This window comes from Trichomycterus rosablanca, chromosome 4, assembly GCF_030014385.1.
Source record: "Trichomycterus rosablanca isolate fTriRos1 chromosome 4, fTriRos1.hap1, whole genome shotgun sequence".
NCBI lineage: Eukaryota > Metazoa > Chordata > Actinopteri > Siluriformes > Trichomycteridae > Trichomycterus > Trichomycterus rosablanca.
This window is the reverse complement of record NC_085991.1, coordinates 47,441,321-47,513,409: the sequence shown is the minus strand read 5'-3', so window position 1 is coordinate 47,513,409 and position 72,089 is coordinate 47,441,321. Positions and strand designations below refer to the sequence as shown.

General features: G+C 42.6%; 2 protein-coding genes across 3 annotated transcripts; both read right to left on the bottom strand.

Moving 5' to 3' along the window:
- Nucleotides 1–31,436: 31,436 nt before the first annotated feature.
- On the bottom strand, nucleotides 31,437–51,198 carry LOC134311752 (BTB/POZ domain-containing protein KCTD1). Its single transcript, XM_062993414.1, has 5 exons — nucleotides 50,901–51,198; nucleotides 42,683–42,861; nucleotides 37,742–37,886; nucleotides 33,896–34,201; nucleotides 31,437–31,595 (listed from the first exon to the last, which is right to left on the bottom strand). The coding sequence occupies exons 1-5, from the start codon at nucleotides 50,907–50,909 to the stop codon at nucleotides 31,437–31,439; spliced, it is 798 nt and encodes a 265-aa protein (XP_062849484.1). The 5' UTR covers nucleotides 50,910–51,198.
- An 11,910-nt stretch (nucleotides 51,199–63,108) lies between these two features.
- On the bottom strand, nucleotides 63,109–67,404 carry LOC134311751 (uncharacterized). Of its 2 annotated transcripts, none has more exons than XM_062993411.1 (12): nucleotides 67,021–67,404; nucleotides 65,878–66,723; nucleotides 65,482–65,706; nucleotides 65,151–65,249; nucleotides 64,958–65,071; nucleotides 64,747–64,851; nucleotides 64,533–64,637; nucleotides 64,317–64,421; nucleotides 64,140–64,241; nucleotides 63,678–63,782; nucleotides 63,423–63,602; nucleotides 63,109–63,323 (listed from the first exon to the last, which is right to left on the bottom strand). In XM_062993411.1, exons 1-12 carry the CDS (start codon nucleotides 67,370–67,372, stop codon nucleotides 63,178–63,180), a joined length of 2,484 nt encoding a protein of 827 aa, XP_062849481.1. In that variant the 5' UTR covers nucleotides 67,373–67,404; the 3' UTR covers nucleotides 63,109–63,177. The 2 variants fall into 2 exon arrangements, with proteins under 2 accessions (XP_062849481.1, XP_062849482.1); XM_062993412.1 differs by having other exon boundaries at nucleotides 64,958–65,068.
- Between the last annotated feature and the right edge of the window lie 4,685 nt (nucleotides 67,405–72,089).

Sequence of the window (72,089 nt, the reverse complement as noted above, 5' to 3'; positions counted from 1 at the left end):
CGGATCCTATGAGTCCTCTGATTGGCTGCTGCTGAGTACACAAAGCGATTAAACACACTGGTGTTCGTTATGTGGCTGATTTTATGCACATGCTATTATTATTATTATTATTATTATTATTATTATTATCATTATCAGTAGTAGTGGTATAGATTAGTAATGCAGCATATGTTCTTGTAAGCAAAACAACAACAAAATATAGTTATTATTATTATTATTAAAATGCAAATGCTTACAGGCTACTTTAGGACTGTACCACTTAAGGAGTATCACAGCCCCCATGGTCATTTTAAACCCTTGACCCATTAATATGCCCATCTGATTGGTAGGTCCACCCCCCTATCCCCCATGATCAAGATTCCACTTAGAAAAAGTGTCAACTGGTCACTGATAGGAGAAGTGTGAGGTGCCAGGAGAATGAAGAGAGAAGGATTTATTTACAGAAGATGAGTGCACGAAAGACAAGTGATATCTGGATGCATTTTCATGCAGTAAATCAATCGCAATCAGAACATCAGTACAGATGACTCAACTGGCCCAAGTGAACCGGATCACAGTGACTCAGATTAACCAGAGTCCATAAAATGAACAGAATTTACCACCACTAGTGTGTTTAGCATTTGTTAACATTAGCGTTAGCATTTAGCATGTCTTGTCTTGTTCTAACCTGTCTTGTGTCTGTTATTATTAAATATATTTTGTAATTCATCTCTGCATGTGTGTCCCTCTTGTCTGTCTTAGCCCATAAAGCGTTACACTGATGTGATGTGACTTTTATTTTCTATACATTTTTCAGTGTCGAAGGAATTAAATCAGAGATTTTTTATATACACTGCCTGGCCTAAAAAAAGGTCACCACCTGAATTTAACTAAGCAAATAGGTAAGAGCCTCCCATTGGATAATTACTGCATGGGTGATTATGTTTCAGCTGGCAACAAGTTATTTAACCCTAACTGATGCAGTGAGTAGCTTCTCATTTGTTAAACAACCATGTGGAAAGACACATCCTGTGGTCGTGGAAAAGATGTTAATCTGTTTCAGAAGGGTCAAATTATTGGCATGCATCAAGCAGAGAAAACATCTAAGGAGAAGCTGAAACTACTAAAATCGGGTTAAGAACTGTCCAGCGCATTATTAGGTGGAAGGCAAGTGGAAGGACAGTGGGGGGGAAACATCATCTTTGAGAAAGGAAACTCCAGCAGAACTCAGGGAGATGTTTAATAGTGACAGTAAGAGCATTTCCACACACACAATGTGAAGGAAACTCAAGGGATTGGGACTAAACAGCTGTGTAGCCTTAAGAAAACCACTTGTCAGTGAGGCTGACCGGCAAAAACGGCTTCAATTTGCTAGGGAGCATAAAGATTGGACTCTGGAGCAATAGAAGAAGGTCATGTGGTCTGATGAGTCCAGATTTACCCTGTTCCAGAGTGATGGGCGCATCAGGGTAAGAAGAGAGGCGGCTGAAGTGATGCACCCATCATGTCTAGTGCCTACCGTACAAGCCTGTGGGGGCAGTGCTATGATGTGGGGTCGCTGCGGTCGGTCAGGTCTAGGTTCAGCAACGTTATGTGCCCAAAGAATGAGGTCAGCTGACTACCTGAATATACTGAACCACCAGGTTATTCCATCAATGGATTTTTTCCCCCCTGGTGGCCCCCTGAGCCCCATTGAGAATCTTTGGGATGTGCTGGAGAAGACTTTGTGCAGTGGTCCAAATCTCCCATCATCAATACAAGATCTTGGGGAAAAATTAATGCAACTCACAGAACTGGACAGAAATAAATGTTGTGACATTGCAGAAGCTTGTGGAAACGATGCCACAGCGAATGCGTGCCGTAATCAAAGCTAAAGGCGGTCCAACAAAATATTAGAGTGTGTGACCTTTTTTTGGCCAGGCAGTGTATATTTACATATGAACTTATGAAAGAACTCAAATTTTGTGTGTGTTCAGTCATAGAAAAAAAACAGTTGCACAAATCACTCATCCATTACTGTATGTGAACTATTTACCTCGACTTTTCTACATGAGAAATAAAGGTGCGGTTTCCGGGTTGGTTTAAAAAAAAAAAAAGAACTAAACACAAGACTCAAAGTTATTTTCGTGCAGAATAAGGCCTAATTGCAGCTGAAACCGGAATCAAAAGGCTTTGTACATTTCGCCCCGAGGATCACGCTGACCCTCCCTCCATCACTGTTGCAATGCTAAACTTCTTTTAATGTCTTCCTCCAGGCGCTAGGCTTCGCCCCAAGAACACACAAATTGAAACCTACAAAACATGAAAGTGCCGAGAGGCAAGCCAGAAACAGATGGGTTCCAAAATGCAATAGGTCTCAAAGTAAAAAACAAAAAGTGAGAGAGAGAGAGAGAGAGAGAGAGAGAGAGAGAGAGAGAGAGAAATAAAATCAAATAGCAAACAGATGGTAATCTTCAAACTGCAGCGAAACAAACAAAGGCATGTGAACGCAGCATTGCCGTCTAGCCCCGAGGACAGAGCAGGAATAAGCGTTATCGGCCCCGCAGCCGAGCTCGTAAAACTGAGGGGGAGTGCATCCTTCTGCACTTTAATGAAGACGATCGCTCCGCTCGGAGACGAGTGGATGGAGATTCTTCTCTGCGGGGGTGAAGACGCGTACATACCTGTTTCATTTATCTTTATCTGCTTAATTCATCCACACATTCGGCTCTCCATCTGTCTTCATCTTCTACACCTGATCCACAGTCATTCTTTAAACACTTCTTTATACTAGTCGGGGTTTTTTTATTGAATTCGATTGGAAACTAAGTGGATCCGTGTAGCTGTTCGGGCCGCTTTTAAGAAATAATGAACATTTTAACAGGATGGATGATGGATGGATTCAGATAGTAAAAAAAGCAGTTGAATCTCATGTCCTGAGATGGAGAGGCTTCCTGTCCGGGGTGTATTTAATGGTTCGGAGGAGTAGACTCCTGGGACAGTGGTAGCCTAGTGGGTAGAGCTTTGGGCTATCAACCGGAAGATTGGCGGTTCAAATCCAGGCTCTGCCATGCCATGCAGCCACTGTTGGGCCCTTAAGCAAGGCCCTTAACCCTGTCTGCTCCAGGGGCGCCATACGATGGCTGACCCTGCGCTCTGACCCCAGCTTCCAAACAACCTGGGATACGCGAAAAAAGAATTTAATTGTACTGTACACCTGTATACACCGATCAGCCATTACATTAAAACCACCTCCTTGTTTCTACACTCACTGTCCATTTTATCAGCTCCACTTACCATATAGAAGCACTTTGTAGTTCTACAATTACTGACTGTAGTCCATCTGTTTCTCTACATACTTTTTTAGCCAGCTTTCACCCTGTTTTTCAATGGTCAGGACTCTCCCAGGACCACCACAGAGCAGGTATTATTCAGGTGGTGGATCATTCTCAGCACTGCAGTGACACTGACATGGTGGTGGTGTGTTAGTGTGTGTTGTGCTGGTATGAGTGGATCAGACACAGCAGCGCTGCTGGAGTTTTTAAACACCTCACTTTCCCTGCTGGACTGACAATAGTCCACCAAGCAAAAATATCCAGCCAACAGCGCCCCGTGGGCAGCGTCCTGTGACCACTGATGAAGGTCTAGAAGATGACCAACTCAAACAGCAGCAATAGAAGAGCGATCGTCTCTGACTTTACATCTACAAGGCGGACCAACTAGGTATGAGTGTCTAATAGAGTGGACATGGTGTTTAAAAACTCCAGCAGTGCTGCTGTGTCTGATCCACTCATACCAGCACAACACACACTAAGACACCACCACCATGTCAGTGTCACTGCAGTGCTGAGAATGATCCACCACCCAAATAATACCTACTCTGTAGTGGTGTGGGGGTCCTGACCATTGAAGAACAGGGTGAAATCAGGCTAAAAAGCATGCAGAGAAACAGATGGACTACAGTCAGTAATTGTAGAACTACAAAGTGCTTCTATATGGTAAGTGGAGCTGATAAAATAGACAGTGAGTGTACAGTAGAAACAAGGAGGTGGTTTTAATGTTATGGCTGATCGGTGTATGTATATATAACGAATAAAGGATATATATATATATATATATATATATATATCCTGATTCACCGTGACCCTGACCTGAATGAGGCTCCTACTTAAGATAAATCCCTGTCAGAGACATTATTTTTTATCCCCTTTTCCATCGACGTTATGGTTCCCGAACTTGATCTTGAACCGGTTCCGCATGTTTAGAACTAGCGTTCTAATCTGGCACCACAGAATACTCTGTTTTTCTCAGTTTTTTTGCGTAAACCGTCAAAGTGTCGAGGTTTGGGTGCTTTCACATGAGAAAGTTGCGCTGCACTTTCATCTTTTGAAGTTCACCTGATTACATTTTGATCCAGTTTGCTGCTGATATTCGCTGATATAAGTGATGAACCGTGTGATATGACTTGGTAAAAGTGACCCGGACACTACACTCATGCCTTATGGTATTGCACTCCTATTAAAGATTTTGAAGATCTCACAAGCAACCATAATAATTAAACAGCCGATCCCATTGTCCCCCTCTCTCTCTGCTTATTAGTTGACATATCACCAATAACTTTAACAAAGGAAAATAGTAAATTACTACTAATAATGCTAACCATTGCCAAGAAAACAATATTGACGAATTGGAAATCAAGGAATAACATTAACATTGCTCATTGGAAAAATTTACTCATTGATTATACATCAATAGAACATCTCTCAACCTCTATTCAAAATAAATCCCATGATTTCGACTCGACCTGGTCAACACTCATCAATGTCATACAACAGTAAATCTTAAAATACATTAATACAATTTATTCTGCGAAAGCAACAACAACTCCCACTAGATATATACAAACCACTTAGTCCACTCAAGTAACCTATTCACAAATGCACCTTCCACCTTCATCTCCTCACACTCTCACACACACACACACACACACACACACACCTAAACAAATAACGATGTTTCAATCAAATCCTAAACTAATAATCAATTATTTATCTTCTCCTGTCTCCCTCATCTTTCTCTCTTGAACTATTATCATCATCTATTTTCTCTTGTTTTTCTTTGTTACCCTCCCTTGAGGTGGGAAGGCCTAATATATGCAAGGCAATGTTCTCTTAGTAATAAAGTACCAAAGGTCCCCCAAAGAGGGGGTGGTGGTGGGCAAAAAACGCTTAACATGAAAAATAAAGCGTAATGTGGCTTGTTGTACTAAAACAATGATGATGAATTTGTGCAGTACAGAGCGCTTATGACCTGTAATAACAGAGAGAAACCGCCCGAAGAACTTCTGATCTCGTCTGATCTCGGAAGCTAAGCGTTGTTGGGCTTGTTCAGTACTTGGATGTGAGTCTGCCTGGGAACACTGAGTGGGTTCGTTCTAGCCCGTAAGAAGATCCGTAATGGAACTGACCAACTTCATTTGTAATAAAAACTCACTGACCGCTCTCATATTTCTCACTGGCTTCAGCACCGATGGCTCTCAGCGTTCCCTGAACTGATCCTGAACTGATCCCTGTACCGTCCTCGGGCCGTGTTTTCACTCCTCGCTCGGGTTTAGTCATTACCTATCCATTTCCACACATGCAAATGACCTGCTCCCAAATGACCAGCTGAGACATATTTGCTGATGGGGAAACAGCGGTTGCCATGGATATCAGGGACCGAATCCCCTGAAGGGTCACAATTTTATTTAGTCGAGACCGCCTCCCTTTTTTTCCTTAACATTTTCTTATAGATCTGACTTGATTTTCCATCTTTATGCCTGTACATTGGGTAGCACAGCTAGTGGTGTCAGTGGTGCACAGCAAAGGTTTGAGTCTTTCTGGCTGTAAGATGGAATATGGGTGGACATGGTCACATCAAATTACACAATCCAATAAAAGCATAACATTTACATTTTGGCTGCGTCCCAAATCAAACATATTTTGTATTTCATTTCATTTTTATGTTTTACCACTGCTGTATACTGGTCAGGGTCACAGTGGGTCAGGCTTTCCTGGAATCAATGGGCGAAATGCAGTAACACCCCTATACCAGGACGGCAATCCATTACAGGACCTTTGCCCTGTCAACCCCAAACCAGAGATAGCAAATCATGTCTGTACTCTAGGGGCAGTTGTAGCCTAGCAGTTAAGGTACTGGACTAGTAATCGAAAGGTTGCTGGTTCAAGTCCCACCACTGCCAGGTTGCCACCTTGAGCAAGGCCCTTAACCCTCAATTGCCCAGACAGTATACTGTCACAGTACTGTAAGTCGCTTTGGATAAAAGCGTCTGCTAAATGCCTCAAATGTAAATGTACTGTACACCAATCAGGCATAACATTATGACCACCTTCCTAACATTGTGTTGGTCCCCCTTTTGCTGCCAAAACAGCCCTGCAACTGCGATGCTCTGTGTATTCTGACACCTTTCTATCAGAACCAGCAGTTTGAGCTACAGTAGCTCGTCTGTTGGATCGGACCACACAGGCCAGCCTTCACTTCCCACGTGCATCAATAAGCTTTGGCCGCCTGTGAGAGATACTGACCACTGCAGACCGGGAACACCCCACAAGAGCTGCAGTTTTGGAGATGCTCTGACCCAGTCGTCTAGCCATCACAATCTGGTCCTTGTCAAACTCACTCAAATCCTCACGCTCGTCCATTTTTCCTGCTTCTAACATCAACTTTGAGGATAAAATGTTCACTTGCTGCCTAATATATCCCCCCCACTAACAGGTGCCGTGATGAAGAGATAATCACTGTTATTCACTTCACCTGTCAGTGCTCATGTCAGTGCGCGTTACTCTAATCTGACCACATTTTTCAGTAACAAGTAATCTAACGCGTTACTATTTCCAATCCAGTAATCAAATTAAAGTTACTTATCCAAGTTACTGTGCGTTACTATTTTTGCGTCTCGGAGAGTGACATCTGGCCTATGCGACAATTAAGTCACGAGCTGCGTCCAGAATCGCACACTTACAGAGAGGAGAGCACTAGATTGGAGGAAGTATGCACTACTCGGACGGTAAAGAAGTACATACTTTCAGTACAGAAGTGTGCAGTATGAAAACAACACCGCTACGTACTACACGTGGGGACGTGATGACGTAATATTACCATAGTTACAGACTCATTACAAACCCCACTCGCCAAAATTTTGGATATTTATCATCTTTTTGTTATTTATTTGTCTCAAAAAATTTTATTTTATTTATCTTACTTACACTTGTGAACAGAGGACTCCGCGTCTTTCTTGTTTCTTATTGCGCTTCAATCGCCTACGCAGCTCCAGTTGCATTACGGCAGCTGCTGAATGTAACTAATAAAGTAACTTGTAATCTAACTTAGTTACTTTTAAAATCAAGTAATCAATAAAGTAACTAAGTTACTTTTAAAATCAAGTAATCAATAAAGTAACTAAGTTACTTTTTAAAGGTAACTATGCCATCAATGGTCATAATGTAGCACCACTGGGGACTGGAACCCTGGATCCCAGCAATAGTGTGCTAGCATAATTTACTTCTGCACCACCCAAGTGCCCTCTTATTGTCCAGTCAAAGAAAAGAAACGTTGCAGGAATGATCACAATTCCATGACGTACTGGCGAAGTATTTAGCAGTGAGTGTAAACATTTGTGTGTACACATGTATTTCACGTTTTTACTTCTTTCATCTCAAAAACAACTGAAATTTTATTTAAAATGTAGTTAAATATTGAGGATTCATGCTCAGCAGCTACGCTGACAGTGTTCATGCATTCATAACGTCTTCCAGAGTAAAGCAGAAAGAAATGTATTCACGATGGCCGCAGTCCACCGAGCCGAAACAAACCGAATCAGGCTCGCATTTCATCATCGTTCCGTCCTAAAAAAAGCCTCCATCATGCATTATAAGCAGGAGTAAACATTTCTGAATGATTTATTCATGATGAAGGCCACGTTTTCAGTCCGGGCCCGGTTATAAATAGTCTCTAAATGGTTTATTTTAAGTTGCCCTGAGCTACGGTAACGGAGTGATCTACTCGCCACAGTTGATTATGTGAGCCAGCCATTAATCTCACGTACACGGGTGTTTGCTTAAGGTGTCTTGTGCCTGGGGTGCTTTGCAATATGAAATTAAAATCGATAAATCTTAATGAACACATCAAACATGACTCGTGACAAACATACATAACGTCTCCGATCGTCCTCGTTTCTGATTGGTCTTACTTCCACGTGTGTGAAATAGACTCGGACGTTTGGTTTTAATCATCGTCTCTACGCTCGTGCAGATAAAAAAGCTGGAAGCTGCTTTAGGAGAGATGGCGTATACACTGATCAGCCATAACATTAAAACCACCTCCTTGTTTCTACACTCACTGTCCATTTTATCAGCTTCACTTACCATATAGAAGCACTCTGTAGTTCTACAGTTACTGACTGTAGTCCATCTGTTTCTCTACATGCTTTGTTAGCCCCCTTTCACCCTCTTCTTCAATGGTCAGGACCCCCACAGGACCACCACAGAGCAGGTATTATTTAGGTGGTGGATCATTCTCAGCACTGCAGTGACACTGACATGGTGGTGGTGTGTTAGTGTGTGTTGTGCTGGTATGAGTGGATCAGACACAGCAGCGCTGATGGAGTTTTTAAATACCGTGTCCACTCACTGTCCACTCTATTAGACACTCCTACCTAGTTGGTCCACCTTGTAGATGTAAAGTCAGAGATGATCGCTCATCTATTGCTGCGGTTTGAGTTGGTCATCTTCTAGACCTTCATCAGCAGTCACAGGACGCTGCCCACGGGGTGCTGTTGGCTGGATATATTTTTGGTTGGTGGACTATTCTCAGTCCAGCAGTGACAGTGAGGTGTTTAAAAACTCCATCAGCGCTGCTGTGTCTGATCCACTCATACCAGCACAACACACACTAACACACCACCACCATGTCAGTGTCACTGCAGTGCTGAGAATGATCCACCACCTAAATAATACCTGCTCTGTGGTGGTCCTGTGGGGGTCCTGACCATTGAAGAACAGGGTGGAAGCAGGCTAAAAAGTATGTAGAGAAACAGATGGACTACAGTCAGTAATTGTAGAACTACAAAGTGCTTCTATATGGTAAGTGGAGCTGATGAAATGGACAGTGAGTGTAGAAACAAGGAGGTGGTTTTAATGTTATGGCTGATCGGTGTATATTAAGAACATTAAAACACGTCTTCAACAAGCTGGTAGTGTAGTGCGAGTGCTGAACAATACCAGGATACGACAGCCTGCACGTATTAGGGACAGAGTCATCCTGTAACAGGGCCTTCCCCATGCTGTTAACACAAAGTTTGAAGCTTATTTATTATATGTCATTAATTTTATACAGGGCGACACAGTGGCTCGGTGGGTAGCACTGTCGCCTCACAGCAAAAAGATCCTGGGTTCGATCCCCAGGCGGGGCGGTCCGGGACCTTTCTGTGTGGAGTTTGCATGTTCACTTTTTCTTTGTCCATAAAGTGTATTTATGTGGAAATAAAGGAGTCATGAATCTTAAATGCTTTTTGGATGCATCGTAAAGAAGACAAAGGAACAGACAGATTTTACTACATACTAAATATTTACACACCACCGGCATTCAGAAAACATTTTGCTAAGCTAAATTGGTTAAAGGCGAAGCAAAACATAATCTGCATTATTAGTATCAGAACCAGGACCGTGAGCTGAGATTTCCTTTGTAATTCTTTACCCGCTCACACCTGAATCCTTCACCTCGTTGTTATGAGCGATTAACAGAGCAAAGCTTGCTGGTGTTAAATATTCGCTGTTGGTTTAATGCGATTCTTTTCTAATTCTTACTTTATTTAATTTCAGCTCCTCAAGGCTGCTGGATATGGTAATAAGCCCCACTTTCTGTTTTTTTCTGCTCCTTGTGTAAATTGCAGCTATCACCTGGAGCCTTTTGAACAAGATTACCCAGATGGCCTAGCATTATTTGCCTGAAGTTTTATTTTCCACTCTTTCCCTCCCTCCCATCTTTCCCCTCTTTGCCGTAGGGCAGCGAGCAGTGGTGTGGCCTCCTGACGGTTCAGGGCGAGACTGCAAGGGCACGGATCTGGTGAAAGCCAAACCTAAAGAGAGAGAGTGTCAGGGATTGAGCCTGGCGTTTAGCTTTATACCTTCTTCGTTTTTTAATACACCCACATACACTTCAGGTCAAAAGTTTACATACACTTGTAAGGTGAGTGTTCTGTATGTAGTAACAATGATTTTTACATCAAGACATCTCAGTAAACAGTGGAGAAATATTTATTGGTACATACAATGTCGATCACTTTATTTCACATCATTTTTTAATGCATTTTTCTGGGGACCTTGATGGTGTTCAGGGAGGGTGTATATATTCATATATAGTCTCTACAAGGTCCTTACACAGCATTGATAGCCCCACCCTTTAGTCCAGTTTTTTCCCACCCAGCAGTTCTGAACACTGATGGTCTGTAACCAGTTACTAAGTAACGCGTTACTCTAATCTGACCACATTTTTCAGTAACGAGTAATCTAACGCGTTACTATTTCCAATCCAGTAATCAGATTAAAGTTACTTATCCAAGTTACTGTGCGTTACTATTTTTGTCATTTTCCTTAGTGAAAATATATTTTTGCTTTCTTCTTGGCAGGGGCGGAGCCAGGGGGTGTTTAGTGGTTGCCATGACCACCATAAAGTAATCTTCGGCCACCCCCCTGGCCCCCCCCACCACCGCTTTGCCGGCAATTTTTTTGCGGAAGCATTTCTGCAGGCAGGAGCAGCGCACCTCAGATGAGTAGTTCTCCACCAAAACAGTGCAGTAATACACTCAACATAAATGTCAACCACCAACACCATTACAGAAGTACAGTAGAACTATTTAGTAGTATTCGTGGCGCGCTACGAGTAAAAGCGCCAGCTGGCTCTGCGCATTCCAGTGTTGCCAGATTGGGCGATTATCCGCCAAATTGGGCGGATTTTGTTGGAAAACAATTTAATAGCAGGTAAATAACACTTCTATTTAAAAGAAAATCTTCCGTTTTAAGAAGCCCCAGCATTGTAGAAGGCTATTAAAAGTAAAGTCAATTTTCAATGCTGATTTAGCGTAATAGTGTTGGTCAGTCTGTATCATATTCTTGAAAGAAAATTTAAATGTGTTTTCCATGCATTCACACTAGCATGTTCTGGGATTCAATTGAGTCTCATCAGTACACACAAGTTGGCAGCCAAATGATAAAGTATTGCAAAGGAATATCTTTGAAATATTCCGCATTATATAACTAATAAAGTAACTTGTAATCTAACTTAGTTACTTTTAAAATCAAGTAATCCATAAAGTAACTAAGTTACTTTTTAAAGGAGTAATCAGTAATCAGTAATCAGATTACTTTTTCCAGGTAACTATGCCATCACTGGTTCTGAACCCAGGAGTTTAGAATCTGGACGTTGGTGTGCTAGAGGAAATTTTACACCATTTGAAGTTGAAATAAAAAAAACATCTAGTTCTCTTAACAAATGTCCATGTGTACACCGATCAGGCATAACATTATGACCACCTTTCTAACTGACTGGTCTGTGGCTACGCAGCCCCATACGCAACAAACTGTGATGCTCTGTGTTTTCTGACACCTTTCTATCAGAACCAACATTAACTTCTTCAATAATTTGAGCTACAGTAGCTTGTCTGTTGGATCGGACCACACGGGCCAGCCTTCATTCCCCACGTTCATCAGTGAGTTTTGGCTGCCCATGACCCTGTCGCCGGTTTACCACTGTTCCTTTCTTAAATCACTTATGATAGACACTGACCACTGGAAGATTGGGATCACCCCACAAGAGCTGCCGTTTTGGAGATGCTCTGACCCAGTCGTCTAGCCATCACAATTTGGCCCTCGTCAAACTCACTCAAATCCTCACGCTCGCCTATTTTTCCTGCTTCTAACATCAACTTTGAGGATAAAATGTTCACTTGCTGCCTAATATATCCCCCCCCACTAACAGGTGCCGTGATGAAGAGATAATCAGTGTTATTCACTTCACCTGTCAGTGCTCATAATGTTATGCCTAATCGGTGTACATTTACTTGGTGGAACGTCCTCTATTGGTAAGTGCTAACAGGCTTTTGTGATGGCACAGTGACTTGGTGGGTAGCACTGTCACCTCACAACAACAAGGTCCTGGGTTTGATTCCCAGATGGAGCGGTCTGGTTACTTTCTGTGTGGAGTTTGCATGTTCTCTATTATAAGAACATGCTTTGCTTTGACAGGGCTATCTACTCTCTGTCAGAAAATCCTGAAGGAAAACGTCCGCACGTCAGTTCATGACCTAAAGCTCAAGTGTAGTTGGGTTCTGCAGCAGGACGATGTTTCAAAGTACACAAGCAGGTCCTTCACTGAATGTTTTAGAAGAAACTAAATAAAGGTTTTGAAGCGGCCGAGTCAAAGTCCTGATTTTAATCTCATTGAGATGCTGTGGTGAGACCCTTAATGTGCAGTTCAAGCTAAAAATCCTCCAATGTAGCCGAATTAAAACAATTCTGTACAGAGGAGTGGAACAAAACTCCTCCACAGGGACGTAAAAAGACTCATTTCAAGTATCATAAAGGTTTGATTGTAGCTGGTACCACCAATGGTGGCAAAACCAGTTATTGGGTTTGAAGGGGGAAGGGGGTGATTGCTTTATCTATAAGAAATATAATGATAATTTACACAGCTAATATCCAGAATAACCGCCGTGTGCAGCCCGGACAGCAGCTAGACGGGCTGGGAGTGACTCAGTAAGGTCCTGGTAGGTTGTCACAGGTATCTGGAGCCCTGCTGACCGCAGTGCATCCCACAGCTGCTGGAGGGGGCGTGGGAGAGGATCCACAGAGTCCCACAGATGCTCAATTGGGTTCAAGTCTGGGGAATTAGGGGGCCAGGGTAGTACTTGGAAGTCTTGGTCATGCTCTTCTAACCAATGTTGGACATTTCTAGTCATGTGACATGTCACATGGTCTTGCTGGAAGATCCCATCTGCCCCAGGGATGACAATTAGCAAGTATGGGTGTACGTGATCTGCAAGGATGGATTTATACCCAGATCGGTTGAGATCGGGCCCAGAGAACGCCACGAAATCATTCCCCAGATCATAACGCGGCCACAGCCGGCGAAAGTAGGAAGTGGTCATAATAATGTGACTCGCCAGTGTGAAAGCTGCATGTTGTGTCATCTAAGTAATCTTCAAATGTTACTTATTATATAGAGCAGAAAGTATGTGGACAGGGTGGCACGGTGGCACGGTGGCTCGGTGGGTAGCGTTGTCGCCTCACAGCAAGAAGGTCCTGGGTTCGATCCCCAGACGGGGCGGTCCGGGTCGTTTCTGTGTGGATTTTGCATGTTCTCCTTGTGTCTGCGTGGGTTTCCTCTGGGAGCTCCGGTTTCCTCCCACAGTCCAAAAACATGCAGTCAGGTTAACAGGAGACACTGAATTGCCCTGTAGGTGAGTGTGTGTATGTATGTGTGTCTGCCCTGCGATGGACTGGCTCCCCATCCAGGGTGTTACTGTGTGTCTTGCGCCCATTGAAAAGCTGGGATAGGCTCAAGCAACCCCTCTAAGACCCTATTTGGATAAGCGGTTAAGAAAGTGAGTGAGTATGTGGACACCTGACCACGAATTGTCCTTCCTGTTTAAAAAACACGGGGATTAATAGGGTCTTGTCCCCAAAACAATAGCATTAATTCTTCTCTAAAGGTTTTCTACAGAAATTTTGAATCGTGTCTGCTGGAATCTGTGCCAATTTAGTCAAAAAGATGGTTTGTGAGATTGTGATGTTGTACGAAAAGTCCTGTTCCAGTTCAGCCAGTTGATGTTCCAGTTCAGCCTAAAGGTTTTCAGATGGCTTATGGTCAGAGCTCTGTGTAGTTGTTTTCTATTGGACAGTCATGCTGGAACAGGACCAGACCTTACCCAAACTGTTGCCACATAGTAACATTTTACCTACCTGTTAGTAATGGATGTGACTAAAACTCAGTAATTATGACTGTTGTCAACGCATGTTTGGTCATACAGCATAATTGTGCTAATTTTGGAGCTTTGTTATTAGTTACCCACATTCAAGCAGCTTCCAAATAACTGTGTTATACATTTTGACAAAGAAATATGTGCTAATCTGCCCAGTAACAGACACCGTGATTGGGAAGAGTGGCCTGAGGGCCATCAGGGAGCAGATTCTCACCTGGGTGAGGTGTAAACAGAGGTGAGAAGTTGAGAAGGGAGTCCAGACAAACAAGGTAATGTTCATTAGCATTTTGTTAGCATTAGCACGTTGAAATGATGTGCGTGTGCAGCCCTGAAGGCTCTGCTACATATAAAAAGAACATGAGTATACAAGCACCTCTGTATATTCATCATATTTCATCAACTGCTTTATCGTGGTCAGGGTCGCGGCGGGTCTGGGTTCCACCAGGAAACTGGGTGCAAGGCAGGAACACCCAGGACAGGGAACCAATCCATCGCAGAACTTTGTGTCTGTATAGATGCCTGGGTGGCCGATACCACCTGCTAAGATTTGAGAAGAAACTAGTGTAGATTAAGCTGGTGGAGATGAAGCTGGTGGAGAGGAAGCTGGTGGAGATGAAGCTGATGTAGAAAAAGCTGATGTAGAGGAAGCTGGTGGAGAGGAAGCTGCTGTAGATGTAGCTGGTGGAGAATAAGCTAATGGAGAGGCAGCTGGTGTAGATGAAGCTGGTGAAGAGGAAGCTGGCATAAAGGAAGCTGGTGGAGAAGAAGCTGACATAAAGGAAGCTGGTGGAGAAGAAGCTGGTGGAGAGGAAGTGGGTGGAAAGGAAGTTGGTGTAGAGTAACTGGTGTAGAAGAAGCTGGCGCAGAAGAAGCTGGTGGAGATGAAGCTAGTGTAGAAGAAGCTGGTGTATAAGAAGCTGGTGGAGAGAACGTTGATGAAAAGAGAAGCTAATAAAAAGGAAGCTGGTGGAGAAGAAGCTAGTGGAGATGAAGCTGGTGGAGAAGAAGCTGATGTAGAAGAAGCTGGTGGAGAGAAAGCTGGTGTAGAAGAAGCTCATAGAGAAGAAGCTAGTGGAGAAGAAGCTAGTGGAGATGAAGCTAGTGGAGAAGACATCTGATGCTAATGAGCATAAATTCATTTTCTTTTTCTTTTCATTGTTATTAAGCACTTTATACTGGTCACACTGGGACAGGCTGGAATACCCTGGACACTGCGCTGATCCATTAAAGGTAACCATGTGGGATAGCATAAAACGACCTGGAAACAGACTGAAAAACGAGCCAAAAAAGACCTGGAATGTTGATTCATATGACCACAATACAAGTTTACACTGTGTGATGGTCCATCCTAGATGCCTCAGAGCCCAGAGAAAAGTTTTAAGTATCATTTGTGCAGTAACTCTGAAATATCTTGAGTTGAAACTGTCTGCAATCAAATAAAAGTCAAAATAAATGTAAGGAACACTGCGCTTTTATTTATTTGCATTTTCTTTACTGTCCCAACTCTTTCTGATTTAGGGTTGTAATTTCAGATTATTCTTTCCTTTCCTCTCAAATGTGAATACAGGTAAAATACAGATGTGCAAACAAAAACAGGCATCAGTTTCACCAGGCTAATATCCTATAACTAATCTAAATTGTTAAATAAAAGAGCCGCTAGCATAATTCTGGATCATATTTACTAATCTCAAGTGTCACTCACGTTTTCAGTCTTGTGCGCGTCGCTGAAATAATCCGGATTGATGTCATGCGCTCATTGTCTCGTGACTGTCAGAGATATTTATGAAATTCTGCTCACTGCATTCCCCAAGGGTGTACCATTGGTCAATGGCATTTGTCTATAATTGGGTTGCATGGTGATGGTTTTGCTTTCAATCATAATAAATAACCTCCTCCGTGCCTCTTTTTTTTTCCTACCCTCCCTCGGAATGTTTCTTTTTTCCCCCCTCATGATTTTTCGTTATTCACTCGACAGGGTGGGAAAAGCAGAGAAAGAAAAAGAGAAAGAGGCTGAGCTGTGGTTCGATGCGAGCCTGAAATGAACCGAGCCTCAGCCGCTGGCCCGGGGCGTGTGAATATCTTAACATAAGTGATGGGCGGCCCGGAGCGTCAACGCAAGCCGAGCGCAGCCCGTGGCGGCACCGCGCTGACAGATCATGTATTTATAGGTGTGTTGAAAGACCTCCATTGTGTCCCACATAGCCGGGGACCATGTCTGTCCTCTGTGTTAGAGGAAAGCCTCCGGGGCGGTGACGTGATGGATGGCCCGTCCCTCCCGCCACCAAGTAAAAGAGTCATCCAAGCACATCCGAAAAACACAGGAGCGGGAGAGTAGGTTTGGCTGGGCGTGGCCGTAGAGACAGATCGGTGACGATTTAAAAGAAAATCACAGTACATGAGTGGAGGAACATGAGGAGTGCAGACGTATCCCATCATCCTCTTTAAGGTGTACAGAAGAGGTGCTCAGGGGGTCAGCTTATTTATAGTTAGCAGGAGCTTAAACTTGGTCACAAAAACTTATCTGGCTGGTGTTTCTGTAGGGTGAGAGCATGTGTGGCATTCACCAAGAGGACGGTACAGGCCTGAATGCTTCACCTTTAATATGAAGGGGTCATGTGACTCAGGGTTTTCATTCGTACCCTTAGAGGGAGGAGCCACAACTCTACAATCAGCACAACGATATTCTGACTGATACCTGGTCAGTGGAGATGGAAGTGGTTTCTTCCAAGATGACAATACCTCTGTGTACAGGGCGATGGTGTTTGATGTACTGTACATCAGTCCAGTACATCATTCCAACTACAATCCAGTACATCAATCCAGTACATCATTCCAGTACAGCCCAGTACATCAATCCAGTACATCATTCCAGTACAATCCAGTACATCAATCCAGTACAGCCCAGTACATCAATCCAGTACAGCCCAGTACATCAATACATTACAGTCCAGTACATCAATACAGTACATCAATCCAGTACAGCCCAGTACATCAATCCAGTACATCAATCCAGTACAGTCCAGTACATCAATCCAGTACAAACCAGTACAGTAGTCCAGTACAGCCCAGTACATCAATCCAGTACAGTCCAGTACATCATTACATTACAGTCCAGTTCATCATCCAGTACAGTCTAGTACATCAATCCAGTCCAGTCCAGTTCATCATTCCAGTACAGTCCAGTACATTAATCCAATATTGTCCAGTACATCGATCCAGTACAGTCCAGTACATCAACCCAGTACAGTCCAGTACATCAGTCCAGTACAGTCCAGTTCATCAATCCAATATTGTCCAGTACATCAATCCAGTACAATCCAGTACAGTAGTCCATTACAGCCCAGTACATCAACCCAGTACAGTCCAGTACATCAGTCCAGCACAGTCCATTATATCAGTCCCATAAAGCCCAATTCGTCAGTCCAGAACAGTCCAGTTCATAAATTCAGTACTGTCCAGTTCATCATTCCAGTACTGTCCAGTACATCAGTCCAGTACTGTCCAGTACATCATTCCAGTACAGTCCAGTACATCAGTCCAGAACAGTCCAGTTCATAAATTCAGTACTGTCCAGTTCATCATTCCAGTACTGTCCAGTACATCAGTCCAGTACTGTCCAGTACATCATTCCAGTACAGTCCAGTTCATCATTCCAGTACAGTCCAGTTCATCATTCCAGTACAGCCCAGTACATCAGTCAAGTACAGTCCAGTACATCAATCCAGTACAGTCCAGTACATCAGTCAAGTACAGCCCAGTACATCATTCCAGTACAGTCCAGTTCATCATTCCAGTACAGTCCAGTACAGTCCAGAGATTTCTAGAATCTTAGCTGAAGCACATTGAAGCTGTTTTGGTTGCTCATGGTTGCCAAACACTTTACCAGGACATACTGCATTACAGGTTTTCTTTTACTGGTTACCAGTCAGTGGTAGCTCAGCGGAGCGGTTAAGGTAGTGAACTAGTTATAAGCAGGTTGCTACACAACTACAAAAACAAATCTAATATCCAATAGCTAAGAAAAGAAATAAAACGTATGAATTGTTGATGTTTCAGGGTTTTTTTCTGCTTTAAACGTAGAAAAATTCACCTCACAAGTTCAAACCCCAGCTGTGCTATTGACCGTCCGGTCACTTGATTGGTTGTGTGTCTGTGGAGGCGTGTCGGTGGGTTCTTTGTCGCTGCTGCAATAATCTAGTCCAGCAGTAACCTTCTGGTCAGTTGAGGCACATTCACAGAGGCACAAGGGCGACTGATCATGGATTGCAGTGCAGGGTGCACGTGGGACCCTGACCTTGTCAGGTGAAAAGAAAAGGGGAAAAGAAAAGGGGTGAGGGTGGTAACAGTGACAAAAGAAAGAGATTGGACATTGCAGAATTGGGTGAAAGAGGGAAAAAAATAACCCAGAAGATAAGAAGTAGAAAGTTTCATTTCTTTTTATCATTCTTTAAAAAAAACCAAATATCTAAAAAATAAATAAGTAAATAAACAAATAAATACAGCGGTACCAGGGCCGCTCAGGTGGCGCAGCAGTAAAGTACGCTAGCTCACCAGAGTTGGGGTTTCAAATACATCGTATCAAACCTCAGCTCTGCCTCTCCGACTGGGCTGGGTGGCTGTATGAACAACGATTGGCTGTTGTTCAGGGTTAGAGGGTAAGAAAGTCGGATTATAGGTCCTCATAACTGGTGCAACTGATGGCGCCTGCACAGGGCTGAGAAATAATGCTGATGGGGGTGTGGCCCTCCATGTACAGTGCCTGTGAAGTGTATGAACTCGACTCGTGCAGGTGAAAAATGCAGTCTGTACTGACTGTGCGTACTGGAGGGGGCGTATGTCAGTTGAGAGGCGTCCTCAGTCAGCGGTGATGGACCTGTTTCACTGTTTCTAGTAGAAGTGATATTTCTACATAGCAAATAATTCACTTGAAAGTGTAGTAGAGTAATGAAAACAAAACAAACCCAACATTCTGAGTAATCGTAGCATTGATTGAAAGGGGCTTGTTCAAAATAATAGCAGTGAGGAGTTCAGATGGTGAAGTCATTCATTCTGCAGAAGAACGGGTGTCAATTTTGGCCCTTATGGTAGGACGGGGGCAAATGTTGCACATGTTGGTCATAGCACATTTCCTTCTGAAATACTGGGTAAAATGGGTTGTTCCAGACATTGTTCTGATGAACAGCGTACTTTGATTAAAACGTTAATTGTAGAGGAAAAAAACATACAGAGAAGTGCAGCAAATGATAGGCTGCTCAGCTAAAATGATCTCAAATGCCTTAAAGTGACAACCAACACCTGAAAGATGCAGAAGGAAGCGTGGAACTACTGTTCAAATGGATCGAAGATTAGCCAAAATAGCAAATACTCAGCCAGTGATCACCTCCAGAAAGATCAAGGAACATCTGAAGTTAGCAGTGAGTACAGAAGATGATTAAGTGAAGACGATTTACCAGCAAGAACTCCTGCAAAGTCCTGTTGTTAAGAAAAAGACGTTTCCTGAATGGGGTAAAATTTGCCAAGGAACACATTGACTGGTCCAAAGAGAAATGGCTCAACATTTTGTGGACTGGTGAAAGCAAAATTGTTCTTTTTGAGTCTAGTGGCCGTAGACAGAATGTCAGACGACCATCGAGCACTGAATTCAAGCCAAAGTTCACTGTGAAGACAGTAAAGCATGATGGTACAAAATGATGATATGGGATGTTTTTCATACCATGGTGTTACGTCTATTTATCACATACGAGGGATCATGGATCAGATTAAATACATCAGAATACTTGAGGAGATCATGTTGCCCTATGTCGAAAAATAAATGTCCTTTCAACATGACAATGACCAAAAACATCTTGGTTACAGACAAACAAGATTGAGGTAATAGAGTGACCAGCCCAATCCCCTGACTTCAATCCCATAGAGAACTTGTGGGCTGATAGCTGAATCGCATTTTTTTTAGGCAAAACCTAAAACTGCAGAAGAACTGTGGAATGTCGTCTAATCATCCTGAACTGGAATACCTGTGCAGAGGTGCCAGAAGTTGGTCGACTCCATGCAACACAGATCTCAGAAACAATTGTTACGCCACTGAATATTAGTTCAGTAATTTAAAGTAAAGTGAAACCTCAAACATTTTTTCTTGTTATAGATACATTTTTTAAGTTTTTAAAGAAAAATGCTGCACTGCTATTTTTTTGAACAGCCTAATATTCATTTTTCTTAATTTTCTGTAAAGGATTAACACAAACTGGCTAAATGTTGTTAATGTTCTGATTCAGAATTGAAGGTGTAGTATTTTCAGTGCATTTGCATTTATGGAAATAAAAGTTATCATAATGATTTTGTGCTTTATTTGCTTTTTTAAAATCACTGCTATTTTTTTGAACACTACTGTATATATATATATAAAAATAAAATACAGTGGTACCTTGAAACTCGCCGTTAGATGGTTCTGGGAGTGGCTTCGAGTTTTAAAGACGTTGAGTTTCAAGGTATTTTTTCCCATAAGGATGTTTGGGAAACTTCTGAGGAACTGCTTATATTTTAGGCTAAGAGTTAGATCTTGAGTTTAGGGTTTAGGGTTTACAGATCCCAGAATGTGGCATTTATTAATATGGAAGACTTGGTTTGGGGGGATTAATACTTTTTCTAAAACCCGGTTTGTATCACTGTGCCTGTTTATGACCTGCAGGAAAAGTCGCTAAACAGGTTCATGGATCCTTTTTTTGAGTTTAAATCCGAGCACGAGAGCAGATAAGTACCAGAGAAGGTGTGTGGAGTCGAGAGTGCTCATAAGTGCATGCAAATGTGTGTATGGGTGTGTTTTGGTGTTCTTGCAAGACTTTGCCGGGGGCTACGGGTGCAGACGCCTGGCTGGCATGCTTTTATCCCGTAAACACATATCCCAGCGAATAAGTAACTCTTCTGGAGCCGGCGTTAGGCTGATTTTATTATTACGACGACGCTAGTTCTGCCTGGCATCCACCAGACCTCCCGATCTGTAATAAATAACAAGTTTAATATTCCACGTAACATTCCAGCTCCGTGGCCCCCGAGCGCCCGCGGCCTCCTCGATGTGCCGGTTCTACTGTCTCCACAATCTCATGTTCCTCTCTAACCTCAAGAGTGGAATATAAATGATTCTGTGAGAAGAAAACATGCATGCCAGGGAGCCCGCAGCCGACGTGATCTAGCTGAAAAACTGCTCGGCGGGATGGTGACGTGACCCGGGGCAACAACCATAAATAAACAATTAAAAAAAAAAGCCCCGGCGCAGTCGGTTGTTTCTGCCCCGTCCTGCTTTTGGAAGACTGCCATGGTTGTTAGAGCTACGGGTCACCTTGGGGTGGATTTGCTCTGGGTGCTTTTGTGCTGCAACTCCATGGCGGAGGGCTCGTTCTGGTCTGGGTTTCTGAACCTTAAATCTGATTGGCTCTTCACACGTTGTTTGGGCCCCCAGTGCAGTACAGAAAGAAACTTATGTGGAAGTGAATGTTCCACCATGTCATAGTGACAGTTTTGATACCATGGTTGCATATTTAAACAGTGCATACTAAATTGTAGGCTGTGCGGAGTGCTCGGTCGGCACGCAACCTCGGACGTACTACTTCCGCCATCCTACCAAGGTCACGTGATGCCTGACATCACATTGCCACAGTTAAAGCCACACTCACCAAATTTAATTATATATTGTTTTTATTTTATTCAGGGTGGTACACAATCATACCGATTTCCCCCCATTTTTCTCCCTAGTTGCATCCAATTACCCTGATTAAGTTACGCTTCACCGCCGCTTAGGTGGCGCAGCGGTAAAGTACGCTAGCTCACCAGAGTTGGGGTTTCGAATACATTGTATCGAATCTCAGCTCTGCCTTTCCGACTGGGCTGGGTGGCTGCATGAACAACGATTGGCTGTTGTTCAGGGTTAGAGGGTAAAAAGTCAGATCATAACTGGTGCGACTGCGGCCCCTGCTGGCTGACTGATGGCGCCTGCACAGGGCTGAGGAATAATGCTGATGGGGGTGGGGCCCTCCATACACGGTGCCTGTCAAGTGTATGAACTCGACTCGTGCAGGTGAAAAATGCAGTCTGTACTGACTGTGCGTACCGGAGGGGGCGTATGTCAGTTGAGAGGCGTCCTCAGTCAGCGGTGAAGGGTCGAGTCAGTATAGAGGACGCAATCAGGGTAATTGGACACGACTAGACTGGGGGATAAAAATTGGGGGGAAAATAGAGGGGAAAAAATATGAATATATAATTAAAAAAAAGTTACGCTTCACCTCTATCGATACAACCCTCCACTGTTGACTGAGGAGCTTCGCACCTGACACATGCCCCCCCTACATGTGCGCAGTACCGACTGCCTCTTTTCACCTGCACGAGGCGAGTTCATAGGCGGATCAGCCTTGTGCACGGAGAGCCACACCCTGATCAGCATTATTTCCCAACTCTGTGCAGTCGCCATCAATCAGCCGTTGTCGTTGGACCAGCTGGACCTCCGGGAGCTCCGGTTTCCTCCCACAGTCCAAAAACATGCAGTCAGGTTAATTGGAGACACTGAATTGCCCTATAGGTGAATGGGTGTGTATATGTGTGTGTCTGCCCTGCGATGGACTGGCGTCCCGTCCAGGGTGTTACTGTGTGCCTTGCGCCCATTGAAAGGCTGGGATAGGCTCCAGCACCCCCACGACCCTAATTGGATAAGCGGTTAAGAAAGTGAGTGAGAGGCCGCTCAGGTGGCGCAGCGGTGAAAACACACGCTGGAACCAGAGCTGGGATCTCGAATACATCGTATCGAATCTCGGCTCTGCCTGCAGGCTGGGCTGAGCGGCCACATGAACAACGATTGGCCTGTTGTTCAGATATGGGCGGGACTAAGCCGGATGGGGTCTCTCTCTCATGACTGGTGCAGTTACGACCTCTGCTGGCTGATTGATGGCGCCTGCACAGAGATGAGAAAAGAGTGCTCTCAGGGTGTGTCTCTCCGTACACAACGCTGAGCTGCACTGCACTCGTCAAAGTGTAGGTGATAAGATGCATACGGCTGCTGAGATCAGAGCAGAGATCGGCATTGGTGGAGAGGAAGCATGACGCAATCGGGCAATTGGACGCGCTAAAAAGGGAGAAAAAATATATATAAAAAAAAAAAAAGAAAGTGAGTGAGAGTGTCATAAAAAAACAGCATTAGTGATTGACTGCTACACTTGTATCTTACTTGCTCTGGTAACCAAGTAAACTGCTGTTGATCCCACGTAAGAACGTGTTCAATTTAGATAAATTAGACCCTGAAACTCAGACGTCTCATCCTCCCTCAGGAAACCCAAGAGATAGAAACAAAGCTGTTACTTGAGCATGATAGATTCTGACTTTGCTCTCATTTAGAGGTAAAACAGCACGACTTTAATGCATCAGCCGGGATTTTACAACCCTGTCCAGCTCTAGATTGGTCATCAGGGTGATTAAAGCATGAGATGTGATCTGTTAATCTACTTTACAGAATTAAAAATGAGTTATTGTCTTTACATGGTTTAATAGTTCGACTAATCACTGTCTGACCTGAAGTGCTAGAAGGTGTTTGATCTGGTGATGCATTCATCAAGCAAATGAGCAAGACGTCCTTGCTTCCTTACACGCTCAAATAATGAACGATGAGGTTAAATGTTTACATACGCTCGTGTGGGACGCAGTGGCGTAACTAGGAGCTCATGGGCCCCAGTGCAAAAAAATAATTCAGCCCCCCTCATTATCGCCGCACTTTACCGCTAGCATTAGCCACTTGCTACTGTACAGGGTCGGCTCACCTAACCTCACTTTAACTGTTTAGTCAGGACTTCATTGAACATTACAACACTTTAGACTGCCTAGCTCCAGCACCCGAACTACCTACTGGGTTCAATGCTGGGTCCATACGGCGAGTCTCATATACAAAACTAACTGAAGAACGTCCGAACGCACATGTATAAACCGGTGCTGCATTCTGATTGGCTGAGCTGAATGTCACTCACATTTCGCAGCTACAATATTGTAATATAACAATAACGACCTGGCGAGTGCAGCCAATGTGGGGGCAGTGCGGTTGGGGGTTGAGTTCATGTCATGGTGGGTCCACCCCCAGCCATGGGCCCCAGTGCACCTGCCCCCCCCTGGTAGTTACACCCCTGGTGGGACATGCATGCCATGGCAGCGTTGTTTTGGGGTTACAATCAGTATTGACGTCATACAGATTGCTTACAGGTATGTGTTATCAAGATATATTCATTCTAGGCTTCCAACTTTGTGGTAAACATTTGTCCTGTTCCACCATGACTGTGTAACCTTGCTTAAAACAAGGCCTATAAACATGATTTATTTATTTATTAGGATTTTAACGTCATGTTTTACACACTGGTTACATTCATGACAGGACAGGTAGTTACTGGACTGGTTACACAAGATTCATTAGTTCAAGTTTAATGTCAAACACAGTCATGGACAATTTTGTATCTCCAATTCACCTCACTGTGGGAGGAAACCGGAGTTCCCGGAGGAAGCCCACACAGACACTGAGAGAACATGCAAACTCCATACAGAAAGGACCCAGACAGCTCCACCTGGGAATCGAACCCAGGACCTTCTTGCTGTGAAGCGACAGTGCTATCCACCGAGCCATCATGTCGCCCAGCCTATAAACATGACGAGACCCATGACAAGTTTGGTGGTGACTTCAAACCCCCCAAAAAACACTTGTAGGATGAATTGGAACCTTATTTTGTTGTCCAAGGTCAGTACCCGACCTCACAAATACTCTGTTGAATGATTGGGCATAAATTCCCACAGACACACTTTAAAACCTTGCAGAAAGCCTTCCTAGAGAAATGAAGAAAGGTTGGTTGTGTAATGGGGCTTACCAGCAAGCTGATTCTGGACTCAGGAGCAGAACAGAATTACACACACACACACACACACACACATTCATTCATTCATTCATTGTCTTATTGTCTTATCTGCTTATCTAATCAGTGTCGCGGGGGGGGGGGGGGGGGGTGGTGGATTCGGGTGCTGGAGCCTATCCAAGCTCCTCAACGGGCGCAAGGCACACAGCAACACCCTGGACAGGACGCCAGTCCATTGCAAGGCAGACAAACACACACACACACACACACACACACACACACATATTTCACCCATAGGTCGAATTAACCTGACTGCATGTTTTTGGACTGTGGGAGGAAACCGGAGCTCCCGGAGGAAACCCACGCAGACACGGGGAGAACATGCAAACTCCACGCAGAAAGAACCCGGACCACTTCACCTGGGGATCAAACCCAGGACCTTCTTGCTGTGAGGCGAGTCACCGTGCCGCCTCACACACACACAAAGGTAAATTATATGTATTCATGGGGGATCTTCAAAAAGTTTTATATTTTGGTTGGGAGCGGTGAGGGTGGGAGGAAAAGTAATCAGTCGAGACTGAGAGACGCTTATAGTCCGGATTTAGCTCCATCTGATTTCCACCGTTTTGGACGCTCAAAGAAGCTTTAAGGGGAAGAAGATTTTCATGTGGTGATGATGTGAAAGCTGCGCTGCATCAGTGGCTACGAGCTCAACCAAAAACATTTTGCTAATGGTATTAAAAAGTTGATACGATGCTGGAAAAATGCATTGAAAGGTGATTATGTAGAAAAGTGACGTAGTTTGTTTTTGAAATTCTTAATAAATAGAGTTTTAAAAGTGAGGAAACTTTTTGAAGAACCCTCGTAGTTCTAATGCAGGTCCTAGTGTTTCTATTTTCTTGACTGTAACTGCCAGTCATCTGGTTTACGCTTGCAAAAACATAATAATGATTTAATTCCTAATGGTATTTCTTCTTCGCACTTTTGAGAAATCATTTCACTTTTAACTGTTACGTTATCTGGTCTTTTCTTATTTATGAGTGTTTCAAGCCGCTTCTGGACATGGTTAACATAGGGCTTCTTTTTTGCTCAGTAAAGTATTAAGTGGCATTTGTGCAGTAACTCTGTATTGTAGAGCTTGATAAAGGTTTGATAAACTAATCCCTTACCCATGTGGTTATATCAGCTATTGTTGAGTGGTGGTTCTTGATGCAGTGCCGTCTTAAGCGTTCAGCTTAAGCTTGTGTCCTTGGCCTTAACACAAAGAAATTCCTCCCAATCCCTTGAATGGTTTAATGATATTATGCGCTGTAGCGGGAGAAATATGCAAATCCCTTCCAATCTTTCTTTGAGGTTCATTGTTTTTAAACATTTCAATTATTTTCTCACACATTTGTTGATAAACTGGATCCTCTGATCATCTTTACTCATCAAAGACTCTCAGCCTTTCCTGGATGCTGCTTTTGTACCAAACCATGATTACAATCACCTGTTTGGAATCACATAATTATTTAGTTTTTTCACCTCATTTCCAGCCCTAAATTGCCCCCATCCCAACTTTTTTTGGAATGTGTTGCAGGCCTGAAATGCAGGAATGGATGTTTATTAATAAATGAAATGAAGTTGAGCAGATAAAACATGAAATATCTCAGGTTTAAACTGTCTGCAAGTAAATGTAACGAACACTGTGCTTTTATTTTATTTGCATTTTCCATACTGTCCCAACTTTTTCTGATCTGGGGTTGTATATACAGAGCTTAATGCCAAGCCTGCACACCAGAAAAAGTTGTTCTTCAGCCTTTTCTGGTGTGCAGGCTTGGCGTTAAGCTCTATTTTAACGTGCCCTTCCCCAGAACGTTTGTTCCTCGGAGCAGCTCGACGTTTTTGACGTTCACCTCGGGCTCAGCCTGTGGAGTCTCAGCGCTGTGCTAAATTTCCACTCCATTATTAGAACTTTTATTTCTGGAGCTGCTCTATCAAGCGGCGGGTTGTTCGTCTCCGCTAAATAATCCAAGGGTGACATGGTGGCACAGCAGGGAGTGTCGGTGGCACACAGCTCTCTGGTCCCGGGAACCTTGGTTTGATCCACTTCTCTCACCTCTCAAAGCAGAGTGGCAGGTCAACTGGCTGTTCTATATGACCCCACATGTGGGGTAAATTCATAAATAAATGCATTGATGAATGAATGAATGAATGAATGAATAGGAGCATGAACATATACTAAGGTAGGTACATTCTCAGAGCTAGCTGTACTCATAGTTAAAATGGAATAAATAAATGAATGAATGAAGAAATGAATGAATAGGGACATGAACAAATACTAAGGTAGGTACATTCTCAGAGCTAGCTGTACTTGTGGTTATGAATGAATGAATGGGGCCGTTAACTTATCTCGGGGTAAGTAGATTCTTAGAGCTAGCTGCACTCATGGTTACAGAAGAGATAATGAATGAATGAATGAATGAATGAATGAATGCATGAATGAATAAATGAATGAATGAATGGGGGCATGAACATATACTAAAGTTGGTAGATTCTCAGAGCTAGCTATACTTGTAGTTAAAGTGGAATAAATAAATGAATGAATGAATAAATGAATGAATAAATAAATGAATAAATGAATGAATGAATAAATGAATGAATAAATGAATAAATGAATAAATGAATGAATAAATGAATGAATAAATGAATAAATGAATAAATGAATAGGGGCATGAACATATACTAAGGTAGGTAGATTCTCAGAGCTAGCTATACTCGTAGTTAAAGTGGATGCTCCGCTGCTGTCACATCATCATCACATGAAAATCTTCTTCCTCTTAAAGCTTCTTTGAGCGTCCAAAAAGGTGGAAATCAGATGGAGCTAAATCCGGACCATAAGCGTCTCTCAGTCTCTCAGACACGATCGATTACTCCTCCTCCCACCCTCACCGCTTATAACCAAAATATAAGTGCAGAAACTTTGAAGATACCTCGTGTGCAGTCTTACCCACATGTAAAGAGACAGGAAGAACAGAATCAAACATTAAGCCTATTTCTCACATTTTTATTTTAAACTTTGAGCTGCTGTTTTCTTATATTATGGATGAGGCTCCTTCTGCATTAAACGAGGTTGGTGTACAAAATCCCGTCAGTGCTGTCGCTCTCCGTTTCCTCTCCTTTTACTGTTTGTAAGCAATTTTTGCAAAAGCTTTCCCCAGATGTCGTCGTGTTAGCTTGACGAAGAGCTTTTAGAAGGAACTTGAGTTAAAAAGACGCTAGAAAAATATGTACAAATAAAGCAGTTTATATAAACATCACATCCGATCATAAGTTAAAGACGAATGAGTTTCCTTCTGTGGCTTTAACATTGGGATTTACCTAAACCGTATGGCCAAAAGTATTTGGACACCTGACCATTAATAAAAAACTAAACAAATGGTATTAAAATCGTGACCTCTGTGTGATCTTTTCAGCTATTACAACAGCCACTCTTCTGAGACGGCTTCTCACAAGACTTTAAAATATGTCTATGGGAATTTGTGCCAGGGTCTCAGTGTGTCTGAACACCCCGGACAGGTCACCAGTCTATCACAGGGCACACACTAAGGACAATTTCTAGTAGCTCCAATTGGCCTGGCTGCATGTTTTTGTTCTGTGAAGAGAAAAAACAGGGAGAACATGCAAACTCCACAAAGGAATCAAACCCAGGTCTGTCTTATCATGCGGCTGAGGTCAGGGCACTGTGCAGATCACTGGGGTGTCTTTATAGATCTTGCTTTGTGCACAGGGGCATATACATGCTGGGGCAAGCTGTAGCCTAGTGGTTAAGGTACTGGTCTAGTAATCAGAAGGTCGCTAGTTCAAGCCCCACCACTGCTGCTGTTGGGCCCTTGAGCAAGGCCCTTAACCCTCAATTGCTCAGACTGTATACTGTAACTGTAATGTAAGTCGCTTTGGATAAAAGCTTCAGCTAAATTTAAAAAAATGTAAACATGCTGGAACAGGAAAGGGCCTTCCCTAAACTGTTGCTGCAAAGTTGAAAGCATGTAATTTCTGTTATACTTGTTAGCACTGTTGTGGCTGAAACACATGATCTAAAAAATTAGAAGGGGTGTCCCAATACTTTTGTCCATATAGTGTATAAGTCTTATAATCTTCATATTGAATATACAGAGTAAATACAAACGGATAAATTATCATCAATGTAAAATAATAATGAGCAGATTTTCAATCTCAACACTTAATAAAAACAGTTATCGATACGTTTACGTTTTTTAAATTTGAAATAACATTATAGACTTATATATGCTGTAAATCATTTAAAAACTGGACGGGCTTCATTTAATCTTTACACTTTGTTAACATTCTGACATTCTGCTAGAAATTAAAGCTGCAGTGCGTAACAGCAAGAAGGTCCTGGGTTCGATTCCCAGGTGAAGTGCTAAGGGTCCTTTCTGTGTGGAGTTTGCATGTTCTCCCCGTGTCTGTGTGGGTTTCCTCCGGGAGCTCCGGTTTCCTCCCACAGTCCAAAGACGTGTAAGTGAGGTGAACTGGAGATACAAAATTGTCAATGTTTCTTCCTTTTTCTCCAATTACCAGATTGCGTCATGGTTCCTCTCCACTAATGCCGACCCCAGCTCTGATTGAGGAGAACGAAACTAACCCAGCAGCTGTATGCATTTCGTCACCTACACTTGACGAGTGCATATGCGGATCAGCACTGTGTACGGAGAGACACACCCTGATCAGCGCAGGTTTCCTCGTCTCTGTGCAGGCGCCATCAATCGGCCAGGAGAGGTCGTCGCTGCATCAGTTATGAGAGAGTCCCTATCCGGCTTAATCCCACCCCTATATGAACAACAGGCCGACCGTTGTTCATGTGGCTGTTCAGCCCAGCAGAGCTGAGATTCGATACGATGTATTCTAGCGTGTGTTTTACCGCCGCGCCACCTGAGCAGCTGTCTGTGACTGTGTTTGACATGAAAAACTTGAACTGATGAATCATGGGTAAGCAGTAACTACCTGTCCTGTTATGAATGGAACCAAAGTGTGTAAAACATGATGTTACAATCCACTATGATAAACTATATAAGATAAGTGGACACTTAACCATGAGCTTGTTCAAAACCAATCCAAAACCAGGGATATAAGTATAGTGTTGGCTCCCACTTTGTAGAAGTGTGACTGCAGGAATTTGTTCCCACAAGGTACAGTAGGAGCATCTGTGAGGTCAGGACAAAAGGTTTGACCCACAACTGATTTATTCAAGCCACCAAAGTTCCATCACACCAAACTCATTATGAACCTTGCTTTGTGCACAGGGGCACAGTCGCACTGGAGAAGGAAAAGGCCTTCCCTAAACTGTTTCTCAAAGTTAAATGCATAAAATACAATTTCTGTCAATTATTTTTATACACCTACCAGCAAGGAGTGTGTCTGAAACATCTGAACTCAGTAATCAAAAGGCGTGTCCACATACTTCTGGCCATATAGTGTACTAGATCAAAGCTGATGGTTCAAATTTGCTACCAATTGTCAGCTGTGCTATCGGCCACTCAGGCATCTACATACAGACATGAGTGGCGATGTGGCCACTATAAGGGGGTGACCAAAGCCCCTCGATAGATTGGTGTCCTGTCCAGAAAGTGATACTGTATTTTACCCAGCAGGATAATGCGCTCCTGAGAAGAGGGTGTGTCTAAATTCTTAGATACCTTAAAATGCTCCTACTGAGGCGCCTTAATTCTGAGTGATAATCTGACTGAATAACGAGGGAGCGTCCGATGCTTCCTCAGCGCTGAACGCAATCCCAGCATTCAGTGCGGCACAACTTTTCTCACAAAAAATGACAAATACTGAGGACGAATGCGAAGCAACCAACGGAGTTCTTTTCAAATGTAAATAAATTCTCATTGATTTTAATTTGTATAAAGGTATAATGATACAAGTGTCGTTTATTTGTAAATTCAGGCTCGTCAGGGACAGGTTAACTGTTTGCGGTACACAGAGAGAGATGTTAGCTGGCATGCTAGTGGGTTGTGCAGCCTCAGCCCATTGGTTTGTATGGCCTGAGGCTAACTGTGTTAGCTTAGTAAGTGAAACTGTGGTGACGTAATCGCCGTGATCGCTGTATAAGTGGTGCGTCTAAATAATCTGCCTTATGAGTTCGATGTCTTACTAGAATCCTCTCTACTGAGGCAGCTGATCAGGCAGGTAGTAGGCAGCAAGGCAGCTCACTAGGTGTTCGGAGAGACCCAATATCTGATGCAGTACTATATTTCTATCAGAGGGGGCAAATCCCAAAATCCCCCAAAAGTTACGCACTGCAGCTTAGATGTGGGGAACAGAAATGTATTTAACAAGGTTCAGTACTAGAGAGTCACAATCGTCCAGATCTCAGAGGTACATGTTGAATCTTCTAACTGAATCAACCAACCAAAAAGTGTGCGTCCAAAAAGACGTGTCTTCTAGTAAAAAAAAAATCAAGTGACGTATCCGACCCTTCACGAGGCCCCTGCTGAAACGTCTGGTGCCCCCAGGTGCCGTCTGTGGCCCTTTTTTGTTTTTGGAAGTCCGTGGTGCAGTTCAAGGGTTTCCTAGTCCAGCTGCTCCTGTTTTATCCTGTTCGTCTGGAGCGCTCGCTGAGTCCGTCGTAGTTCTCGTCGCAGGACGTACTCACTGAACTGAGACGTATCCACGCCACCGCCGCACGAACCTTTGATGTCGAAGCCACGCTGCTGCAGCCGCTCCAGAACCTGCAGACCGACACAGGTATGTTACTGAGTGAAATCAGGATCTAAAACGGACAACACAGACCTGGAACTAGAGTCTTTAGTCTGATGTAACCCTCCCTTTTGATCCCTTAGGGGTGACATGGGGGAAATGAAAAAGCAATTTACCAGCACAATGTTGCTTTTAAAAGCAGAAACGGTTCTGGAGATGGGGGTCAGGTATAACCACTCATGGTGTAAAATATGCTGGTGGTAGCATCATGAAATGGGAAGAATTATTAGTGTTATCTGCACAATTATGTATATTCATTTATTTTACATATATTACTTTTATTATTATTATTATTATTATTATTATTATTATTATTATTATTATTGTTATTATTATTATTATTATTATTATTATTGTTATTGCTATTATTATTGTTATTATGATTATTATTTTATTATTATTATTATTATTATTATTATCATTATTATTATCATTATTATTATTATTGACATTATTCTTATTCTTATAATTATCATCATTAGTAGTATCATTATTATTACTATTATTATTGTTGATATTATTATTATTATTATTATTATTATTATTAATTATCATATCATTATTATTATTATTATTATTATTATTGATCATTATCATCATCATTATTATTATTATTGACATTGTTATTATTATTATCATTATTATTATCATATTATCCTTATTATTATTATTATTATTGTTATTATTATTATTGTTGTTTTGTTGTTATTATTATTATTGTTGTTGTTTTGTTGTTGTTATTATTATTATTATTATTATTGTTATTATTATTATTATTATTATTATTATTGTTTTGTTGTTGTTATTATTATTATTATCATTATTATTACCATAAATGTCACTTTTTGTTAGTGGAACTAGACCATTCATTGTTGGAACCACAACCTGTGATACTGGAACTTTAACGTTTAGTACTGGAACTGTAACCATTGATCATTTATGACTGAAACTCTTGGCCTTCTTACTGGAATCGGATCATTCAGTCCTGGTACTACAATCCTCTCTACTGCTACTGGACCATTTCGTATCATAAATGTCACTTTTGATAACCTACAGACGTTGACAGACATTTTATTTGCGTCCCCTGAGGGCCCACAATCATCAAATTCCATCAAATGACCCCGAGGACAAGCCTATACTACTTGGAAGCAAAAATCCCTGAACCTGAGCCACCCCTCCAAAGCCCTGGGTGCTCGAGGGTACCTGCAACCCCCACACCAAAGCGGCAAAGGTTTTGCTGGTCTGATTTTCCCTGAAGTCACACACACACACACACACACACACACACACGGGACAGCGTCTGGCTTCATTAAGCGCAGATACAGCCGGCACTGCAGGCTCAGTTTAATAACCAAACAGGATTAGGGGTCGTGCCTGAGGACTACCTGCCAGCAAGTGTGTGTGTGTGTGTGTGTGTGTGTGCTGTTAGATCTTTCTCTTTTGGATCCGGATGAAGGCAGTCAGCTCTGAAATGGCTTTAAACATTCTGCGAGAGAAAAAAGGGAAGCCGTTAAATGTGGTTGTAATTTGTGGTAAAACAAAGGCTTGGATAAACACTCCAACAAAGGCTCAGTCCAAACGTAAAGAGGCCGTTATGTCCTGCCAAAACGTAACTAAAGCACAGTGGCGTCTACGTGCTTTCAGAGGAAACAAGTTTGTCTTCTCGAGACGTGATACTCTTCGGCACACTGTAGAAACCCGGGAGCTTTTATTGTTTATTAGAAATAGAAGAAACATCACAGCAAGAAGGTCCTGGGTTCGGATCCCGGGCTAGGCTTTCAGGGTCCTTTCTGTGTGGAGTTTGCATGTTCTCCCTGTAATCATGTGAGTTTCCTATGAGTGCTCCGGTTTCCTCCCACAGTACAAAGACATGCAGCCAGGTTAACTGGACCTACTAAAAATTACCCTAAGTGTGTGTGTGTGTGTGTGTGTGTGTGTGTGGTGTTTTCTACCTAATGCCCTATGAACCACCTTGACCTGGTGATAAAACAGAAAATAAATGAATGAATAAAGAAAGCTGGAATGTTTTGGCATGCTTAAAGGAAACCCATACATACTTAAGGAGAACATACAAAACTCAAAGACAGTGACCAGAATTGGGGACAGAACCAGTGCCCGATTCGCCAGCTACTCCACTTTGCTGGCAGATCGTAGCTGACCAGCGCTGTTCACCTCCGCTCTTCTGGACAGGCTTTCCACAAGATCTTAGAGTGTGTCTGTGGAAATTTGTGCCCATTAGGTCAGGTACTAATGTTGGATGAAACAGCCTCACCTGAACCGAGTTGAGGTGGCAGTAGCCGTTCAGTGGGAAGCGGATGACGTGCGTGGAGTCGTGGTTCCAGCCGGCGTTGACCGAGTTGCACATGACGTCTCCGATTTCGGGGAAGATGTCCTCGATGAGGGCCTTGTCCCCGCTGAGCGTGATGCGCTCGCCGAGGTCGGGGGCCACGCGCACTACCACGCACTCACAGGGACACGAGATCCGGTTGAGCTCGCGCTCGTGACGCCAGCGCTCCAGCTCCACCAACATGGGCTGCAGCTGGAAGTACCGCGCCTCCTCGTACAGCAGACTGAAGTCCTGCGTGGACATAATCAATAATAATGAATTCATTACATTTAAAAGCTTAGTGAGAATAATCTGTCAACTGCATAAAGCATGTGGTCAAAAGTCTGCGGACACCCCACATGATCACTGAGTCCAGGTGTCTAGACCCATTCCACACCCATTCAAGTGTCTGGACAAGTGTCTGGAATAACTGATACAAAAAAGAAGCCTTATTTTAACCATGTCCAGAAGCTGCGTCAAGATCTCTGGGCTCTTAGGAATCTGGGATGGACCATCACACAGCGGAAATGTGTATTGTGACCAGATGGAAAAAGTGAAAAGGTGAACCATTCAGACTGTTATCAGCAACGAGTCCATGCATTTTTGAAAGTGTAGCCAATATGCTGCTGGGAGGGTGTATATATTTACCAGACACACACTCCCATAATAAGGTGGATTTGCACGTGAGGTCGGTTTTGCATACGGAGCACCACGCCCCAATCTCTGCACTCCTCAACTTTCTGTACAGGCACCCTGGGCCTCCAAGGTCCTTACACAGCGGCTTATACTGCGACTTATAGTACTGTGACAGTGTACAGTCTGAGCAATTGAGGGTTAGGGGCCTTGCTCAAGGGCTTAACAGCAGCAACCTGGCAGTGGTGGGGCTTGAACCAGCAAACTTTTGATTGCTAGTCCAGTACATTAACCGCTAGGCAACAACTGCCCTTAGTGCGATCTTTCCCACCCAGCAGACTGGAGGCCAATTTTGTCAATCGTGCCTGCGGCGCCCAGCCCACCCGTAGCAGAGGCGAGATTCGAACCTGGGAGCTCGGATCAGTGATCTTACTGTAAGATGTTTCCTACTAAAAGAACTGAACTTTATAAAGAGTTAATCACTTTAATTGATGGCAGGTACTGATACTACAGTATTTAACATGAGCTTGAATGATTGGTTCATTGCGCACAATTTAACCTCATTTTTATTATTACTTTATTATTACTTTATTATTACTTTATTATTACTTTTTTCCAAATTAATTTACATTTACATTTTACACAAAAGCAGCCACTGTAACAGGGGTGTGTACATTTCTTATATCCACTGTACAAGCATTTACAAAAACCTGTCCAAATGAAAGAGGGCTAACTAGAGGACTGACCTGAAATACCTCTACACTTTGAAAGACCATGACTGCCAACACGTAGCCTTCCTGTGAACCGGGGTCACTCTGCTCCGGTGAGTCTCTGCATATTCTGGCTGACATATTTCCCTCACACGGATCATCAGATTACTGGATTATTTGTTTCCTCTCGGGGCAGATTTGTAATTAGGGGCCAAATGACACACAAGAGCAAAGCAGTGAAATGCAGACGCCTTTTGTGGCCAGAACAAAGCATGTAAAGTGTCATTTAGGTTATGATGTGCTGAATATGATGTGACTGTATGCACAGGTTCGATCCCCAAGTGAGGCGGTCCGGGTCCTTTCTGTGCGTAGTTTGCATGTTCTCCCCGTGTCTGCATGGGGTATCCTCCGGGAGCTCCGGTTTCCTCCCACAGTCCAAAAACATGCAGTCAGGTTAATTGGAGACACTAAATTGCCCTATAAGTGAACGTGTGTGTGTGTGGCGTCCCGTCCAGGGTGTTACTGTGTGCCTTGAGCCCATTGAAAAGCTGGGATAGGCTCCAGCCCCACCTTCCGCGACCCTAATTGGATAAGCGGATAAGAAAATGAATGAATGAATGAAATACAGCTGTCCGACAGCTGTAAATCAGCTCGGAAAATTCACTTTCCATATTAGAAGCATGTAATAATGTAGAAACATGAAGGAAACCAAATATTGTAAGGTTATTTTGTGGGACTGTCCACACAGCTGAGGAATCAGATGGATTTAGTTTTCATGTTGGGTTGCATTTTTTCACACAAGAATCTGCTGTTTACGCCAAATTCTGACCTAAAATTTGCATTTCGCAGCTGAAATTGAGATTTTTCAGACCAATGTTTCAAAAACTTGCACTGTCCAGTTTCCATCAGTCTGTTTCTGATGTTTGATGTTAGTATGTTGCAGACATCCCAAGTGTCCCGGAAGTTCCGGGAGTCTCCCGCATATACATAGCGCCTCCCTGATGCCCGCAAGTCAGATAAAATCTCCCGGAATCTAGAACGAGCGGCCAAGAGCGACACACACGCGCACGCAGGCGACACAGACTTTATTCCTGATCGCGTATTAAATCCGTTATCTGATATACAATCTAGTGCACTGTGTAGGGAACATAAATCACTTGTCTAATATACTGTCTAGTGCACTGTGTAGTGAACACAAATCATCATCTAGTTATACTTTCTAGTGCACTATGTAGTGAACATGAATGCGCTATCTAATACACTATATAGTGCACTATGTAGGAAACATAAATCCGTTATCTGATATACAATCTAGTGCACTGTGTAGGGAACATAAACCAATTGTCTAATTCACTATCTAGTGCACTACATAGGAAACACAAAATTCATATCTAATATACTGTCTAGTGCACTATGTAGGGAACATAAATCCGTTATCTGATATACAATTTAGTGCACCATGTAGGGAACATAATTAATTATGTAAAACACTATCTAGTGCACTATGTAAGGAACACAAATCATCTAGTTATACTTTCTAGTGCACTATGTAGTGAACATGAATGCGCTATCTAATACACTATCTAGTGCACTATGTAGTGAACATGAATGCGTTATCTAATACAATATCTAGTGCACTATGTAGTGAACATGAATGCGCTATCTAATACAATATCTAGTGCACTATGTAGTGAACATGAATGCGCTATCTAATACAATATCTAGTGCACTATGTAGTGAACATGAATGCGCTATCTAATACACTATCTAGTGTACTATGTAGGAAACATAAATCCGTGATCTGATATACAATCTAGTGCACTAAGTAAGGAACATAAATTCTTTTCTAATATACAGTCTAGTGCACTGTGTAGGGAACATGAATCTATTATCTTTCACACTATCTAGTGCACTAGGTAGTACTGTACACATTAATGTGTTTGTGACGCGAACAGTTAGCTTAGTAGCTCAGTTAGCAGCTCCTAAAAGTTCTGTTATCACCCATAATCCTTTGGTGTGTGCAAGAGGTTCCCTGAAATGAGTTTTTGCATCTTGGGATGTCTGATGTTGCGCATTTTAAATGATTTTCTGCTTGCCACAGTCGTACAGCGTTGCTATTTAAGTAACTGTAGCCTTTATCTGGTGTTTTTCCTAATTTCTTTAATCAACAAGGTGTTTCTGTCCTCATAACTGCTGGTTATTTGATGTTTTGTTTCTTCAACATTCTGTATTGTTTTGCATGAAACTAAAGATCAGCCCTTTCTGACATAATCAGACAAGCTCATTAGGAACCAACAACAACCATCATTTTCCCCCCATTCTGATGTGTGATGTTAGCATTGACCGCTGTCTGACTGATGTTACATGTTGAATAAGACATGAACGAGCAGGTGTATGGTGTTCAAGTGATTGTTGGGTGTGTCAATGAAGCTGTTTCTCTCTCACTCACTTTGAAGTCGTCAGGGATGAGGAGCTTGGACGTCCTGAGGAAGTTTAAGATGTAGCGGAACATGTGACCGTCCCTGTCGATAAAGTAGTGCTGCTTCAGGCTGTCCAGCACGATGGGCTCTGTGCCGTCGAAAAGACGCCCGATTCTGTTCCAAACAAAAGACAGAGAGTAAAATAGAACAATTAAGGTGCTGTATATTATTCGTATATTATTATTATATCTAACTGTTTGGCTAGAACAATTGCTAACAGGTGTAACAAATGAATTACATAAAGAAAATAATATCATTCCAACTGTAGCAACAATTTAGCGAAGGCCCTTTCCTGTTCCAGCATGACTGTACCCCTGTGCACAAAGCAAGATCTTTAAAGACATGAAGAAAAGCTCAGTTTACAACAACTCCAATGAACACAATGAACAGCTCTGGGATGGAACTGGAACATCAACTGATGCCCAGTGCCATCAAAACAATCTTTTAAGTAAATTTCCCACAGATATACTGTTGTCGGAAAGTTGACATCATTGATTATATACACCTGTTAGCAATGGGTACGACTAAAAGTGGCCACATGCATTTGGTCATATGGTGGTAATTCTTACACTGTATAGACCACATAAATTGCGCAGTCCAACGGTGGCTTTATATACACAAGATACACCATAGATCCTAGCTTAAATTTGTACATACATACACCGACCAGGCATAACATTATAACCACTGACAGGTGAAGTGAATAAAACTGATTATCTCTTCATCACGGCACCTGTTAGTGGGGGGGATATATTAGGCAGCAAGTGAACATTTTATCCTCAAAGTTGATGTTAGAAGCAGGAAAAATGGGCAAGCCTGAGGATTTGAGCGAGTTTGACAAGGACCAGATTGTGATGGCTAGACGGCTGTGTCAGAGCATCTCCAAAACTGCAGCTCTTGTGGGGTGTTCCCGGTCTGCAGTGGTCAGTAACTATCAAAAGTGGACCATGGAAGGAACAGTGGTAATCAGGAGACAGGGTCATGGGCGGCCAAGACTCCTTGATGCACGTGGGGAGCGAAGGCTGGCCCATGTGGTCCGATCCAACAGACGAGCTACTGTAGCTCAAGTAGCTGAAGAAGTTAATGTTGGTTCTGTATATATTATTATGAGGGATCTTCAAAAAGTTTTATATTTTGATTGGAAGCGGTGAGGATGGGAGGAGGAGTAATCGGTCGTGTCTGAGAGACTGAGAGAGCTTATAGTCCGGATTTAGCTCCATCTGATTTCCACCTTTTTGGACGCTCAAAGAAGCTTTAAAGGGAAGAAGATTTTTATGTGATGATGATGTGAAAGGTGCATTAGTGGCATTACAACATTGGTACGATGCTGGGAAAAAATGTGTCAGGTGACTGTATAGAAAAGTTATGTTATTTGTTTTTTAAACTCTTAATAGTGGTGAAACTTTTGGATGAACCCTCGTACTATCTGTCTGTCTGTCTGTCTGTCTGTCTGCCTGCCTGCCTATCTATCTATCTATCTATCTATCTATCTATCTATCTATCTATCTATCTATCTATCTATATTTACAGTATATTTGTGTATATATATATATATATATATATATATATATATATATATATATATACAGTGGGGGAAATAAGTATTTGATCCCCTGCTGATTTTGTAAGTTTACCCCCTTACAAAGACTTGAACAGTCTATAATTTTTATGGAAGGTTTATTTTAACAGAGAGAGACAGAATATCAACAAAAAACATTAAATAAAAGTTATAAATGAATTTGTATTTAATTAAGGGAAATAAGTATTTGATCCCCTACCAACCAGCAAGAATTCTGACCCCCACAGACCAGTAATGTGCCCATGAGGCACACAAATTAGTCCTGTCCCTGTATAAAAGACTCCCGTCACAGAATCAAGTTTCTTCCGTTCAAATCTCTCGACCACCATGGGCAAGACCAAAGAGCTATCAAAGGACGTCAGGGACAAGATTGTAGACCTGCACAAGGCTGGAATGGGCTACAAGACCATCAGCAAGAAGCTTGGTGAGAAAGAGACCACTGTTGGTGCGATAATTCAAAAATGGAAGAAATACAAGATCACAGTCAATCGCCCTCGCTCTGGAGCTCCATGCAAGTGAGGTCAGTCCAGAATTACACGGGAGGAGCTTGTCAATGATCTCAAGGGAGCTGGGAGCACAGTCACCAAGAAAACCATTAGTAACACACTTTGCCGTAATGGATTGAGATCCTGCAGTGCCCGCAAAGTCCCTCTGCTCAAGAAGGCTCATGTACAGGCCCGTCTGAAGTTTGCCAATGAACACCTGAATGATTCAGAGAAAGCTTGGGAGAATGTGATATGGTCAGATGAGACCAAAATTAAGCTCTTTGGCATCAACTCCACTCGCCGTGTTTGGAGGCAGAGAAATGCCCGGTGGGGATGGTGTTCTTGGGGTCATATCCAGCATTTCTCTGCTCCCAGCTCCCTTGAGATCATTGACAAGCTCCTCCCGTGTAATTCTGGGCTGACCTCACCTTTCTCAGAATCATTCTTACCCCACCAGGTGAGATCTTGCATGGAGCTCTAGAGGGAGGGTGATTGACTGTGATCTTGTATTTCTTCCATTTTCGAATTATCGCACCAACAGTGGTCTCTTTCTCACCAAGCTTCTTGCTGATGGTCTTGTAGCCCATTCCATCTTGTAGCTTTGATAGCTCTTTGGTCTTGCCCATGGTGGTCGAGAGATTTGAACGGAAGAAACTGATTCTGTGACAGGTATCTTTTATACAGGGACAGGACTAATTTGTGTGCCTCATGGGCACATAACCGGTCTGTGGGGGTCAGAATTCTTGCTGGTTGGTAGGGGATCAAATACTTATTTCCCTTAATTAAATACAAATTAATTTATAACTTTTATTTAATGTTTTTTTTCTGCATTTTTTGTTGATATTCTGTCTCTCTCTGTTAAAATAAACCTTCCATAAAAATTATAGACTGTTCAAGTCTTTGTAAGGGGGTAAACTTACAAAATCAGCAGGGGATCAAATACTTATTTCCCCCACTGTATATACTTTATTTATCCCGAGAGAAATTATAAATGTATACACAATACTTTCTGAAAGGCACAGTAAATTCCACTGAAATATATCTGGTTCCATTTGGTACGTCTTTCATTTGACGGCAGTATGAGGACCATCTGGTGGAAAAGTGGCCCCTGGCCTTGGCGCTCTGCTTGCGGCCTGGCCTTGCGCTCAGGCTCAAAGCATCCAGATGGGTCTCGTACCCTCTGGCCTCCCACGACTGCACACAAACTCGTTCTGTTTGCATATGAATTATTTCAGTGGGCTCAAATATTTCCTGCACTAAAAGCCTCAGTTGAACTGTTTTTGGAAAGGGAACGGAGCAGTTTAGAAACAGGTTTTATGCTGCATTGTTGGTAATTTGCTTATGGAAAAGCAGCCAAGCGCTGAGTATTTTGGAAAGAACTTATAGATGAGTGTTTGTGTAATCATCTTCCATAAGAACTAAGACACATGTGATGCTATGCTGCTCTACGCTAAGAGCAAAAGCCAAACCACAAGAGTGTGTGTGTGTGTGTGTGTGAATGTGAATGGCAGAATAATTGTTTCCAAAGTGGGTGGTGTGTCGTCCATCTAGGAGAGTCAGCTATAGTAATAATCATTTAACATTTTAAGGGTCAGGCTCGTGGCTTGTTTGGTTCAACCCGGAAGCACTGGCCGCAAGGCAGACCCTGGATTGGGCGGCAATTCGTCACAGGGCTTCGACCACCAACATATAGACACAGCCAGTCATTCATGTGTAGACTCCTGGCTAGCCAATAGCACCAATAAGATTCAAACCAAGATCTCAGGGGTGATGAGCTAGCATTCCAAACATTTAACTGGTGGTGAGCTAGCTGGTGCAGGACAATGCCAGGCATCACGTGGACAGAGTGTGTACGCAGTACCTAGATGAAAAATGCATTGATGCCATTGACTGACCTTCACATTCCCCAGACCTGTATCCAATTGAGAACCTCTTTGAGCTCACTGATTCCCTGATCCAGGTCAGGGAGAATGTCCTCCTCAGGAGAATGCACAGGATTGATGGAGCTCTTTTAAGAAGACTGTTGCCACCTTGTCCAAAGACCTTCTTGCTCGGATGCCCAATTTTAGCAAGGTTTACAGTTGTGCCAGGCTTCTATTTCAGCATTATAGATATTGAGGCCACTGCTCCTGGGAGCACTCACACACAGCATTTTGATCATGAGGATCCAGACAAAGCTCCTCAGACTTCACAGCTTGCTTTTTGTCCTGACAGTGCCGTGTAAATAGTGGTGTGTGCTGTTCCAAACATGTTTAATCAAGTCGAAGCGCAACAGATGGACTCCAACTGAGATCACACACACACATGGAGGATATTTAAAGCACACAGGATGCGTCTGACCATCATTTCGTTTTTTGCTGTGTCAATGATGGGGTGATAAAGTGTGGCTTGATGGGTAAGAAATGGCAATTATTAATTCAATCATTCGTTCTATTTTTTATCCACTTATCCAATTATGGTCGGGGGTGGGGGGGGTTGGTGGAGCCCAGTCCATCACAGGGCAGACAGAAACACACACATACACACACCCATTCACTTATAGGGCAATTCAGTGTCTCCAATTAACCTGACTGCATGTTTTTGGACTGTGGGAGGAAACTGACGCAGACACGGGGAGAACATGCAAACTTCGCACAGAAAGGACCCGGACCGCCGCCCCTGGGGATCGAACCCAGGACCTCCTTGCTGTGAGGTGACAGTGCTACCCACCGAGCCACCGTGCCGCCCAAATGTCAATTATATCTATTCTAAATTAAACCCACAACACAGTGACGTGTGCAAACAGTCGAAGAGTCCAAATACTTTCTGAATCCACTGTAAATACAACACATATTATGGTACGTTACCTGGATTCTGGGTACTTGGTGAGCGTGGCAAGGCTGCTGGTGTACATGTGGCCGCCCACGTCAATGTGCACAGGCGCATTGGACTTGGTGAGCTGCGCTGGTGTTGGAATGCCCTGATTACTAAGCGGAGATGCTGGAGACCTGGTGATCATCGGCCTGGACATGCTGGAGCGGCTTTCCTTATAGAGGACAAAATAAAGGAAAAAAATTAATTCAAGTTCATGTGATATTTATTTATCTTCAGATAGTGCTTTATTCTGATCATAGGTGCTGTAATTATTCAATTAATTTATTTATTTATTAGGATTTTGACGTCATGTTTTACACACTTTACCCAAGATTCATCAGTTCAAGTTTTTAATGTCATGGACACTCATGGACAATTTTGTATCTCCAATTCACCTCACTTGCATGTCTTTGTACTGTTGGAGCAAACCGCAGACATGGGGAGAACATGCAAACTCAACACAGAAAGGACCCGGACCGCTCCACCTGGGAATCGAACCCAGGACCTTTTTGCTGTAAGGTGACAGTGCTACCCACCGAGCCACTAGGGGCGAATACAACAGCAATACAACCAATTTTTGAGGGTAATGTAAACACAAACCTTCACACGCTGACCTATTATGATCTTAATTAGCAGTGCCTGCAGCAGATACTAATTGGCCACCGTATCTGCAGGGTGGGGACCGGTCTATGTGTGGGTGGGTCTTCATACGCTGCTCAAAGCTCGTGACCATAGGTAAGGATAGGGACATACACCGATCAGCCATAACATTTAAACCACCTCCTTGTTTCTACACTCACTGTCCATTTTATCAGCTCCACTTACCATATAGAAGCACTTTGTAGTTCTACAAGTACTGACTGTGGTCTATTTGTTTCTCTGCATGCTTTGTTACCCCCTTTCATGCTGTTCTTCAATGGTCAAGACACCCACAGAGCAGGTATTATTTAGGTGGTGGATCATTCTCAGCACTGCTGGAGTTTTTAAACACCTCACTGTCACTGCTGGACTGAGAATAGTCCACCAACCAAAAACATCCAGTCAACAGCGCCCCGTGGGCAGCATCCTGTGACCACTGATGAAGCAAAAAACTCCAGCAGCACTGCTGTGTCTGATCCACTCATACCAGCACAACACACACTAACACACCACCACCATGTCAGTGTCACTGCAGTGCTGAGAATGATCCATCATCTAAATAATACCCCCTGTGGGGGTCCTGACCATTAAAGAACAGGGTAAAGGGGGCTAACAAAGCATGTAGAAAAACAGATGGACTACAGTCAGTAATTGTAGAACTACAAAGTGTTTCTATATGGTAAGTGGAGCTGATAAAATGGACAGTGAGTGTAGAAACGAGGAGGTGGTTTTAATGTTATGCATGATTGATGTAGATCGACCTGTAAATTGAGACACCACACCCAACCTACAGTCGATCTCATGATCCCTCTTCGCATCACTCGTGTACAGGACCCCAAAATAGTTCAACTCCTCTGAACATGTTGAACACGTTACACAATGTAAATAGAAAAAAATAGTCTGTAGTTGCTCCATTAATAATAATAAGTAAAAGAAAATACATTCATATTTCAGTCCTCGGTTGCAGTTTGGTTTTCACACCTTTATTCCTCATCACCAATTAAGCCTGCCTCAGAGTGACGGCCTTCAGCGAGCACGGCTCCATTTGCACGGCATTTGTGCTGCTGCTGATAAGACAGCTCCGTCAGAAGCTGTGCAACGCTTTCAGAATGTGCTGTGTGTGTGTGTGTGTGTGTGTGTGTGTGTGTGTGTACGTTTGGAGGGTTTGCCAGGGACGCCTCGGGGGGACACAATGCTGCTCTTCAAAAACACAGACCTGGGTTACAGCTTCAAGAACAAGGCACGGAGGTATCAGACTTCCTCTGCAGGTAATCTGTTTCCTCACTAGTACTTAAGAGCTGGTGCTTTTAATTCTATTCATGTATTTTTAGTCGTATCCAATTCCCCTGGATATAGCCTTCCTCCACTGCTGCAGACCCCGACCCTAACCGAGGAGGCCCGTACCTAACACTCTGACATGTGTACTAGCCAACTGCTTCTTTTCACCTGCACGAGGTGGGTTCACGAAGGGATCGGTATCACGTATGGAGAGTCACACACTACTCATCATTATTCACCATCTGGTGAGCTTTTTCTGGTGATTTTTTTTTTTTTACCTGTCTGTCTGTCTGTCTGTCTGTCTATTTGTCTATGTGTTTCTCTTTCAGTCTATCTGTCTGTCTGTCTATATGTCTGTCTATCTATCTATCTATCTATCTATCTATCTATCTATCTATCTATCTATCTATCTGTCTGTCTGGTCTATCTGTCTGTCTGTCTGTCTGTCTGTCTGTCTATCCATCAACCTATCTGTCTGTATCTATCTATCTATCTATCTATCTATCTATCTATCTATCTATCTATCTATCTATCTATCTATCTATCAGAACCACATACCCTGTTAACACTATGTAGCTGTGCAGTTAGCCTTTAAATCTTCTTTTTTAGGCTCAATGTTCATTAACTGTGAGTTGCTGGATGACAGTTACAATTAACTTCACCCCAATAGTCTCAGGTCCGAGACCCCACATTTACATTTACATTTAAATTTTTAGCATACGTCTTTATCCAAAGCGACTTACAATTAAGACAGTATACATCACAAGCAATTGAGGGTTAAGGGCCTTGCTCAAGGGCCCAACAGTGGCAAGCTGGCTGATGCGGGGCTTGAACCAGCAACCTTCTGATTATTAGTCCTGTACCTTAACCACTGTGCTACCACTGCCCACATAAAGCTCTTCTGCTAACTGAGGTGCACAGAGATGCACAATTACAAAAAAAAACACACACAAGTACTGATACAAATTAGAACAATGATCAGATGTGACGAAAACCTTAAGCAATTGTTTAGCTGATGATTTTCCTTACAGTAAATTACAGAGGTGAGAGAATCACCTTTAAGGCTGCTACTCTGCAAACATTACTGGAGCATAACACCTAATCAAAGAGCACATGAAGGACGTGATGAACCAGGAACATTTTAGAGGTTCAATTCTGGACCTTTCAGCAAGAAAAAAAAACCAAACATAAAGACCAGTTTAAAAAAATGGGGGAAGATATTTAAATGACCAAGTCAATCTTCTGACTTAAATTTCATTTTAATATTTATGGAGGATTTTAAAACTGCTCCATCAAGAAGGTTCTCATTACAAAAGAGGAAGTGAAGACGATTTACCATGAGGGAATGAAGTCAAAATGAAACCACAGTGCTTCAAAAGCTAATCAAATCTGTGACTGCCAATAACTTACTACTGTTATTAAATTAATACATTTAACCTAAACATTTGGACACTTGTTTATCCTAACCTTCACCTACACGATTTAGTATATAGACACCTCAGTATGAGCTTGTTGGACGTCCTATTTTAAAAACGAATGCTATAAAAGTACAGTGACCTCTATGTGATCTTTTCAGCTAGAACAACAGCCACTCTTCTGAGAAATCTTCTCCTAAGGATTTGAAGTATGGCTATGGGAATTTCTGCCCATTCAGTCAATAGAGAATTTATATGGCTGGGCACTGATGTTGGTTGAGAAAGCTTTAGTTGATGTTCCGGTTCATTCCAGAGCTGTTCAGAGGGGCTGATGTCAGGACTCATTACACCAAGCTTTTCCTCATGTCTTTACAGAGCTTGCGTTGTGCATGCTGGAACATGAAGAGCCTTCCCTAAACTGCTGCGCCTAAGCTGGAAGCATGTGATTTTCTTTATATAATTAATTTATTACAGCTGTTGGCAATTGTTGTGGCTGAAACTTTAAAAGAGGTGTCCCAATACTTTTATCCATAAAGTGCATCATGTATGTACATTCTTCTTATCAGTTTATCAGCTACACTTATCATTTTTAGGTATACAGCTACTGACTGTAGCCCCCCTCTAGTCCATCCATAAATATGAATGCCAATGAATGAATGTGCCTAATAATGTGGACAATGTCAAACTACCAAGTGAGTTTGCCTGGATGGCACAGCGATCAAGTATGCTAGCCCGGGTTGTGATCTGGGGATCCCGGGTTGCATTATAGGCTAATGACTAGGAGGGTGGTCAACACAGCCTAACCATTTGTAGGAGCACCTGTCAGTGCACTCTCAGTGCTGGTTAGAAGGGGCATCCGGCGTAAAAACTATGCCAAGTCTTATATGTGGACCAGATACATGCTGAATATTTAATAGTGATTAATAGTGATTGTGTCTACAAAGCTGTAAGCTGTAAATAATAATAATAATAATAATAATAATAATAATAATAATAATAATTCATTGGATCCTAGGCTTGGTGGGTAGCACTGTAGCCTCACAGAAAGAAGGTGCTGGGTTCGACCCCCAGGTGGAGCGGTCCGGGTCCTTTCTGTGTGGAGTTTGCATGTTCTCCTCGTGTCTGTGTGGGTTTCCTCCGGGGGCTCTGGTTTCCTCCCACAGTCCAAAGACGTACAAGTGAGGTGAATTGGAGATACAAAATTGTTCGTGTCTGTGTTTGATCTTAAAGACTTGAACTTGTGTAAGCAGTGACTACCTGTCCTGTCATAAATGTAACCAAAGTGTGTAAAACATGACGTTAAAATCCTAATAAATCAATAAATAAGGTCAGTAGTGAAATAATGGTGATGGTTTCTTTTTAAAAGGGAGGAGAAAAAAAGATCTTGGTTTAAAAAGCACAAAAGCAGTGATTGAGGCAATGAGCAGCGGTGGAATAAGAGCACAGACCCTCAGGGCAGCATCATTCCACAAAGGAATCTTTCACTGGCAAAATCTGGGCCAGCCGGGACCTGGGAACCAGAGCTTTTCCTCCGTTGAGGTACAAGTGCTAGTTTTGGTCTCTACGTCGCACCAAAATGCTCGTCAACCAGGTTAATCATTCATCCAACTATTAATAATATTAATCATCAGTGGGGCAGCAGTGGCACAGCTGTCGAGTGGGTGCCACGAGGAAACACAGGTCCCGAGGACCCGGGTTTGATTCTGGCCTTCCACCGTTGTTTGTGAGCCAGCATTTTCTCACTGTGTATGTGTTGGTTTGATCCTGGAACTCTCTCACCTCTCAAAAACATGCAGAATATGAGTAGGCTGCTCAGAATTGGCCCTAGGTGTGATGGAGCAAGTGAGTGAACAGAATATGTGAGTGTGTGTTGCTCTGTACTCAGCGTTTCCAAATGGGACCAGACCCACCTCGACCCTGTCCAAGATGAGGTGCTTAGTGTAGTGTAAGTATGTAATTTGGGATACAGCCTGAAGTGTGTTGGGATACTAGAAAGACATGTGGCTGTGTCCCGAATTGCGTACATCATCCTAAATGGGTCAAATTAGTACCTACCCATAGTGACTACAACATAGAACTGTGTGGTTTGAGACAAAGCCACTACATTCATGATAGAATAAATGGAAGCTTAATAGTTAATAGTTGAATATAAACCTAGAACATCCAGCGACGGTGTGAGGCTTCATGTTCTGTCTCAAATACAAAAATTCTAGTCTGTTTTGACCCCCCCCCCCCCCCCCCCCCCCCCCCCCCCGCCTTCTGCCCCCAACTGCGTCCAATATTGGTTGGGAGTAAATCAGTAACCTGAGTCGTGTTTTTAGCTGCTTTAGACTTTGACATCTTGGACATTTTGACTAACCGATTGCTAACTGAATTGCTGTAGGATTGCTCAGACGCCTCATAGTGCAGATTAACCAGTAAATGTGGGACACTTGAACGCTACACGAGTGAAAAATGTTAAATCACTAAACACAAACCTTAAAGTTTAAATTTCACAGCAAATTGCATATTACACGAGGAAAGGCTCATTTCACGGTCCGTGATGCGATTTTTACGGCCGTGAATTCGGTAGCTGGGTTCCAAACTGCATGCAATTATTTACACTTCAGGAATGCGATTGGTCTTGCACCACTGAAACACTGATAGTCCTTTTTGACCAACAGGTTCTGTTGCAATTCGTGCACTTAATTTTGAACCGGGAACGTTCGTATACAAAGAATAGCAGGTTTTTCATCACAAACCATGACAACATCCATGGGCGTGTCAAATTATAGCAAAAATTTGTAAAGAGAAAGTTGTGCAACTCCATATGTTGATAAAGCATCCTTGATTTCAATAAAATGGGTGTAAATACGGGCCGGTTCTGTGAATAGTACCAAGTTTCTAAGAAACCTGAATGGAACCAGTTCAGGATCCAGAGATATTTTGGTCGAAAAGAGCTATAAGTTAGAAACACACCCTGTACTGGCCAATAACTGGCACAGCAACTTAAACTCACATTCACTCACTCATTCACTCACTCACCCACTCATCCACTAACTCACTCATCCACCCACTCACTCACTCACTTCCCCAATAACTCACCCATTCACTTACTCACTTATCCACTCACTCACTAAATCACCCGTTCACATCAAACTTACTCACCCATTCACTTACTCGCTCACCCACTAACTCACTAACTCTACCACTCTCACAAACTCACCCATTTTTTTACTCACTCACTCACTCACCCTCTAACTCACTCACTCTCACACACCCATTTTTTTACTCACTCACCCACTAACTCACTCACTCTCCCACTTCCTCACACACTCACCCATTTTGTTACTTACTCACCCACTAACTCACACACTCTATCATTCGCTTACTCACTCACCCATTAACTCACTCACCCATTCACATCAACCTCAGAAGTAGCTTTATTGGCATGACAAATATGGGGATTCGTATTTAGGAAAAAACGAAAATAAATAAACCAAAAATAATAACTATATATATATATATATATACACACAGTAATAGTTACAGATAGACATAAAAATCACTCACTCACTAGGCACAAATCAAAGCAGCCAATATACATTCTGGCAAGGGTGTACCGGAGTGACCAAAGGAAACCAAACCAACACAGACAGAGGAAAACCTGCAGGAGTTTACAGTGACCTGGATTGAACCCAGGTCTTCAGATCCACCAGCTGCACTACATTGCTTCTCCAAATCAAAACCAAAACCTGCCCTGTTGTCCAAAATAGTAGTTTTAAGCTTTTAGGTTTTCTGTGTGGAGTTTGTATGTTCTCCGTGTCAGCGTGGGTTTCCTCCAGGAGCTCCAGTTTCCACCCACAAGTGTGTGTGTGTGTGTGTGTGGGTGTGTGTGTGTGTGTGTGAGAGAGAGAGAGAACACGTGTGTGTGTCTGCCCTGTGATGGACTGGCCACCTGTCGGGGGTGTTTCCTGCCTTTCACTATATAATTCAGACCCACCGCGACCCTGAGCAGGATAAAGCGATAATAAATCAGACAATAAATCATTAAATGAATCCAGGAATCGATTTTGAATCATTGGAGTCGATTCATTTATTGAATTGTTCATAAGGGCTTGCAGGTGTGAGCGCCGGTCCGGTCCCCCTTAAAACTGTCATTGTAGCATCATGGATCATGGGTTCGAGCCTCGCCTCCGGTTCACTGTCTGTGAAGAGTTTGGCATGTTCTTGCAGTGTCCGCTCCTGGTACTTTTGGTTTCCCCCAGCTGTTAGCATCTGTTTTAAATTGCGCCTATGTGTGAATAAATTAGTAAATAGGAGTGAATGTGTTTGTGATTTTGCGCTCTGAGGGACTGGTGCCCTTTTTAGGGTGTAGTCATGCCCTGCGCTTAGTGTTCTCCGAACACTTCGCGACCCTGACCAGAGTAAAGCGATTTTTATTTTCTGGTAGCGTAACAGTATGTGGAGTAAGTATGTGGAGCAGTACAAACGCGCACGGCTGCATCCCAAACTGCGTATTCTCGCCCCTATGATGTGTATAGGGAGTACCCAGGTTTAGGGACGCGTGTGTGGTATGGTACTAAGCGGTTTGGGACGCGGCCACAACTTCCGATGGAAAGAAATGCGAGTGTCCAATAACAGGAAACCAACACGAGGTGATGTCGAGGGGGAAAAAAAGAAAGATCTGTGATGTCTAGTCACAGTGCGAGTTAAATAGGGAAAATAATTAATAAAACGAGCCCCAAACACCCAACTCCGGTTTGGAGACGCCGGCACTGAAACAGGAAGAGGTTAAATTTGGAGTGTAGTGTGCGGCACATGCGTAAACGCGAGCGCAAACGAAAAAGCGCGTCGCTTTCCAGCAAACCAAACTCAAGTAAACAAAAACCCTCCTTACCTTAAACATCGGACATACAAAAGTTGCGCGTTTCTGCTCCTCCTGCGAGTTTTTTTGCGCTCCTGCTTTCGCTCCTCGCCGGTAAGAAGTGCGGCAGTGTGACACAGGCAGCCGGAGCACAAATACACACGCAGATAGAGTGGCGCTCCGGGGCTCTGGAACCCCCTCCAGGCTAAAAGCAGAGCAGGATACAATTAGCCCGGCATGTAGGAACCCATGAAGGAAAAAAAATAGAAGAAAAAAAACTCCTGGCTTGTGATGAGCACCGGTTTGGACTCGGAACAGATTTTCCTCTTTGTATGTTTGTATATTTCTAGTATAAATTGCTTAACGATAGAGCCGCTTTTCCCCTGCGTGCCTCCCTGCCTACGACTTGACCGTTTTACCCTCCTCCTCCTCTTCCTCTTCCTCCTCCTTCCTCCTCCTCCTCCTCTCCCGCAGCAAAGCCGATTTTAATCGACATGATTAGTTTGGATGGCGCGTCGCCGCCGGCCATTAACCGCAGAATGGATGCGGAGTTTCAGGGCCAGAGAGAGAGAGAGGAAAAGCGGCACATGATTATAATTACAAACACTCCCAGTCAGTCTTTTGATTAAAGTAAGAAAAAAAAAGTCCAGATCTGGACTGTTAAAGCCGCAAATCAGAGTCGAGCCGGTGAGAAGCTTCGTTTCTTGTTAAACGATTCCAGAAACGAGTCCACTTCTTCCAAAAGCTTTCACTTTTAAACTGCACCACATGGGCAACACATGAAACACCTGCACAGCTCTACACTGATCAGCCATAACATTAAAAACCACCTCCTTGTTTCTACACCCACTGTCCATTTTATCAGCTCCACTTACCATATAGAAGCACTTTGTAGTTCTACAATTAATGACTGTAGTCCATCTGTTTCTCTGCATACTTTTTTAACCTCCTTTCACCCTGTTCTTCAATGGTCAGGACCCCCACAGGACCACCACAGAGCAGGTATTATTTAGGTGGTAGATCATTCTCAGCACTGCAGTGACACTGACATGGTGGTGGTGTGTTAGTGTGTGTTGTGCCGGTAATACTGCGTCCACTCTATTACACACTCCTACCTAGTTGGTCCACCTTGTAGATGTAAAGTCAGAGACGATCGCTCATCTATTGCTGCTGTTTGAGTTGGTCATCTTCTAGACCTTCGTCAGTCGTCACAGGACGCTGCCCACGGGGCGCTGTTGGGTGGATATTTTTGGTTGGTGGACTATTCTCAGTCCAGCAGTGACAGTGCGGTGTTTAAAAACTCCATCAGCACTGCTGTCATACCAGCACAACACACACTAACACACCACCACCATGTCAGTGTCACTGCAATGCTGAGAATGATCCACCACCTAAATAATACCTGCTCTGTGGTGGTCCTGACCATTGAAGAAGAGGGTGAAAGGGGGCTAACAAAGCATGCAGAGAAACAGATGGACTACAGTCAGTAATTGTAGAACTACAAAGTGGTTCTATATGGTAAGTGGAGCTGATAAAATGGACAGTGAGTGTAGAAACAAGGAGGTGGTTTTAATGTTACACCTGATCGGTGCATAAACACAATTTATTCATTTCTTTTTCCTGATCAGGGTCGCTGTGGTCCCATAAACATGGGGTGTAAGACTCTAGACAAGGTGTCAATCCATTATGCAAAATCGTTTTACATTCAGACACTTGGGTATCATGTTCCAAATTATAATTCACCCATTTACACTAACCAATTTATCCTGATCAGGGTTGCAGTGGGACTGATAGCACGTATTGATTTTCTTTATCTTGATCAGGGTCGCTGTGGTCCCGGTACCCACATGGGGTGTAAGGCTCTGGACAAGGTGTCAATCCATTATGCAAAATCGTTATACATTCAGACACTTGGATGTCATGTTCTAAAAGATAATTCATCCATTTACACTAACCAGTTCATCCTGATCAGGGTTGCTGTGGGCCCGGTACCCACCAGAAACATAGGGAGTAAAATCTCAAACAAGGTTTCAATCCATTATGCAAAATCAATATACATTCAGACACTTGGATGTCAAGTTCTCAAAGATAATTCATCCATTTACACTAACCAATTCATTCTGATCAGGGTTGCAGTGGGCCCAGTACCCATCAGAAACATAGGGAGTAAGGCTCTAGACAAGGTGTCAACCCATTATGCAAAATTGTTATACATTCAGACACTTCAATATCCTGTTCTAAAAGATAATTTATCCATTTACGCCAACCAATTCATCCTGATCAGGGTTGCTGTGAGCCCTGTTCCGGCTAGAAACACGGGGCGTAAGGCTCTAGACAAGGTGTCAATCCATTATGCAAAATCGTTATACATTCAGACACTTGGATGTCATGTTCTAAAAGATAATTCATCCATTTACACTAACCAATTCAGCCTGATCAGGGTTGCTGTGGTCAGTATTTCATTAAATTTTCATGGTCAGGGTCGCAGTGAGTGCGACTTCTCCGAAATCACAGGTCGTAATACAGAGACACACTCCAGTCATGCCAGTCTAGGACGGCAGTGTTTCTATGTATCACAGTTTCTTCCTCACACACATCCTCTGTTTGGCGACCTGCTATCTCTGGAACCTTGATGCCTGGCTTGGTCCGGTCCAGTTTCCTGCTGGACTGGGATGCCAGCACAGCTTTAGCTTTTAACAGGAACCTGGCTGAGGTTGCGGTGCTTTGATGTCCCTTGTTTGCTCCGACCCAACTTGGCATGGGCTCCACCTGTTGATGGGATGGGGTGCAGACTGGCTCTGTCTGTCCTACCATTCCTTTTTTGCCAGAGCAGTCTGTCATACTGTGACAACCGATTCTCATACATTCCCCACAGATGGCTGAGAGCCTTGATCAGTGGCGGCTTGGGAAAGCTGGGATTTGAACCCTGAGCCCTGGAATAAATAGCCTAAAGCCCTGGCCAATGTGCTGCTATTGCACCGGGTAGCCAATACATGAAAACACATATTGGTTTTAGATGTAATACAGAACCAAGTGCACCCTATGGTGCAAACACCCTTTTCTATGATGTTTCCGTATTACTGGACTGCTAAAATTCTGCTTGTTGAACATCTTATTTAAATCAGGCACCTTCTAATGATCATCATATTTAAATAGTGTAACCCTTTACATTTACATTTTTGGCATTTAGCAGACGCTTTTATCCAAAGCGATTTACAGTTGTGACGGTATATAGTCTAAGCAATTGAGGGTTAAGGGCCTTGCTCAAGGGCCCAACAGCAGCAACCTGACAGTGGTAGGGCTTGAACTGGCAACCTTCTACATACATAACTTCCGGCGCCGCAGCGAGTGGCTGCCAACTCGGTAGCTCCGTGTCGCGTCACTTTAAATTCATTTTATAATTTACTGCATCATTTATATCTTACAACTCTGACTTATAATCTATACTAGCCTCACAATATTAACTGAAATAACACCTTCATATGTACCACATGTACTGTACCCTCAGGTCCTGTTTGGTGTTGTGTGTTGTCTGAGTGTTGTTGTGGTTATACAGATACTTTTTTGTACAGTGTATCACAAAAGTGAGTACACCCCTCACATTTCTGCAAATATTTCATTATATCTTTTCATGGGACAACACTATAGAAATAAAACTTGTATGTAACTTAGAGTAGTCAGTGTACAACTTGTATAGCAGTGTAGATTTACTGTCTTCTGAAAATAACTCAACACACAGCCATTAATGTCTAAATGGCTGGCAACATAAGTGAGTACACCCCACAGTGAACATGTCCAAATTGTGCCCAAAGTGTCAATATTTTGTGTGACCACCATTATTATCCAGCACTGCCTTAACCCTCCTGGGCATGGAATTCACCAGAGCTGCACAGGTTGCTACTGGAATCCTCTTCCACTCCTCCATGATGACATCACGGAGCTGGTGGATGTTAGACACCTTGAACTCCTCCACCTTCCACTTGAGGATGCGTCACAGGTGCTCAATTGGGTTTAGTCCATCACCTTTACCTTCAGCTTCCTCAGCAAGGCAGTTGTCATCTTGGAGGTTGTGTTTGGGGTCGTTATCCTGTTGGAAAACTGCCATGAGGCCCAGTTTTCGAAGGGAGGGGATCATGCTCTGTTTCAGAATGTCACAGTACATGTTGGAATTCATGTTTCCCTCAATGAACTGCAGCTCCCCAGTGCCAGCAACACTCATGCAGCCCAAGACCATGATGCTACCTCCACCATGCTTGACTGTAGGCAAGATACAGTTGTCTTGGTACTTCTCACCAGGGCGCCGCCACACATGCTGGACACCATCTGAGCCAAACAAGTTTATCTTGGTCTCGTCAGACCACAGGGCATTCCAGTAATCCATGTTCTTGGACTGCTTGTTTTCAGCAAACTGTTTACTGGCTTTCTTGTGCGTCAGCTTCCTTCTGGGATGACGACCATGCAGACCGAGTTGATGCAGTGTGCGGTGTATTGTCTGAGCACTGACAGGCTGACCTCCCACGTCTTCAACCTCTGCAGCAATGCTGGCAGCACTCATGTGTCTATTTTTTAAAGCCAACCTCTGGATATGACGCCGAACACGTGGACTCAACTTCTTTGGTCGACCCTGGCAAAGCCTGTTCCGAGTGGAACCTGTCCTGGAAAACCGCTGTATGACCTTGGCCACCATGCTGTAGCTCAGTTTCAGGGTGTTAGCAATCTTCTTATAGCCCAGGCCATCTTTGTGGAGAGCAACAATTCTATTTCTCACATCCTCAGAGAGTTCTTTGCCATGAGGTGCCATGTTGAATATCCAGTGGCCAGTATGAGAGAATTGTACCCAAAACACCAAATTTAACAGCCCTGCTCCCCATTTACACCTGGGACCTTGACACATGACACCAGGGAGGGACAACGACACATTTGGGCACAATTTGGACATGTTCACTGTGGGGTGTACTCACTTATGTTGCCAGCTATTTAGACATTAATGGCTGTGTGTTGAGTTATTTTCAGAAGACAGTAAATCTACACTGCTATACAAGCTGTACACTGACTACTCTAAGTTATATCCAAGTTTCATGTCTATAGTGTTGTCTCATGAAAAGATATAATGAAATATTTGCAGAAATGTGAGGGGTGTACTCACTTTTGTGATACACTGTATAATGTGAATCTCTGTAGTGTGTACTATTACTTACTTTGATTTATGTAACTTGCTACTGAGGCCTTAATTTCCTTCGGGATTAATAAAGTATCTATCTATCTATCTATCTATCTATCTATCTATCTATCTATCTATCTATCTATCTATCTATCTATCTATCCATCCATCCATCCATCCATCCATCCATCCATCCATCCATCCATCCATCCATCCATCCATCCATCCATCCATCCATCCATCCATCCATCCATCCATCCATCCATCCATCCATCGTCTGATTACTGGGCCAATACCTTAACCACTAGACAACAACTGCCCAAAATAAGTACTGGGGTGCAGACTGTGACATAGATCTGCACCTTCATTTTTGAATTGCTACTTTGTTTCTGTTATTTTGGCCAACCTGTTTATTTATGTTTAACCCCATTTTGGGGGCTTTTTAGCTGCAGTGTTGTTCTACCTGGGTCAAACATTTTGCACTTGGGCTCATTTTTCATTCTTGCAGGTGTCGGCCATTAATTTTCGGCATTTATCAGATGCCTTTATCCAAAGCGACTTACATTACAGATACAGTATACAGTCTGAGCAATTGAGCGTTAAGGGCCTCGCTCAACCAGCGACTTTCTGATTACTAGTCCAGTAACTTAACCACTAGGCTACGGCTTGCCCACTACACTACTTTACTTTACTCATACGGGCGGCACGGTGGCTCAGTGGGTAGCACTGTTGCTTCACAGCAAGAAGGTCCCGGGTTCGATTTCCAGGAACAATATGTGTTTTCTTGTATTGGGTTTCAGGTGCAGTAGCGGTTCAGTGGTCAGGGCTTTAGGGTATTTATTTAAGGACTCAGGGTTCAAATCCCAGCTTTTCCAAGCCACCATTGAACAAGGCTCTGAACCTTCTGTATGTATCATGTCTGACCCTGCACTCTGACCCAGACTTCTAATCCGTGTAGTGCTCATTGTATAGGAGACTAAAGATTTATATATGGGAAAGCGATACCTAACTAAAAAGGTCACTTGGGGTCATGTTATGACCATGGTTCTTAAATCAAATCTAAATAAAAATTAGAATTTACTGAATTTCCAAAAGTTTGATGAATGTGACACATCCCCCCCCCCCAATAAAAAAACACAAAGGTAAATAAACCTGTATTACCTCTTAATGAATGTTCGTACCCTCGTCTGCAGGACCCTGTAGCTGTGCAACACCCACAGTATCTGCTGCACCACCAATATAAAACAGACCCACACAAACTGTCCTGCTTAAAAAAGGAATCATGCATTAGTAAGATATGATATTGCAACAGGAATAAAGGTTTAAAATCATTAAAAACAAAGGTGGGGATCTACTTCACAGTCTGCACCCCAGTACTTATTTTAAAGGGTTATACTGTTTAAATTTGATGATCATTAGAAGGTGCCTGATTTAATTAAGGTGTTCATCATCATAGAAAACGAGTGTTTGCACCATAGGGTGCACCTGGTCCTGTATTACATCCAACAACAATATGTGTTTTCTTGTATTGGGTTTCAGGTGCAGTAATGGCTCAGTGGTCAGGGCTTTAGGGTATTTATTTAAGGACTCAGAGTTCATTACCCAGCTTTCCCAAGCCACCATTGAAAAGGCTGTAATCCTTCTTTAGGAATGTATCGTGTCTGACCCTGCACTCAGACTTCCGTGTAGTGCTTATTGTATAGGATACTTACCTTGTCAATTCACCATAAAGGTCACTTGGGGTCATGTTATGACCATGGTTCCTAAATCATACCTGAATAAAAAACTGAATTTGCTAAGGTTTATCAAATGCACTTTTATGGACTGGCTTCCTGTTAAAAAAAAAAAAATAACACACCCTGGGGTCAGAAAGCAGCTTTTCCAGACTGCAAGACCAGATAAACCAGGCTAAACCACCTAAAACCAGTAAATCATCCTAAGCTGGTTTACCATGTCTTTTACACAGGGTGCATTTCTAGAATCAGCACCAGACCTACCGCAGTCCTTACCAGGATGAGGTGTTTACCGAAACTAAAATACAAACGCTATACTCTATAGATAGACTGTAAATTATGTTCCTACACATGTATGTTTCTCAGGGCACTGAAGAATGCTGGCAGGGGTAATTCGGAGCCCCCTAAGAGGTGGATTCAGTGCCCCACATCCACTGCCCAACCTCTTTCCGGACAGTTTGTTTGTAAACGGCTTCTTTGGAGCCACCACACAGCCCTCAGAGTCACACCCAGCTTTCATTACTTTACAAACACCCCTGGGTGCCCTTCAGGGCATCACCCTTCAGGGCATCACCCTTCAGGGCATAAGTCCAGTGATGGTATTTGAATTTAAATGCCCAAAAGATCTATTTTATTGGTTAATATGAACAGGCTTGTACATTGTATATTGATTGTTAGGTGCCATTAATATACAAAACAGCTCCTTAATGTCTAAAGCTAGACTGTAAATAACGTTCCTACACATGTATGTTCCTCTGGGCACTGAAGAATGCTGGCAGGGGTAAATCAGAGCCCCCTAAGAGGTGGATTCAGTGCCCCACATCCACTGCCATCCACTGTAAACGGCTTTTTTTAAGCCACCTCACAGCCCCCAGAGTCACACCCAGCGTTCATTACTTTACAAACACCCCTGGGTGCCCGTCAGGGCATCAGTCCAGTGACAGTATTCGAACTTAAATACCCTGATTAAGTGAAACCTTTGGTTTATGAACAGGCTGGTACATTACTACAACACGACAGTATTTTGCACACTTCATCATCTCACTCTCAGTCTATCAGATCTGTTTCACATGAACCCTTAACCTCGACATTATCTCACCCACGCTTTCAGAAGTACCTCACGTGTCTGTCTGTCTCTTTATCTCTTTTGCCCCCTGCTGGTCGATGTTGTTATTCAGAAGTGCCTTGTGTGTTCACGGTACAGCAGGGCTGGGATGTTAATTTTCAGCATGTAAAAGACATACGCAGTATCCCAAGTTGCAAAAACTCATTTTAGGGAGGTACCTCCGGACCCGGACCTCGACCCCGACCCCCCAAGCTCCCCCAAAAAGCTAAAAAACTTTTCGCACACACCAAAGGATATGGGTGATAACAGAACTTTTAACTGTTCACGTCACAAACACATTAATATGTACTACATAGTGCACTAGATAGTGTGAAAGATAATAGATTTATGTTCCCTACATAGTGCACTAGATTGTATATTAGCAAAGAATTTATGTTCCTTACTTAGTGCACTAGATAGTGTACTAGATAACAGACTTATGTTTCTTACGTAATGCTTTAGGTAGTGTATTAGTTAATGGATTTAGGTTCCCTACATAGTGCACTAAATTGTGTATCAGATAACGGATTTATGTTCACTACATAGTGCATTAGATAGTATTTTAGATATGAATTTATGTTCCCTACGCAGTGCACTAGATAGTGAATTAGACAATTGGTTTATGTTCCCTACACAGTGCACTAGAAAGTATAACTAGATGATGATTTATGTTCCCTACACAGTGCACTAGAATGTATATCAGATCACGGATATATGTTCCCTACATAGTGCACTAGATTGTATATCAGATAACGGATTTATGTTCCGACACAGTGCACTAGATAGTATTTTAGATATGAATTTATGTTCCCTACGTAGTGCACTAGATAGTGAATTAGACTATTGGTTTATGTTCCCTACACAGTGCACTAGATTGTGTATTAGATAACGCATTCATGTTCACTACATAGTGCACTAGAAAGTATAACTAGATGATGATTTGTGTTCCTTACATAGTGCACTAGATAGTGTATACATAATTAATTATGTTCCTTACACTAAATTGTATATCAGATAACGGATTTAATACGCGATCGGGGAAAAAAGTCTGTGTCGCCTGCGTGTGTGTGTGTGTGTGTGTGTGTGTGTGTCGCTCTTGGCCGCTCGTTCTAGATTCTGGGAGATTTTATCTGACTTGCGGGCATCAGGGAGCCGCTATGTATATGCGGGAGACTCCCAGAACTTCAGGAAGACTTGGGATGTCTGCATATAGTATATTCCGACCAGGCATAACATTATGACCACCTACAGGTGAAGTGAATGACACTGATTATCTCTTCATCACGGCACCTGTTAGTGGGTGGGATATATTAGGCAGAAAAATGACAAGTTTGACAAGGACCAAATTGTGATGGCTAGACGACTGGGTCAGAGCATCTCCAAAACTGCAGCTCTTGTGGGGTGTTCCCGGTCTGCAGTGGTCAGTATCTTTTCAAAAGTGGTCCAAGGAAGCAACAGTGGTAAACCGATGACAGGGTCATGGGCGGCCAAGGCTCAATGATGCACGTAGGGGAGCGAAGGCTGGCCCGTATGGTCCGATCCAACAGACGAGCTACTGTAGCTCAAAGTGCTGAAGAAGTTAATGCTGGTTCTGATAGAAAGGTGTCAGAATACACAGTGCAGCACAGTTTGTTGTGTATGGGGCTGCATAGCTGCAGACCAGTCAGGATGCCCATGCTGACCCCTGTCCACCACTGAAAGCGCCAAAATATCACTATTTAATCAACTTTTACAAAACCAGGTGTGAACAAAATGTGCAGGTTTTTGCAGTAAATAAATATTTATTATTATTATTACATTTTTTGGGTGGCACGATGGCTAAGTGGGTAGCACTGTCGCCTCACAGCAAGAAGGTCCTGGGTTCGATTCCCAGCTGGAGCGGTCCGGGTCCTTTCTGTGTGGAGTTTGCATGTTCTCCCCGTGTCTGCGTGGGTTTTCTCCCACAGTCCAAAAACATGCAGCCAGGCTAATTGGAGACACTGAATTGTCCTATAGGTACCCGGCCGCTAGGATGCATAAACCAGTGCATTGTAGTGCCGGTGCCATACCCGAAAAATAGGGAGGGTTGTGACAGGAAGGGCATCCGGCGTAAAAACTGTGCCAACCGGTGACCCCTAACGGGAGCAGCCAAGGAAATAGATAATATTGCATGTGATATTGCAGATTACACTAAGAATATAGTGCAGATAATATTTCATCCTAAAAGACACCACATGACATTTTTTGGGGTAAGTGTTTTTAATTTAATTCATTTTTATAGTCAGGGTCAATGTGGGTCCAGCATTTCAAGAATGCACAGAAACACTCCAGTCACTCCAACTTGACAGGACGGCTGTGTTTTTATATATCACAGAATCTCCCTCACAGACATGCCAGCACCTCTATTGGGCAACCTGCTCTCTCTGGCACCATGATGCCAGGCTTGGTCCGGTCCAGTTTCCTGCTGGACTGGGATGCCAGCACAGCTTTATCTTTTAATGGGAATCTGGCTGACGTCCCTTGTTTGGAGTGGACCCCATGTATGGACCAACACTTGGCAGAGGTTATATCTGTTGATGGGATGAGGTGCGGACTCAGTTATTCCTTCCCCCGGCTGGCTCTCGGTTTCCTGCCTTACCTGCCAACCGGAGCTGATTGAGGAAATTTCCACTGTGAAAATGCTGCATTGCCGAAACCCTGCTGACCTGGACGATGTTTTTTTTACTTCTAAACAAACGAGCTACAATAGTGGGAAGGAAATTCAGGTGAACGTGTGTAACAGCGCAGCAAAGAAAATCAAATACACACCAGTGTAAATTCTGCATGCTAATTCCAGATGTGCAAAGCTTTTGTATCTGTTTATTAGATGCAGCTCATCTGAAAAAAACAGACGTGGACACCCTTCCTAATAATTAAGTTCAGGTGTTTCAGCCACACCCTTTACTAACAGGTTTATACAATTTGGCATTATAGATATACACGATCAGCCATAACATTAAAACCACCTCCTTGTTTCTACACTCACTGTCCATTTTATCAGCTCCACTTACCATATAGAAGCACTTTGTAGTTCTACAATTACTGACTGTAGTCCATCTGTTACTCTACATACTTTTTTAACCTGCTTTCACCCTGTTCTTCAATGGTCAGAACCACCACAGGACCACCACAGAGCAGGTATTATTTAGGTGGTGGATCATTCTCAGCACTGCAGTGACACTGACATGGTGGTGGTGTGTTAGTGTGTGTTGTACTGGTATGAGTGGAGTTTTAAAACACCTCACTGTCACTACTGGACTGAAAATAGTCCACCAACAAAAAACATTCAGCTAACAGCGCCTGTGGGCAGCGTCCTGTGATCACTGATGAAGGTCTAGAAGATGACCAACTCAAACAGCAGCAATAGATGAGCGATCGTCTCTGACTTTACATCTACAAGGTGGATCAACTAGGTAGGAGTGTCTAACAGAGTAGACAGTGAGTGGACACGGTCTTTAAAAGCTCCAGCAGCACTGCTGTCTGATCCACTCATACCAGCACAGCACACACTAACACACCACCACCATGTCAGTGTCACTGCAGTGCTGAGAATGATCCACTACCTAAATAATAACTGCTCTGTGGTGGTCCTGTGTGGGTCCTGACCATTGAAGAACAGGGTGAAAGAGGGTTAAAAAGGTATACAGAGAAACAGAATGATTACAGTCAGTAATTGTAGAACTACAAAGTGCTTCTATATGGTAAGTGGAGCTGATAAAATGGACAGTGAGTGTAGAAACAAGGAGGTGGTTTTAATGTTATGGCTGATCAGTGTAGATATACGGTTTAGGGAAGGCCCTTGGGAAGTTCCAGCATGACATTAAGCAGTAGCTTCAACCTTATCGAATGATTTTGGGACGAACTGGGATGCTGATTGTGAGCCAGGCTTGTTGTAAATGAACAGGCACAACTTCCTACAGACACACTCCAACATCTAGTGTAAATCATTCCAGAAGACTGGAGGCTGTTATAGCTGCAAGAGGGAGAGTTCCATATAACTGCCCATAGATTTGGAATGGATTGTACAACAAGCTTATGGTCAGGGGTGAATTAGAAGGGGTGTCCCATTACTTTTGTCCATACAGTTTCCGGGTTGAAGCCCCACCACCGCCAAGTTGCCCCTGTTGAGCCCCTGAGCAAGACACTTAAGCCTCAGTTGTTCAAGTCGCTTTGGTCTGCAGACGGACGTTGTGTATGAAAGATCACCAGCAGCAATAATAAGGATTTTATTGAAGGTTTTTATTAGAGTTCTGGACAGATGTTCTTCAGAATAATCTCATCTCCCACTGTCCTTCACCAGCTCTTTATTTCTTCCAGTCCAGTGTGGTATTTTACTCCTGTCCTGCTGTTCCTCAGGAGCTCCGTTCCAGCGTGTCCAGCTCTCCAACATGTAGCTTCACTGGTTTTGGTCTGATCTTCTGGACCACCAGCGCGCATCTCTGATGTAAAAGGTGAAATCAGTAAAAGTTAGCGTGCAGGTTCTTGATGGTTCTTCGTGTCTCTCATGCCGTTCTTACGTAATACTTTCTCATATTTACCTTGTTTGTTCTCCTTCTTATAGTTGATTTTACGTCCTTGTCCACGAGTTCCTCTCCTGATCTTTTTCCTCTGCATTGGCTGAGGTACGAGGTTCATCATTCTCAAAGCTTTAGAGCATCCAAACTTCTGCTCTTCAGCAGCTTCCACCGGAGCTTCAGCTCTCGTCTCTACTTCTATTTCTATTTTAAAAGCATCAGAACTTCAGTGTCTGTGTTCTTGTTTTATAGTAAAAATGTTGTGTTTTCATTTCTTACTCAGAAGCTGCTTGATCTTCATCTCCAGTCTTTTATTTTCCACCTGCTGGTTTGAATGTTCAGCTCTGGCTTGAGCGTCCATCACATTCAGGACCTCGTTACCTGCTGAAAAATGAAGAAACATCAACGATTAGCCTGCTGGATCATTTCTGTTAGAACTTTTAGTCTTTTCCACCTTTATATTGTTTTTGTATTGTGGAATCTGATCTTCTCGACTGCAGAAGAACAAATGTTATAAAGATGCAGCAGAAACAATCTCATGCGCCTGGTGCTCTACACAGATAAAAACTGGTTACCTTGGTGGTGAGACCTGCACAGACCTGCTTCCACCAGAAACCACCAAGAATCTGAATCTAAACAGACTTTCACACGTCTATTATCATTTCAGTTAAACTAAAGTAGGTAATGACTTTTGGATTCGTCCTTCAGTTCTGATCTTGTGTTTCATGGTTCTGTATTTACCTGGAGGTACGAGGTTCATCATTCTAGGAGCTTCAAAGCATCTGAGCTTCTGCTTCTCAGCAGCTTCCACCGGAGCTTCATCTCTCGTCTCTACTTCTATTTCTATTTTAAAAGCATCAGAACTTCAGTGTCTGTGTTCTTGTTTCATAGTAAAAATGTTGTGTTTTCATTTCTTACTCAGAAGCTGCTTGATCATCATCTCCAATCTTTTCTTTTCCACCTGCTGGTTTGTAAGTTCAGCTCTGGCTTGAGCATCCATCACATTCAGGACCTCGTTACCTGCTGAAAAATAAAGAAACATCAACGATTTGCCTGCTGGATCATTTCTGTTAGAACTTTTAGTCTTTTTCCACCTTTATATTGTGTGTGTATTGTGGAATCTGATCTTCTCACCTGGAGGTTGGTTGATGTTTGCTTCAGTTTCATGCAGGTGGACGTTTTTAGGTATTTCAGCCACTTCTACCTCCAGGTCCAACATATTCAGCATTTCTTTTTCTTCTTTAAAATAAATAAATATTAATATTTATGAAGCTGTAGCATTAATACAACGACCAAGGTTCAGTTTGTGATTTTATTCTTAAATTTGATCCAGATGTGCGTTACTCACCCAGAGGTTGATTGTTTATCACCTCGATTCCATCGTGACCCTCAAGTGCTTCACAATCCGTCTCATCGTCCTCCACCTTTACCATCGATTCTTCAACTTTAACATCTAAAAATACCAAAAACGTTTTAATAATTTAATTCTTGATGTTTGTTCTTGCTGAAATGCTGAACTGATCCTCACATCTAATGATCGTCTACAGTCCGTTACTCACCCAGAGGTTGACCTTCAGACCTCAGCATCAACTCTTCCAGCTGACACTTGGTGACCTGTGTGATGGTTTCAGTCTCCTCCTCACCATCCTTCTCTTTCATCACCTGGTTTCCTGCTTTAAAGAGGAAATTCTGACATGAGTTCACAGCTCGTTCTTCTGACCGTGACGTCCATCCATCGTTCCTGTTACTCACCCAGCGGTTCATCGTGTGAGTCCGTCTCATCCGAGCGGATGTTCATGATCTCCACAGTGGCTTCAGCTTCAGCTTCCACCATGGTCGTGATTTCAGATCCTGAAACAAGAGTAAAGAATGAAGAACAATGCAGTGTGAGGGGTTTTTAAGTGTTAATGGATCTTCATAACTTTGAGAACGTTGGTGGTCACTCAGCAAACATGGACGAGATCAGAACATGAATAAATACTGAACATGTAAATATTTAAAGGTAAAATCAGTAAAATAAGCTGTGTGGGTTCATTCTGGTTCCTCGTGTCTCATGATGCTCTTATTACGATCTCCTGTTTACCTTGTTTCTTCTCCTTTTTATAGTTGATTTTACGTCCTCGTCCACGAGTTCCTCTCCTGATCTTCTTCTTCTTCTTGGTTGGATCCACAGTGTTGTTACCGGGATCGTTTTTCTCACCCTGAACTCGCTCGTCAGCATTCTCACTCTCATTCTGGAGGACGTAGGTGAAATCTGCACCAGCTTTGGACTCGGGTTGTCCCTCCATCACCTCCAGCATCTGGTTTGCTGATGGAATAGAAAGATTATGAACATTTAGCAGCTGGATGGTTTTGATCATATCTGCTGTACAGGATCCAGTGCTGTTAATGGGATCTAATTTATATGTGGGTTCTCCTGGTGGAGCTCGATTATATGAGCAGCTCTTAAGTTTGCTTTATTCACCCTGAATCTTCTCACCAGATATTTCACGCTCCATCAGGGTCTGCGTGAACTGAGTCTGAGTGCGGCCTTCAAACTCAATGTTATTGAAGGTCTGAAGATCCTCAGTGCTTTTCTCTTGCTTGTCCATGTCTGTATGGATCAGATCTTCAAGTTCTTCAGGCTCAACTTGAGGATCTTTCACGTTCTCGCTCACGTTGGTGTTCGTGAGTTCAGCGAGTGCTTCAGTCTCAGCTTCACTTTCTCTCAGCTCCAGAAGCTCCACAATGTTTTCCTCAATCCCATCCACGTCAGCCTTCATCTGCTCTTCAAGAGCTTCAGGCTCAGCTTGAGAATCTTCCACGTTCTTGCTCATGTTGGTGTTTGTGAGCTCAGCGAGCGCTTCAGTCTCAGCTTCAGTCTCAGCTTCACTTTCTCTCAGCTCCAGAAGCTCCACAATGTTTTCCTCAATCCCATCCACGTCAGCCTTCATCTGCTCTTCAAGAGCTTCAGGCTCAGCTTGAGAATCTTCCACGTTCTTGCTCATGTTGGTGTTTGTGAGCTCAGCGAGCGCTTCAGTCTCAGCTTCAGTCTCAGCTTCACTCTCTCTCAGCTCCAAAAGCTCCACAATCTTGTCCTCGGGCCCATCCATGTCAGCCTTCATCTGCTCTTCAAGTGCTCTGGCTTCATCTTTCTCATTCCTCCCTAGATGGAGCTTCATCAGCTCGTTCAGTGCTTCAGCCCCAGCTTCGTTCATCTCATGCAGCATCTGGTTCTCTCCATCACACCAGGAGATGCTGTCAGATGTACGGTTCATAAACTCCATTAGATCTTCATTGTCCTTGTACTCAGCTTCAGAGCACGTCATCACTTTAACAGCTTCTCCTACAATAAAAAACACAATTAAATACAAGCCAGATTTATAGGTTGAATAAATAAAAGCAGAAATAAAAACACTATACGGCCAAGAAGTATTTGGACACCTGACCATGAGCTTGTTAGACGTTTCTTAAACAAATGCTCTTAAAATAGTGTGATAACTAGAAGGCGTGTCCCAATACTTTTGCTCATATAGTGAAGCTCAGATCTTCAGCTCCTGGTCTCATGTGTAATTATGAATCAATATTTATGATTATTGTTCCAGCTGTGTGTTTATCTATCAGAATACATTCATGTTCTCACCCTGATGCTGGCTAATCATCTTCTTATCGTCTCCAACATGGTCAGAGATCTCCAGTCCACCAGCATCACTGTTCTTCCAGCTGCTTTCCTCAGGAACCACCAGCGGCTCCACAACATCACCGTTATCACCTGACCTCTGAGGATCTTCTCCCTCTTTAACCTCCTCCTGAAGCTTCCCTTCACCCTCTTCCTTACGCTTCTTTCTGAAGATCCTCTTCAGTTTCTTCATGCTCCACTTCTTCTCACGTTTTTTGGGTTCGTTACTCTCGGTCTGGTTCTCGGGCGTGGCCGGGTCGGACCGATCCGAAGAGCGGCGACGGAGCCTCGACCACCAGCTACGCAGACAGTTCATCACAGCGACTGTTCACATCGACGTCCAGACACAGAATGATCCAGAACACCTGAACACACTGAAGTACCTGCAGCTCCTCTATTGTGACATCACACATTCTAACCATGCTGAGATGTAGCAGGTTCAGGGGAACAGAGCTGAAACTGAACGTTACACACCATCATATTCATGTCTGTTTATCTGTCTGTTTATATTTTCATACTAATATTACACTTATGATCCTCTAATATCTCACTTTTACACTCAGTTCTTTTAACTGAAATGTTGATTTACTCTAAATCTGATCTTTCATCTCATCCACACACTGATTATAGTTTATATCATATTTAATATCATTAGATTTGATATTATTTTATTACATATTATTTTATTTCTGGAATCTGAACTGCATTAGAGCTATAAAACAGGAAGTGCAGCTCATTTCCTGCATTTAATGAACCTCTGAACACATGATCTTTATAGATCTTTATAGAAAATGTGCTCCCTTCTTCTAAAAAAAAAACCTTTACACCCCCAGTGCCTCCCATAGTTTAAATACCACAGTATTACAGTGTTTACACTTAAAGTGTGTAAATCACTAACAAATCATAATGAACATGATTAGATATAACTAGAACCAGACCAGACTGATTAACTAATTAACTAGGCCCTAACCCTCATCTCCCATTTTAAACCTGAGACGCTAACTCTAACCATCACTCACCTTCCAAACACAATTAATTAGTTCAACAGACCGGTCTGATTCATTTAATGCACGAAATTAGCTGCACTTCCATTGCCCATCATTTGTAAGTTGTATGTTTATTTTATTTATTTATACATATTGATTCATTTCTGTGCTGTTTTATGTCTGTAGTTGTAAAGTGTCTTTGAGTATCTTGAAAGGCGTTTATAAATAAAATTGTATTCTTATTACTATTATATTAAACACTCAGTTATTTGGATGGTATTTACATTTACATTTTCTGCATTTAGCAGACGCATTTAGCAGACTTACACAATGAGCTGAACACAATGAGCAATTGAGGATTAAGGGCCTTGCTCAGGGACCCAACAGTGGCAACTTGGTGGTGGTGGGACTTGAACCGGCAACCTTCTGTTTACTAGTCCAGTACCTTAACCCCTGAGCTATCACTGGTATTTATTTTTTAACTGTAAGTATCTTTATGTACATAATCTACCAGATGTGTAAATAGAATGAAATGTCGACATAGGGACATATGTGGGTCAAAGACGAGACGTAACTTTTTAGTGTCCCCACTTGATAAATAATATACAATTATATTAATATAAGTGGATATACCTTCAATCTACTCCATTTGTACATGTTTACTGAAACTTTAAGTAATTTTTACAGAAAATGTATGATTTTTGAAAAAATAACCCTTGAAACCCCCAAAATGTCATTCAGTGCAACAGTCCCCCTACCTCTTTAAGTAATAAAACATTAAGAAAAAACTAATTAATCTTAAGTAAAACTTAAAATTTACTGCTTTGGCATAATTGTACAAATGTCATGTGTGACATATTAAATAATATTCAATCAGATGTGTTTTTTAATATTAATAATATTCAGGATACTTTCAGTCCCCATTTTCCCAATCTTCAGTTGTCATTCAGTACAACGTTAATAAAAAGCCTTATTTTAATATTTGATCAAGTTACTGCAGTCATGTGACCAATTATAACAACAAAAGAAGACACCTAGGGACCCTTCAGCACACACAAAGGTCAATGCATTTTAACATTATTTTATAAAAATGTATTTTTACTGACATAGTACATTAAAGAACAAAACTGAGTGTCATTCAGTACAACACAGAAAACGTAATATTACGGTTACTCTTGTAAACAAACAAGGTTATTAACATTTAAATGTGAATATGTGTAGAAATGTCTTTAAGGTCAATGTTAGCTTTGGCTAACCACTAGGATAACTGTAAAATGTGCTAAAGTAAAATTTCTGTCATTCAGTACAACAACAGTCATTCAGTGCAACAGAATTTCGCTGTTGCACTAAATTGACAATGAAATTGTTATACTGACTTTTTAATGTTTTAAAATTATTTTTAAAGCAAAATTGAAACAGAAATTCCTTTGTGTGGCCAAATCCACCTGATTAAATTTACTACCTTAAGTCTGATGTCAAAATCATAATCGCAGAACTAAAGCCATGTACAGCAAGAACCTCAAGGTTAACAACAAAAGATAAAATGTGACTTCAAATGGTTTTCACTGCTGAATGAATTTAGATTTACTGCAGCAACTTTTTCACGTGTTATGACACAAATTCCACACTTCCACACTGTTCTGGTGCCTTACAAGTTATGATGGCTTCATTAGCTATGTTTTAATATTAAAATGCTTTATGAATATATTGAAATGCTTTAACAGCAACCATTTTTTCATGCTATGACAGGACTTCAAACGATCTTATGTTACATCACTTTTATGCAAGTTTCTTGTTTTATTTTAGAATAAAGTTTACGTTTTTGATTGCCTTACTGTTTTCATGATGTAGTTTGTTTGTTTGTTTATTAGGATTTTAACGTCATGTTTTACACTTTCGGTTACATTCATGACAGGAAACGGTACTTTATCTTCACACAAGGTTCATTAGCTTTATCAAACACAGTCATGGACAATTTAGTGTGTCCAATTCACCTCACTTGCATGTTTTTGGACTGTGGGAGGAAACCGGAGCTCCCGGAGTAAACCCCAGCAGACACGGGGAGAACATGCACACTCATGATGTAGTAATATTATAACACATACTTGCCACTGGTGTGGCATAATTTCATTCTACTACTGCTACTTTAATCAATAAAGAACTTAAAAACAAATTAAGTCATGAATATTCTGATGTAACAGGATAATTTGGAGTATGTCATTCAGTGCAGCATAAAATCATCATACAGTGCAACAAAAACATTTGCTTAAAATAACTGTAATAAGTCATTATTATATATTTTTTTCATGTGAATACAAGAGAATCCAGGCCTGCTTCATAGAAAACAGAGTTTGATTAGGTTTCAAATAGAATAGAATGTGTAGCAAAAACATCTTGTATACAAATAAACAAAATCCCAAGACGCATTAGAGTACAAACAATGCACAGAAAATTCAAAACAGAGTAAGTACAGTTTCTTCTGAGGTTTTAAATCTTTTGTAAGAGATATACTAAACTTATAAATTTGAAATGGCTAAGATTGTTCCTTGTGTGTGTATTTTGTCATAAATTAGTCGTTGCACTGAATGACATTTTTGTGCCCTTGTTGTGTGTCAACCACACTAAAATTATCAAATAAGCAAAATGCTGAGAAAAAAAATACATATTTACATAGGTGACACATTTGTGCACAATATTAAATAAAAAAAATAATACAATTTAACCATTTTATTGTTTTGGTACTTGGAACACCCTATTCGTCTTTCACCTATATACATATACCATCAGCCATAACATTAAAACCACCTCCTTGTTTCTACACTCACTGTCCATTTTATCAGCTCCACTTACCATATAGAAGCACTTTGTAGTTCTACAATTACTGACTGTAGTCCATCTGTTTCTCTACATACCTTTTTAATCTGCTTTCACCCTGTTCTTCAATGGTCAGGACCCCCACAGGACCACCACAGAGCAGGTATTATTTAGGTGGTGGATCATACATATACCATCAGCCATAACATTAAAACCACCTCCTTGTTTCTACACTCACTGTCCATTTTATCAGCTCCACTTACCATATAGAAGCACTTTGTAGTTCTACAATTACTGACTGTAGTCCATCTGTTTCTCTACATACCTTTTTAATCTGCTTTCACCCTGTTCTTCAATGGTCAGGACCCCCACAGGACCACCACAGAGCAGGTATTATTTAGGTGGTGGATCATTCTCAGCACTGCAGTGACACTGACATGGTGGTGGTGTGTTAGTGTGTGTTCTGCTGGTATGAGTGGATCAGACACAGCAGCGCTGATGGAGTTTTTAAACACCTCACTGTCACTGCTGGACTGAGAATAGTCCACCAACCAAAAATATCCAGCCAACAGCGCCCCGTGGGCAGCGTCCTGTGACCACTGATGAAGGTCTAGAAGATGACCGACTCAAACAGCAGCAATAGATGAGCGATCGTCTCTGACTTTACATCTACAAGGTGGACCAACTAGGTAGGAGTGTCTAATAGAGTGGACAGTGAGTGGACACGGTATTTAAAAACTCCAGCAGCGCTGCTGTGTCTGATCCACTCATACCAGCACAACACACACTAACACACCACCACCATGTCAGTGTCACTGCAGTGCTGAGAATCATCCACCACCTAAATAATACCTGCTCTGTGGGGGTCCTGACCATTGAAGAACAGGGTGAAAGTGGAGCTGATAAAATGAACAGTGAGTGTAGAAACAAAGACGTGGTTTTAATGTTATGGCTGATCAGTGTATATACAGTATATACGTATCACATCAGTCTTGCTAAGGTTTCAGATTGAAGTGATGAGATGACACCTGTGATGAGTTGTCCACCAGAAATATTAAAATGTGTTGCATGGGTGCCTGATGAGAGGAACAGAGGCAGCGTAGACTAGAAATCAAACTATTTTCTTTTGATTGACGTGTGTGTGTGTGTGTGTGTGTGTGTGTGTGTGTGTATCCTATATGTTCAGATTGAAAGCTGGGAACAGCTTGTATGTAAGCATGTGTAATAACCTGC

Bases quoted from the DNA above. Each gene is read 5' to 3' on its own strand.
- LOC134311752 (XM_062993414.1), bottom strand. The intron at 37,887-42,682 runs GTAACGTACCAT...TGTTTGGAACAG, and splicing joins ACCAAGTACCCAGAATCCAG to AATCGGGCGTCTTTTCGACG. The intron at 34,202-37,741 runs GTGAGTGAGAGA...ATGTCCACGCAG, and splicing joins TCATCCCTGACGACTTCAAA to GACTTCAGTCTGCTGTACGA.
- LOC134311751 (XM_062993411.1), bottom strand. From the start codon at position 67,372: ATGAACTGTCTGCGTAGCTGGTGGTCGAGGCTCCGTCGCCGCTCTTCG. The intron at 66,724-67,020 runs GTGAGAACATGA...TTTTTATTGTAG, and splicing joins GATGATTAGCCAGCATCAGG to GAGAAGCTGTTAAAGTGATG. The intron at 64,852-64,957 runs GTGAGTAACGGA...TGGTATTTTTAG, and splicing joins GTCTGAAGGTCAACCTCTGG to ATGTTAAAGTTGAAGAATCG.